This window comes from Watersipora subatra, chromosome 9 (assembly GCF_963576615.1).
Source record: "Watersipora subatra chromosome 9, tzWatSuba1.1, whole genome shotgun sequence".
Taxonomy (NCBI): domain Eukaryota; kingdom Metazoa; phylum Bryozoa; class Gymnolaemata; order Cheilostomatida; family Watersiporidae; genus Watersipora; species Watersipora subatra.
Window position 1 is genome coordinate 44,932,635 of NC_088716.1, and position 72,089 is coordinate 45,004,723.

Below are 72,089 nucleotides of genomic sequence, written 5' to 3' on the forward strand. Positions count from 1 at the left end.
ATTGCGCGCACTCGTTGCAATGATCCATTGCGATCAGTGAACGCACGTCGCGCGACCGTCGTTCGTTGACGTTTCCACATCACAGCAGGCCTACACACGACGTCGTATGCCTTGTGGTGCGCCTTGTGCTGTCATATGGAAACCAGGCTTTAGAACCTTAGAGAACTGCGTATTACACCAATTGCCATCATCAGATGCTTCAGGAAAACTAGATTAGTGAAACTTTTTAATCTCACCATTTTCATCAGATCTGTGGGTAGAACCTTAAAACCACTGTCACCTCAGTTTGCTGCAAAGCTGATAATTTGTGCTCTCTGACGTCTGAGATCTTGACATCAGTGGATTTATCTGACGACAGCCTTACATCTTTTCCCAACTTGCTGAAAACTCCAACCCAACCCTGAGCTTAACTCAACTCAACCACTTTACTATGCTGAGATAATGAACCATCTTCGACCTTTGGTCAAATGACTCTGTCCAATTATAAACCTAACCTAGTCCAGTTCTGGACTAAAGATTCTAAGCTTTTGGATGAGGAAGACACTGTTACACAGTGCCTTCTCCATCAATTTTAAATTACTTTTAAACTTTTGAATTAACATCTCATAACAAGAAACCTCTTCTTCACCTTTTTTCTAAAATAGTTGAAAATTTTTTACTGAAAATAAAATTTATCTTTTGACTTAAAATAGATTGACACAAATCTAGTTTTATAGGATGATGCATTTCGAATTGTCTTTTTAATTATGCATTGTTCTGATGAACCAATACAGTGAATTGTTTGTATAAATATTCTATACTAGTGAACCCAACACTCAATAAAAAAATTCCTGCTGTCTAAAAGCTAACCAAGATTCATCATAAATGTACCCATGCATATGTAAACACAATATCAGTAATAATGATTTAACATTTTTTCTCTTAATACATGTATTTTAAATCACCAGCCGTTTGACCATACATGCACATAATACAACTTGATGTACACCCCACATTGAATGCAGCACAATATACAACATACCATATACACTGCAGTGTTTGTATGTGCTTTTATACGTAAGGCATTTCAGCCAGCGTTGTGAGGTCGGTTTATGGAACGTTTGTTATTAGGCCATTTTGTCTCAGTGATACCAAAAGCTCTCATCCCAAGAGCGGTCTGATTACCCAAAATACACTGTAATACTGTATATGATGCATGTAGTTTTGGGTTTACAAACTGTTGTCTTTTGAAATTGTGAGTTATGCTATCTATGTAAAGGTAAGACAACTACAAACAATTTCTTTGTTTCACTTCACTCACGTTTTTCTCTTAGATAAGTGCTCTGACCACATAACTAAAAATTCTCAACATGATTAGTGAAACTTGTATTGCCGGTCATTCGCTTCCAGATATGCTTGCTAAGTTCTGTTAGTTGTGTGTTTGTGGGTGTGAAAATAAAAAAAAGTACAAACATAAAGCAAAAGGGACTGTCCGATAGTTTGTGGCTAATAGCAGAACAGCCTCGCTGGTAATTTGTAAAAAACCAGACATAGTTATGTCATCACACAGATGAGCAAACATCGGCAGCAACACCATCAGTGGCTGTCAACAAGCGTTCAACTGCTGCAGCTCCGAGTGCAGCACAAGTCGGAACTTGAAAAGCATTTTTTGATTCCTAGTAAACTTGCCAGTAATCTTGCCAGTCTCATACATTGTGAGAGATCATCATGAGTAATCAGCATATAGATAATTATCCTAACAAGGGGTAGTGCCCAAGTAGGATAGTGGTAGAGTGCTGGCCTTTGAATCCGGTGCCCCTGGTTTGATTCCTATATTTAACAAATTTTTTCCTAACGCTCTAAGCGTGGCTTTGAACAGACGGAGGGATACTGCTCTTATTATAGTAAATATTAATTTAAACGAAAAAATGCTATTCTTTACAGATGACCTTGGTTTTATTTTTAAAATAATACCTACAGCTTTTTTCTGTAATAGCAAAATCCTTTTTAATTCTGTTGAGCCAGTATGGCCTTAAAACTCTATTTCAAAAATGAGGTGAAGGTAGAAAAATTTATAATATAGGTAAATCATTGCTTTGAGGTCAAAGTATCTTCTTGCATGGTACATCATAAAAAGTACACATCGTAAGCCAAATTTACTAGTTAATTTATTTAATATATGACAATGAAATGATATGTCTTTGTTAACCATTATTCTTAAAAACTAAACTTTTACAAAAATTACCATTTGCTTAATTAAAACCTAAATCAAGTGAATCACGCAAATGTTTCTGAGGCAATTTAAAATTTACAAGTAAGGTTGTTAGCATAAGATTATTTGCCAAACACTATTTTTCAATCTTCTTGAATTTAATTTGTAAAATGTAAAAATCAGTAGTAAAAACATTTCTATCATCAGAAGTAAGGATGCAGTTTAGTGATGGAGCACAGTTCATCAGATCAGAAATAGATATATAAAAAAACATATAATTTATATATAATATATATTATATGTTATTCGTGTACATGTATGTATATCTTATTATATCTTTATATTATATTTGTATATAATATACAGATATAATATAAAGTTATAATAAGACAGATATAATATACAGATATAATATACAGCGGGCCAATGATAGAACCTTCACTGTAAAAAAAATCTATGCAGTATTCAATCACCTCAGATGGTCATTTTTCAATGCACCTGAAAAACTACACACTCGAAAATTATGCAATGTCCATGCGCTATTCATTCAATAAAAACACACTTCTATTCATCGTTTTATGCGATGTGCAACTAAAAATTAACGCACTGCTGATGGTCATTTTTCAAGGCAATTTCTATTCACACTGTGCATTAATCATAAAACCAAAATATGTACGCACTTAGCGTTTAAAAATTGCAGTTTTTAAACATTGACTGAGTTTTCTATACGAAGACGATTTTCACACGCTGAGTGCATTTAGCATTGCAACCTGGTTTTACACGCTTGGCGCATTATATTTTAGGGTCAAATTTGAACGCAGCAAGTGTTTACAAGTTTAATCACTTTACAAACAGCTCTGCGTTTTTTTCAGCCAAGGATATTTTTAAACAGCGAGTATATATAATTTATTATTAACATTTAATAAAAGCACTAAATAACTCGAAAAACACACACAGCATTTAATAAAAGCACTAAATAACTCGAAAAACACACACACCATTTAATAAAAGCACTAAATAACTCGAAAAACACACAGCATCTGTTTGATCAAGATCGATTTAGAATAATAATTAAAAAAAACTATCTACAATAATATAAAAGAGAGCACGATTCCATAAAATCCATTGAGTAAGCCCAAACCCCAAATCACGTAAATAATTCGCTCTAAAAGTGGTGTCACTTTGGCATACTGGATTGGAAAGGTTACTATTTCGTGTGAATTGTGTTCTATGAATTTTGTTGTTATGTTTTAGACTTATAGCGTTCCAGGCTTTGCCGGCACTTGCTTTTCTTCGCCTACTCATCGTCGGCTCGGCTTTCCTGCAAAAGAGAAAAAAAATGTTTCTATGATTTATGATAATTCCAACATGAAAAATAAACGTTAAAAATAAGACTAGGAAGACGGCAAAAAGCTCGACCAATGAGTTTAGGATATGAGTGTTCTCGGAAATTTTAGTTTCAATGATTTTACAACTGGTTGAAATCGTTTTTTGCGCCAAAAGTTACATTTTGGAGTTCTCTTCTCATGAATTATATGATAAATTGCTACCATAGAAATTCATTCGAATCCTACTTAGTTTTTCGACAGATATAAAACTAGCATAGCTGAGTCATTAGGTACTCACCCGCTTCATTTTTTCCATAAATTTGTCGACAGACAAATACTTGCTTCCCTTTCTCACGGTGCTGGAGCCCAAGAAGGTAAACTCCAGCAGCTGGCCAAACTTCTTGGCGTCGCCAAACTCGATGTCCCCAATGTAAAATACTGCCAGAAGTTTTAGCAGGACGAGAGGGTCCTCACTAACGCTTAACTTTTCCCCATCCACACAGAGTTTCCCAAATTTGAGGTGGGGAAGAGAATGGCTTACCTAAAACAGTAAAAAGTAAGTCAGATTGGAGCCGAAACCAGTCCAGCCAATTTATGACGTCAACAACATGCCTATAGAAACATCCTAATAACCTCTAACACGCTGAGTTGGAGTTGCGAACCCATAGCCGGGCTAATGTATGACGTCAACAACATTCCTATAGAAACATCCTAATAACCTCTAACACGCTGAGTTGGAGTTGCGAACCCATAGACGGGCTAATGTATGACGTTAACAACATTCCTATAGAAACATCCTAATAACCTCTAACACGCTAAGTTGGAGTTGCGAACCAATAGACGGGCTAATGTATGACGTTAACAACATTCCTATAGAAACATCCTAATAACCTCTAACACGCTAAGTTGGAGTTGCGAACCCATAGACGGGCTAATGTATGACGTTAACAACATTCCTATAGAAACATCCTAATAACCTCTAACACGCTAAGTTGGAGTTGCGAACCAATAGACGGGCTAATGTATGACGTTAACAACATTCCTATAGAAACATCCTAATAACCTCTAACACGCTGAGTTGGAGTTGCGAACCAATAGTCAGCCTAATTTATGACGTTAACAACATTCCTGTATAAACATCCTAATAACCTCTAACACGCTAAGTTGGAGTTGCGAACCAATAGTCAGCCTAATGTATGACGTTAATAAGTTACCGAACTAAGAAATCCACTCACTTTGTGTTCGGGTGTTTCGGCCAGCATCTTTTTGTCTCCAAGGCGCTTTCCAATCACGATCACCAGTTTCTCAAATCCAGAATCATTCGCTGCAAACAAAGTATTTTTGTTATATTTAAACTTTTTTTGACTACACACTACCAGGTAAGACCTCCAACAATAGAGACTAGTTCTTGTTTAAGCTGCTGCACATGTAAAGCATTGGAATGGAAAATAGGGTGAGACAAACTCCGTAGATTACTATTATCGTGAGGTAAAAAGCCAGTAATACTGACTAAAATCATGGGCACCCGACTCCGACTTATATCATTTTGGCGGTTGATATTATTTTGATAATTGAGCCGTTGCTAGCGCATAAAGTAACATATTGTTCTGCAAAGAAAGTACGTAAATTTGAAGATAATAAATACACTTACGATTAGTCTCTTTTGGACATGCAGCCATGAACAAATCCTCTGCTCGCTTTCCCAACGCGTCCAAATCCAAGTCCCGATTCAGAAGGAGCTCAAGCTCAGGTATAAGCTAACAAGCAATAAAAAAATAAGCAACTTCAAAATATCGACGCTAATTTGAAAGAAGAAGACATTTTAGCAAGCGAGAAATAAAGTACAAACATTTATCTTCAATATTCTTCCTGTAGCAAATCTATAGAATTCAAGAAATATCGACATTCAGTCGACTTGCCCGTAAATAAAAACTAGTTATGACCCTCAATGAACCACTTTACTGCTCTTACATGAAGTAATTCTAAGCCCTCAACGATATAGACCTTTAACAAACTTAATACGAGTTGACAATATTATTTATATAGTCAAAAAACTTTGGTGGTGAATTTTTAAAAGCTGTGGTCAGATAGATGTCCAGTCAGAAACACATATCTGACCTGACCACAACGCCGAAATTTTTTTAGAAATTCAATTATGCTGAAGCCTACTTAGATAGTAATAATTACAATGTAAAAACCTAAACGCATAGGGTCAGATGAATGAAATCGAAGCTAGAAATGTGAGTTGTCTTATATGTGTAGTTTAAACGATGGATAACTAGCAGGCATGTGATTTCCAAAATTCATTTTAGCTTGCTGACGGAAGTCGTTGACAAAGTACTTTGAGCAAAAGCCCGAGGCAGCATTTCAATCATAAAATTATGAAATAAATGTGTTTATATACTGAAGTGGATAGATAAAAATACCACCTAAGGTATACTTAAATGGTGAAGGCAATGAATAGCGTACAGTAAGCCAGCGTTCGGAGCTAATACAAAATAGCTTAAAATAAACTTTTTAGCTTATGAATCACATCCCTGACTGTGATTTGCCATAATTTGCCTGTATAATGCTAGAGGTGCAGGATTATCTCTTTGCCGGAAAACACGGCAAGGCTGTCGTGTTTTCCGGCTAACCCTCTCCCTATTCCACCTTAGATTAAACACTGTCCTACCAGCAGGAATATGTTACAAGCCCAAACTACAATTTTATAGAAAACACATACTAACAATAATGGTTTATGCACATGGGCAAGTTGGAGTGGAATACATAATAGTAAAACAATACCTTACTCTTTCTTGAAATTTATTCCTTTGATTTTGGGCCCAAACATATTTATTTTTAAAAAATAGCCAACAAATCTAGACTTCATAACTTTTTGCTCATAAATTTTCAGAAATTGCTTATTACTAAGAAAACAGGCTAGGAATTCTGACTTAGAGAAGGTATGCCATACATTTTCAGTGAAAACATAGTTCAAAGTCTATGCCAAAGACATATTTGGGAGTAGAGTGCTGAAGATTTTTTAGAAGACCATAAAGTTATCCTCTGATTATGGAGAAGAAAACTCCTAATAGATAGGCAGTAAGTCTGCTCAGTGGTAGGATTACGTTCAATGCTGCGCCAGAATAGTGCTAAATAAAAACTTGGCAATCGTTTAATCCAGTGGCCAGATAGGACAGGCAACTGCCGAAATTGACCATAATCCGGCAAGTCATCCATCGTTTAAACTATAAATTACTGTGCACATATTATAAATTCCCTCCATAGAGAGAAACTAACTGGAATTTTCCCCTTGCAATGAATTTCAGTTCAACTCGGTCTCCAATAATATATAACATTTAAAGTTTCAGTTAATCCCAAGACTAAGACATTATTCTTTGAGAAACTATAAAGAGTGACGAGTCTAGTCAAGTTTATTTAAAATTGTGCTTTGGAAGTAGGTAGCCATCTTCAGCTCATGCAAATTGGTATTCGGTGCAGGTTGTATTGCAAAGACTTCGCTTGTAGCTTTTTAATATCAATCCACTAAAACACTACGTGAGACCTGGGCTCAAAATAGGATACTGGGAGAATGGGCAAAATTTTGAAAGTTCATGTTATTTTGGAGAGTAATACTTACAAAAGCCTCCTGTCCATAAATTGGCCACTCAACAACCATGCCACTCCAACCATCTTTCATGTTCTTAAAAGCCTCTTTCCTAATAGACAATGATGGACGAAGCATCTCCTTTACCGCACTCTGCAATATGAAGACTGATTATAGAGTTCTTATAGTTTACTGTGGTTAAAGTTAGGGCATCATCAACGAAAACTACAAATTTTATTCAACTTGCTATAAAGGGTGAAAAGTTACCATAAAAATTTCAACAATAATCAAGTTTAGCCGTGCCATCAGGGAGTATATAACTGGTTACATAATAGATTGTTAGAAAAATGTCCACCTTTTCAAAGAAGTGGAACCCTAAAAGCCGTGACACTGACACTCCATGCCTCATTATAATATTATTCGAAACGCGACTGTCAGTGAATGCTGCCATTAGAAATATAAGCAAATCTTTAATTTAGAAGCGATTTTGGCGGCGACAAAGTGGAGCCCGATCATTAGCAACAATGATGTATAACAAGAATGGTAATACCACAACAAAAATTACTTGAAACATTTAGCGGATGAAACAAAAGGCGCTCGAAAGGCTGTTGCATAATCAAGACTCCCTCATATATTTTAAAAACACAATAAAGCAAGCTGCACACACCTAAGAGATCTACTGAAAGCAACACAAGATGTTGGTTATAAATTAGTACCACTAGCCTAGATCAAATTTGTGATCCTCATTGTCTGCGTTGGAGTTGCACCCACTATAAGCGGCTACTTCGATCTTATTTTATAGTGGGGGTAACTCCAACGCAGACAATGAGGATCACAAATTTTTATCTACCGCTAGCCCCTGATACTCTTATTGAGTAAACTATGCTACCTTACCTGTGGAATTGTGTCAAGATTTTGAACCCGCAAATTCCTCTTTTCCTTGCTCGGAGAAACCACTAGTGCCTCTGCCCTCACCACTATATCCCTGTAAGAAATTAAAAGATGAAAATTATGGCTACAGAAGACAAAGTGTTTGTCGCATTTTTATGAGTTATATGAGTAGAAATCTTATGAAACATTGAGATGTCTATTTGTCCTTGCAAAGGGAGGGGGATGTGCGGATAATAGATTACAATGATTCACTTCAAACAAAGATCAAAAGCATAACATACATAAAAAACATATTATAATGCTTATAACATACATAAACATACAATATTATAATGCTTATCATCAAAACCTAAGACGTCAATATAAATTGCGATTCTGATTGACTATTCATCTCAAACGGTAAATTTTAAATTATTTTTATGACGTCAACAATAAAGAGGAGAATTAACAAGTAAAATACGAACCCGGTGACCGAAGCAGCAGGTTCTTGATCGAGTTTTTGTTTTTTCGCATAGTAGCTTCTTTTGTTTCTTACGCTGCAAGATAACTGTCTTTTGAAAACCTTCTACAAGCAAAGAATGTAGATCCTGATAAACTATAGATGCGCAAAAAAATAGTATGATTACAAAACTAAAAAGGGAGTATAAAAATATCATATGTGTATAGATTAGCTAGCATGAAAACCAGAGAGAGTTGCTCAGTTCTAGTCCATCAGACAGAATATTTTCCAATCATCTTGAAACAAATTTAAAGTTTACCCAGCTTTGGACTCTTGCAATGGTGGTTATGCAAATCAACGCTAGATTACACTGGCTCATAGCGTTTACTATGATAGTAAAAAAATAAAGCTAACCCTTCATTCCTAATATAAAGCTGAAATGAAGCTATGCCTCCCCAAACAACAATTAGAAGCTCAATCATTTCAGTTTCAGTTGCATAAATATCAACGGAAGGGCTTACATTTTCTGGATCACTTATTACACTTCTCATAATAAATATGAAAATATCACTCAATAGCCCATATTAACATTCATAGTGAATGCATGAAAATAAATGACAGAGTAGACAACTCCGACAGGTATTTAACAAGCATTAGGTATCTCTCTCCCTCCCTGAGAGGGTCAAATGCTTAGAAAATTTCTACATACACGAAATAACCCTTGATGGATAACGGATATGATGTAAGTTTCTGTATAATAAATTGTGGAAAGCTGCACGCCAATGCCAAGTATTGCTAAATGAATCTGCAGGACAGTAGGCTACATGCCCGGTAGTAAGTAGACCTATTCACGATTATAAAAAAAACTCACGTAGCAATCCTTATCTTCGGTATAGCTAGCGTCTTTGAAGATGTCACTCTTATCTGGAAATTGCCTCAGGACTTTTAGTACCACACTATCGTAGTTGGGTCTGCTGTGACTATGGGACCAATTAGCTTCCCCAATCGCCTGTACAACCATTTTCCTGGTCTCTCGTCCAGTAAATTGAGGTACATTGAGCTCCTATAAAACAATAAAACTGAGTTCTTACTTACTATAGGGAAAAGCCATAGTGTATATTAACTTTTAAGGCAAATTACTTAATTAATTGCCTAAGGCGGAGTTTTTCTCATAGACAGAAAATACTGCAGTGTAAAATGCATAGTGTCTGCTCGAACGATAAAGTGTGACTACCAAGAGTTGCCCATTACAAGCGCTTTCAATCAAGGCTAACCTACTAAGATTCAACAATTCAAACAGCACCATACTTAGCAGGTCTAATGTACGTAAAAATTTACATTACAAATTTAAGTTGTGCAATCAATTCAACATTATCGACAGCCAAAGAACAGCCAACGAATTTAGACAGGTCGACAGGATTTATTTTCTCTAGCTAACCTCAATAAATATTAACAACAGCAACAACAACAACATAATTTACAGTATATTGCTGTTACTCACTCGCATAAACAATGGAGAGCTAGAGGGTGTTGAAACAGTCGCCTCAGCAGTGGCAGAGGCTGAAGCAATAGGTTCGGCGGCAGGTGATCCTGAAATAGCGGAAACAGCAGAGGAAGGTGTTGAAACCGCAGGTCTAGGTGTGGTAACCACAGGTCTAGGTGTGGTAACCACAGGTCTAGGTGTGGCCGGCATGGAAGCAGGTGGTGATGCGACCGCAGCGCCGAGTGTTGAAGCAGTTTCATTAGGTGTTGGTAGTGTAAGCGCAACAGAGGGGGCAGCACTTGGTAAGTTATTCTGAAAATGCAAAGACCAATAATAGAGGCGCCTCCGATATAAATGATATGCATAAAACTATTATACTCAACAATAATCAAGCTAAATTTTGCTAAAAGAAGAACGTAAAATTTACCTTTTGAACACTTTTGACAAGCTCTTTGAGTCTTCGTAGGTATTTCATACATTTCCCCAGAGAGCTATAAGGAAAGTTCACATACTTAACATAATGCCATAGTAATACTTACTAGTAAAGTTTACAGCATAGGTAAATGTAAATCCAAAACTGGCCATTTCAGAATGTCTTTTTGGATCCACATAAAAACGTAACGCAATGCAATCATAAGCAATTCTTAGCCAATTCTTAATTCTTCCTGTCATACAAGTTAAAATGGCGAACAAAAATGATTGACATTGCTAAAGCCTAAAACAAATTGCAAACCCTAGCTATCAACTAATCCATTTGGGGAGGTAATGTAGTTGATCTTTGTTCTTCGCCTAGACAGTATTTTTGTACTCCTTGGCAATAAGAACTCCTTGGCAAAAAGAAGCTGAGTTGCAAGTAGGCCTAATTTCTATTTGAACCACAGGCCGGCCAAGGTGTTTGGTAGCGCTCGGACGGTGGTGCTCGCCCGAGCACCACCGCCCGAGCGCTACCGAACACGTTGGCCGGCCTGTGATTTGAACAACCAACTGGCGGAGGTTATAACATAGACATGAATACCATGATCGCGTAGTCTATCAGACCAAACAAAGACAACTCACCCAACACCAAGCTGCTGAAGCTGCTCTGGTTGCAAGTCAGGTATCACTTCTTCATCAAGGATATCATTATCTAAAATGAATTCATAAAAAAATCAAACCATACCAGTCTTGTTGGAGGAAAATAATTCCTAGTGAGTTAACTTATATCCTTAATTAGAGAGAGCAGTAGCAGCAGCCCCCACAGACTCACAGAGTTAGAGTTGAATTCAAAGTTACAAAAAAATAGTGACAACCTAATCATTCCAACTTAATTCTAAATCATTGATTTGGGCACCAATGTTGAAGAACCTTTGAATACTCATTGTGGCTTCAATTAGCTCGTTAGAATATTCTTAGCCAATAGCGTATCTGGTAACAAATCTATGCTCATACAGTGAGTCAAGTATTTCATTTATTTGTATAACTTGACAACCATACAACCATACAACCATAAAGTGACACTAATGAGTAACTGAAGGTGCAACTTTTTTGTGATTACAGCTGTCAGAATTTAGTTGCCTTAGTTGGAGTAAAAGTTAAAAGTTAATGAAAGAAAATATTGAAATATAATTCCGACTTAGCAGCCTAGTACTACTAGGCTACTAAGTCTTAATTATATTTCAATCTTTTCTAGGCTAGTAGTAGTACCACAGCCACCCAGGCACAAATGGATGGTGGGGTGGGTGGCTGTGGCTAGTACTAGTAGTCAACAAGATAGTGTAAAAATTAATTATTCAAATGCTGGCTGGCTGCACCAAGGAGTTGGCTACACAAATGTATTTAAGGGTAAGAACACAAGATTTGAAACGAATGATGTTGGAAGTGTGGTGATTGTAAAGATTACTTCTTTCTTTGGCCTTCTTTCTATTCTCTGTTTAGTAGGCTTACATAGGCATTGTGTTTTATACCTTTGAAATTTTAACTACTCTATGGCCTAAACAAGAAATTTTAATTACTCTATAACCCAGGCTTGAATTGTGTCGGCAGTAATCTTTTCTCAATTGAAAACCTCTGAATGTTCTTACAAACAAAATTTCCTTCATGACTTCTATCAAAGACTAAAGAGTTGTATGTGGGATACATACAACTCCTTGCTCCTATCAATATGTCTGTTGCGTTGCATAGGCCTGCATCAAGAACTCCCTGCATGCATATAGCTATCTATTTAATTATGATAAATAATATTCATTCATTGCATATAAATAGGTACGCTTTAGATCTTCTACTGTTCGGGTGACTGCTCTCAAACATACTACTTTATGTAGCGATTAGGCCTCTCTCACAAAAGTAAAAAATATTATTGTTTCATGTTTTCTATAAAAAGGGATTGTAAATTAAAAGAAAGTTGAAACTTGACTTAATAAAGCGAAGAGCCTTTTAATTTAGGTTGATTTCAAGGTCTTGATTTCAATTCAGAAACTTAGGCCTACACCTTTCATTTGTCTAATCCTAGATAGTTGTGATTTTGATTCTGATGATGATTACCCGTTGGGTATGAAACTACTAGTAATAAAATGTTTTAAACGAATTCTATTTTAATATATTTTACGCTTTGTTCAACATTGGGCACTTTAGTAGATGCCTACTTCCAAAGTATATAAAATAAAAATTATCTCGTTGAATTTTAGTGATCAAGTCAAACTATAAATGTAGCGTATACTCACCAAGTAATATTTCGTATGCCGCTGTATCGCCTATCTCTTCAAAAAGGGTTTTGAATTGTTCCATTATTGCAGAAAGTTTGTAACGGCTATTGCTAAAAATCTTAGCCCAACGGATTCAAACGCCAAAGTACTGTAGGTTCAACGGTTACGATACAGTATTCTGACTTGAAATGAACCAACTACACCAAAATTATAGTATTCTCTCTTCATAGCCAAGCCTACTATATTTTATTGGACAAGCTTTCAGCCTAAACAATGACTGCATTGCTATTGGTCTATTGCAACCAATCACATTGTTATTGTCTTGCCTATGATAACCCTTGATAATAAGTTTTATCTGAGTTTATAGATTAGTCCATAAAAAATGGTAGATTGCTTTTGCAATTTTAAAACTTGTTTTAGGACATGTTGTTGACGATACTGCTGTTGAATATATTTCTGCGAACCCGAATCCTGGATCTTGTGGAGGCCCAGTGGACTTTCACTTCAAACTGCCCTATCTTGTACCGAATTCCGACTTAGGCAAGAAATTGTATAGGATATATGTTGGATTTTTGTAATAAGTGTTCTAATATGCCAATTTTCTTTCTGAACAGATCAGACTATAGGGATATTTTGATATTATTTTGTTATTTCAACAAAGTGTCCTCTGAAATGTTAGTAACACTTGCTCTCATTGAGCCATTGGTATTTTGAATAATTGTTAATATTCCAATTTTAGGAAATGCTTTATAGCTGTTCCATATGTGGATTTTCTCACAATTCAAATAAAGTCTTCACTCTCCATGTCATCCGAGTTCATAAACATGATCCAAGGTTTCGGATAACATGTTTCTGCGGCATGAGTTACGGAAGGTATGATATGAAGTTGGCCCTAAAGTCCTATTTGGTATTTTTAAATCTGGCTAATAAATGTCATGTCATATGATAAGGGTTCTGTTTTGAAATTGAGCTAACCATAATGTAAAAGCCCCATTGGAATCAATTTGCCTGATAGGTTGTCAATTTAAAATACACTGAATGGTAGTTGCTTGTTTTACAGCTATCTCAGTTATAGAAGGCACGTTCGTAGGAAACACAAGGACACTGAAACTCATATTGAATCAATGCCTTTAGAACCAGTTGTAGAGCCAGTTTTAGACCCAGATCCGCAATCTCCTCATCATCGTAACAGTAAGTATAAACTCATTATCAGGAAATTCAGACACTATTGGCACATTCTTCCTAAAATTATATTTTTCTCAAAATGGACATGCCAGTCAACAATAAAACGCAATCTTATTCTTGTTAATTGTTTCAGATGAGCAAACTGTTAGACCTCCTTCACTGGAGAAGAACTGTGCCAAATTTATGCTAAGTCTTGCAACAAGTAATATTCCCAATGTACACATTGAAAAGATTGGTTCCACTGTCACTGAGCTGTTGAATGAACAGAAACGATTGTTAACGGATACAGTGCAAAAAGAACATGGAATAGATGTTGGCGGTTTATTCCCCTGTCATGGATTCACGCGTCTAGCCACTCAACACACTAGAATGCGATACTTTAAAGAGAAGTTCAACCTAATTGTGAGTTCTTAATGTGTTTGTACTAAAAAAAGTCAAATTTTAGTTGACACACTGAATCAAAAAAATTATCTAGCTGTTTGCTGCCTATAATCTAAGAATACAAAGCAAATTCGGAAAAGATGCTGATCAAATCCTTAATATTTTTAAACTAAAGAGTATAATATAGGCCTATAATTCTTCTTGCGTTAACTCTTGGGAGTTTTTAAAAGATTACGATCACTCAGTGTTTCATTTTAGTTAACCCTTTCAGCCCTAATTATTTTCCAGTTGAGTGCCCCCCTGGCCTAATTAATTTTTCACACTCAATATTTAATAAAGTGAGGTGTGTTAGATTGAGCATAAATAAAGCTGCGTTCAAGATAAATGAAAATAGTTTTTTGTAACTTGTTGGTAACATTCTTAGCTACATTTTGATACTAACATATACACATTAGGTTAATCTATATAGGATGTTATTGATAAGATTCAAATCAATACATTTTTTGGAAATCGAAAAGTCTAAGTTTGGCTGCTACTACAAGTCAGCTTTTTGGTTGATAACACTTCAGTAACATATTAGGATAACAAGAAAAGGTGTTATCATCAAGTTGCAAAAAAAAATTTGGAGTTCTAACCAATAGAACTGAAATTATGAGCCTATACGCAATATTATGGCATAATGTAGTTTCCGTTCCATTGTTCAATCAATTGGTATATAAGGTCTATATATCATATTTACATTCTATAAGGACAACATTTATTGCAGTTATGATAATAAACACGAGATGCAAACAACTGGAGTACAAAACTAATATAATGTATCGTTTTTATCAACTAAAATTGTGAAAAGATTTGTCAAATAAAATTTTTTTATTCGAAAAATTTAAAAGTTATAACTATTTAGTAATTTTGATGTTGTGCAATTGAAACCCACTTTGTGCTACTAATAAACGGTCATAGTGTTGTTGTAGATCACTGTCACTGCTAAATTCTTCACCTGAACTAATTATTACGTTAGATTGTAAGATTTAGCCGTTGTCTTTCGGCAAACGCATTCAATATGGCGACCTCCAGAGTTGAAGTTTGAAATCTATCACAGGATTTGCCTAGTAAAATGCTTTTATCCAACCACATTTCTGGTATCAAAACAATCCTCAGACTGTTATCTTTCGAAATAAAGCTATAAAAAAACGATAAACACAAAAGGAGTATCAATAAAGTTACTCAGAAAGTGTCCCGAAAGTGTTGGCTTCAGGCCCAAGTGTGAACAACTTCTCCCGAAATAGTTGGCATCAGGGGTGAGAGGGTTAATGCTTTAGTGTCACAGAGTCCATGGACGTATATTAGCATCCATGAGTTACGAGTTTTCGTGTTGAAATCTCTAGTGTGATAATTGTAATGTAAACAAAAGAACAATGCTGTGACTGTGAATCATAATCATAGTAATAAAGGGTTATCTATGCAGTGAATTTAAAAATTAGCATGATATTTATGCCATAATATATATTAATTATGGCAAAATAGTGAGAATAAGGGCTCATTCTTGATCAATCTTTTCAAACTAGTGTGTTGAAAATTGCTGAATATAGCCCCTGTCACGGAGTGATAGCAAATATGTAATATAAAAAGTCAATGCAGTCCTGGGGCATATTAAAAAATATATTTGACCCACTAGTTATCCTGAATGATTGAGGCCGCGCAGCGGCTGAGGGAGCGCGCTGGCGGAGAGGGTCCGGGAGGGGCGCCCGAGCGCCCTTCCAGTGGGGGGTCCGGGGGTCACACCCGGAAAATTTTTTTCTAAAATGGTGAACATTTACAGCATTTCAGAGCGTTTTGCAAGATTCTACTGAGTCCACAAATAACCAAAATTCGAACATAATATATAATATAAAACAGTCAAAAGTTAAAAGCGAGTACGTATAAAACTACAAATGTATTTCGTATGGTCAAAAACTAGATTTTATATCAAGTTTTTAACCATACAAAACAGATTTGTAGTTGTATATGTACTCGCTTTTAACTTTTGACGATTTTATATTATTTTAGCTCCCAATACCTATATACTATATATCTATATGTCAGTGTATTATGATGGCGCTAGAGATTTAAACAAAACTAACTAATGTCGATTGGCTCAATGACAGCAACATGTTATCTCATAATCTCCTTTGTGATCTTTACTAGATTTAATCATGTTAAGGCAATACAAAGAGGTACTGTTATGTTATGCAATAATACATGATCTCACTAATGAGTTTTGGTTATTTGACCCACTAGTGAAATTTTCACTCACGAAAACTCGTAACTCGTGCCCTGTCAAATACGCCCCTGAATTGCAGTCAATTGACAATATTCACATTAGATCACTTGCCTTGGAACCATTGGGGTGTTTAGAGAAATAAAGATATGATAAAAGCCTGTTTGGAAATAAGCCTCTTTCGTTTGAATTTTCCTTAAAGTGTACACCAACCAATTAATTGTATCCTAACCTAAATGTCGTGTTGTGGCTTGTAGGAATCGACTCCAATTCGCTACAACAACACCGCTAGAAGACCATTTTACTATGTATCCGTACTATCAACTCTCCAGGTAAATACTTGTGCGCTTAATAACTGCAAACATGCAAGATAACTTCTGAGAGAAAATATATGAAAAAGGTTGTCAAATGTGCTGCGCTTGTCATAGTTCTGCGATTTCAATAAGAATTGATTCCTGCTAATTACCGTTAGTGAACTGGCTATGGACAAGTAATTTTTTCAGGATTAGCTCTTTAAATTTTTTTCAGTGACACAGCTAAGTTAGTGTAACAAGTTAGGTTCCCTAGGTTGATAGTTGGTCTACAGTTAGTGAGTTTATTTATAGTGACTTATTTTGCTAATTGGCTTGGCCATGTTCCCATTGTACTGAACATATCTTTATTTCAGACCATTTGTAAACCTAATTTGCTAATGATTATGTAAACAAAGAGCGCCTTAGCTGTTCCCATCAACAATATAGCAATGAACAATAAAGCACTTGTCACCCTGAAGAGTTGCTCTAATTTATCAGACAAATATAAACATCACACAATAGGGTTCCATGAGGAAATTGAGTCATCTTTGACTAGAAACACAACATTGTCGACCAACTATCATCACCTCATGGAACCTAACTAAATGCTAAAAGTACAACCAACATTTTGCTTTCAAAATTATGCAAAAAAGCTTTAGTCTATGTTCTCATGTATTCATTCATCTGTTTGCAGATAATGTTAGATAGTCCAGAAATCCGGAATGTAGTACAGTTTCCAATATTCTCTCCAGATGGGGCAATCAAAGACTGCATAGATGCTGATTATGCACAGAATTCTGACTTTTTTGCTGACGGGCAAAAGATAATGGTAGCAGCCTATTATGATGATATTGAAGTGGTATGTCAGCTCAAATAAAAGTGTGTTGATTTAAGGATCATAAAGCCCTTCAACTATGCTACACAAAACTTATTGGCGACTACTGCCTTCTCAAATTTAAGTGCTCATCTAACACAGAAGAATTGGGCATAATTCTGCGTAGGCCTATAAATAAATTTACCATTTATGTTTCGGTTGTGTCAACATGCAGATGTTCAGGTCCCATCACTGACCGTCGTACATGGCTTTTCAAATACTCAATAGTTTTCATTTTTGTTGATCCTTATCACATGCGTTGGTTTGAGGTCATATTCTTTTGATAATCGTCATATTTTTCTAGGTGAATCCAATTGGCTCCAAAAGAAAAAAGCACAAGATAGGTAAAGTGGAATTTTGCTGCATGTTTTCAGGAACAGAATTTCGTGGTTTTACAATATTTGTTTTTTTTTAAACAGCATATCTCACACTGTTGTGTTTTTCATGGTTAGCTCTTTTCTATTGGACGTTACTGAATGTCCCGCCTCAGCACAGATCCCAATTGAAATTCATACACCTGTTTGCTGTGGCATACTCTGCTGACGTTAAGGAATATGGAGTCCAAGCTATCCTTCTAAAGTTTGCCGAGGAAATTAATGTACTCAAGAAGGTAATCATAATATTCTTATAGTAATAGGTTAGCTTTGAAAACCGGAGCTAGAGCCTGGCAATGAATCTAAACTTCAAGTTATTTGACCTCTTTTCTGGCTAGTGAAAGAGTTTCTTTATGAAAAGTCTATGATCGAAAATGTATTTTATTCCATTGTTTGAAAAGGATAAAACAGTAAAGATTCTATGTCTTTTATTCAGGATGGTATTGAAGTTGTGAATCGGGACGGAAAGGACATCTATAAAGGATCTTTGCTTTTTTTTATTGGCGACACTCCAGCAGCCAATATGGTAGCAGGGTTTAAAGAAGGAGTGGGAGGGGCAGCCATGAAATGTCGGACGTGTTATGGTAGCTCACAAGAGATTATCCAACAGGTTTGTGTGTTATGGTATACAGTTTATTGCAGAAGTGTGCTTGTTGTGTTAACTTTTTTAGTTATGCACTTATCATAAGACTTTTATCTTGAATAGAAGCTATTCCGTGCGCTGAATCAGGGATTATGTTAATGCTGTCGCACGTCGCTACTAGTGTGTGGTTGCTAAGTTTCTGAATTTCTAGTTCTTTTCGTCAGTGTGATGCGAAACTTTGTATTGCTTTCTATTGCTTTTAAACATGCTACAGTTTAACCACACGGAGTTTAGACTGAGAGACATAGAGAGTCACCGTCGCCACTGTCTCCTTCTCGGTCCAGAGATGCCTGCTCGGCAGCGTGTAGAATACTCAAAGCGATACGGAATCAACTCGCTATCCATATTAGATAAGATCGATGGATTTGATGTTTGCCAATGCATTCCTGTTGACATTATGCATATTGTGTGCGAAGGAACTCTTCCTTATGCCATAAAGGGGTTCGTATCTAGGCTACTGGAAAACCGAATAATTTCTATATCGTCATTGAATGAACACATCAAAAACTTTCCATACAGAGGAGACGACAAGAAAAATGCACCCAGTAGCTTGGAAAGATCTTGCTTCAATGGACTAGACACCGGAAAAATTGGTCAATCTGGTTCGTATTCAGCCTACTGCAGTTGAATACGTTTTTGTTTGATTTCGACAGTCAATGAGGAATGCTAATGATCTAAATTCTAAACTGGTGATTTGTGGAGCGACTTTCCCAATCTAAACCACTACAATATTTTAGCATTTTTTTAAAGTCCTATTATGTTTGTTGCTTCGTGTAAGAAATAAGGTAAAATAGTTTTTCAAATTTTGATATATTTTTCCTTTTCACGCAACTTATGCTTTTTGTAGATCTAATCTATAACTCTTTTTTCAGCAACTCAAACTATCTGTTTGGGCTTTCTTCTACCTTTAATACTGGCTGGCCACAATATTGAAGAGATTCCAGAATACAGACTGCTGTTGATGATGGTTGAAATTACCTCCGTTCTGTTGGCATATTCGTTCAACAAAGACCAGATTACAACCGCCGCAACGCTAATAAAATTATACCTAGAAACCTGGGTGACCGTATATGGAGCTCACACCATTACTCCCAAGATGCATTACTTGGTACACATCCCCTACTACATAGTGAAGTGAGTTCTCAGGCAAAAACTCTATAATTTTATCAGGCCAGTATAAATATATATAGCATGATTCATGTCATTCCAATTTAATGGCAAGCGGTCCGCTGGCTGCGGTATGTCGGTTGGTTCAGCATCCCACTTTACAGTGATGTTTTTTTTAAAAGTATGTCTCAATCTCAAGCATTATTTTACTATGTAATTATCAGTTGTCACATAAAAACTTTAAACTTCATGTAACTTTATGTAACTGTTTACCAGATTTGGTCTTCCAAGAGGAACCTGGTGCTTAAGGATGGAGGCTAAACATGCGTTCTTCAAATCATTACGCATGAGAAACTTTAAGAATGTGCCGCTAAGTCTAAGTAACAGACACCAACTCGAGTTTTGCCATGATTGGGCAGATGCCAATGTGCATGGCGTATTGCATCACAACAATGCCAAAACCAAGGGCGCACGTAAGTATTGCAGTGGCTGATATCTCAATAGTGTTCGAGTAACGGAGTTGGTGCGTGCATGGAAATATGTTAGTTTACTGAACATTTCTAGAAATTGGGGTACTCTTTTGAGGTATTGTCTGAAGACTTTGGAGTCATTTTGTTATCAGAGTACTCCTCTATCGGAGTACTGGCTTTTCGGTCACCATGTGCAGTAGTCATAGGCTTTCCTGATAGTTCTCATGCATCGAGTTTTGAAATCGCTGCTTTACAGTAACGTGTTCTGAGGAATCATCCACTTGGTTTTTGTCACCTGAGACAGATAGCTGTTGTTAAATGCTATGGCTAATTTCTGCTCTAACTTATCGAACAGGCTTTGAGTAAGATAATTTTTTCTTGATAGGCACCGCTGAAGACAGTCCTGAACCACCTGAGCACATCCAGGAGAGTTTGGGAGATTGCACACAATGCTGCAACACCATCACAATATCTGGTAAGTAATGGGATACGCTGTAAGTAAGCTCTATTGAACTGTTATTGTTATTCAATCACTTATTTATAAACAAATCTTCAAAACACAAAGATTATTCTACACTGTCTTGCTTTGTAGGTTTTAGATATAGCATTGGGGACGCCTTTCGTCTAGCTAGCGATACCTATGGAGTAATTCTGCAAATAGTGGCTAACAATGACTATATTACAGCCTTTCTACTAGAAGAATATAAAGCAGAATGGTTTGAAGCTCGGCTCTTCGCTCACAAATTGCAATGTACCGGAAATTTTGTTTGGCGGCTGGTATCTAGTCTACCCCACCACCATCCATTATATGTATATAAACTGCCGCCATTTCAACCCGCTTGTTATATTCAACCAAGGTATTTTTCTGATCCTGAATTTGTTGATACCGTATGATCCGGTTTTGAGCGCCCCTTTTCCTGTAGAGACGGATAATACTTTGAGCTGTGGTAAATTGTCTTGTTGAATGCTTTTAAGTTTTTATACATTTTGATTAGTGTTATAAAAATCTTTTGTAATTAATTTCCGTCGATTCTGGTAGGGAGGCCTACTGTTTTAAAGCCAGATGTCGTAGCTTTATATTTTTATTTTACCTAGTGGGCATGAGAGTATTGTCTAGGTTTTGGTTCAGCTTGAAATATATTATATTGACCTTGTCATTCACTTTACTTCCCAGAGATTTTCATGTTTCTATGTTGAAAGGTTCAGTTCAACGTACGGAAAACTTGTATGCCTACCCCATTCTGATACTTATTGTCAAAGAAAGACGCTCTCACCATGCTTGAGGAAACATGTTGAAGCGAAAAATACTGACCACAAAAGATCTAACAAAAGACCAGCTCAAACACTACATATTTTCAGACCCTGTTTTAACAATCTTGAGGCATCTTTAAAAGTAACTATCTAGGGTACATGATTGGGCAGTGCAAGTAGGCTGAATGTAGTGTGTGCACCTCATAACAGGACAGGGTATTTGAATTTCTAACAATGAACACAATAAGTTCCAAAATTCCCATTGTGGGAGAACAAAGGAACCCTCTTTGTTTAGTAGGCAAGGCAAGGGCAAGGCATATTTCTCCCTTAGGTCTTAGCCAATGTTGCCTAATGCCCTCTAAAATACATTTTGCCCTTTACTTTTCAGCTTGCTATTGAGTTCACAAAACTTTTGGCGCTCTTTTTTTCTAAACATCCTGAATCAAATTCGGTACACTTACTCTGCTGTAGCGGGCCGCAGTTGTTTTATATTAGCAGAGGATTGAAGATTTTAAGAAAGGTTCTTTAAATTGGGCTGTGGTGTGGCTAAAATTTGCATGGTCATTTCGTAGATAATGGGTAAGACCCCTTTCTGTGGGATACCCATGTCACAAGTATTTATGCCGACTTAGTGAACATTCTGGCCCATTGTGAAATCACACACTCTCACTTCACAACCAAGCGATTCGAAATGAGTCATTTTTATTTTTCTCCCCCCCCCACCCACCCCTTCTGTGCAACTTATTGTATTCACTGTCAACAAATCAAGTTTGCTTCATACTATAGCCTATCCTACTAACACCCTAGCTGTGTGACTTTTCCATCATCCGTACTGCTGTGCTAATAACAACCCATCATATAGAGTAGTCGATTACGACCTGATGGTTGATTCACAGCACAGCCTGCTTTAGATTCCTATTTTCATGGGCGACTTCTTGTCCATATTTGAATGATACTTTTTGTATTATGACCCATGGCCTAAAAGGTATCTAAGAAATAGCCGATGGTCTAGCTATATTGCGATTGTGTCAAAGCTATGTAGAAAATGTCCGCAATGGAAAATGTCAGCAGCGGCTGCTGTGAGTGAAGGAAATTCTATGACCAAGATTGAACTGTTTTGGTTTAACATAATTTTATGGTCTTTTATATATACCTTTAGAAAGGGTTATGACTGAGTGGTTAATAGTTTAATCAGCAGGGTTAGGCATGAGGCAATACACAGCAATACACAGCAACATCAATACCCCGAGATATTTTCAAAGGAGATAAACTCGGCATAGGTGCATTCCCTGGCCCTGATTTGTAATCAGTTATTTGTGTTGTTCCTTTTTGTTGCTATTAGATCTTTCACAAAACATTTTACGACAAAGAGATCTGGATCATACAGTGATGTTTTCTATCTATTTTTATTGATATACATGTACAGTTCATTATTTTGCTGAAAAATTCTTGTAAAAATTGTAACTTGAGCTTTTTTGTACGCGTGTCGAAGTGGATTTTCCCACAGTGTTGGACGTGTACCCCTCCGCCTCGCAGTGTTTCCCCAAAAAAGTAAATCTGTTTCTAACACTGGTTATAATTATATTTATCACTGATGTATTCCAATCTTGATTATTTAAATTTAAGTCGTTTTTGGATGACATTCATCAACTACTATTTGGTTGAAAATATCTTTTCCAGCAAAGCAATGCCTTACAGACTAGCGGCTTTTTAGCTAACTCAAAATCCTATTCAATATGTTTCCCAGTCATTGTTAGCCTGGGTAGGCTCTTCAACAGAAGAGCCTACCCAGGCTAAGTCATTGTAGTTTAACTTTAAGTGACATAAACTGTTGGCACTTGGTGGTAGTGGCATTCCATTATCAACCACCCACCCAATGGAATGCCACTACAGCCAACTGCCAACAGTTTATGTCACTTAAACTACAGCCATTGGAGAGTTTATAATTTCTCTCAACTGTTATTATTATATCTATTGTTAACCTAGCTAGGCCATAAACAAATTATTAGTTGGTTAATACAGGCTAAGTGTTTTGTGGACCATTTATTCAGCAAAACCGTGCCGAAATGCTTTCCATGTCTCTCGCCTTTAAGAAAGCTTCGTCAATAACTCCAACCTTGGCTTCAAATAAAGTTATGTCTCAGAAGTTCTCGAATACCCGACAACGCGAATAACTCATAAATAACTCACTTTAAATGTGGTGCCAGGTTAGCCATAATGATAATCCTATTACTCACTCTAAATTTTGTTGCCACTCAATATGGCTAGTATAATAGAAGAGATGGAGGTATAGAGCTCTACCTTAGCTTAGGACAATTAAAATAATCCTTTGAATGAAGACTTATGAATAGGATTTTTAATTGAATAAAATAACTTTGAAAGTTGTGACATCAGTTGTGCATGCCAATGCTGCACCGTTTTGTTTGAGAGGCTAACCCAGCACCTTGAAGTTCGAGCAAAGGTTTAAATTTCACAGGTTACACAAAAACTAAGTAGCCTATTTATGCTTTACTTGAATTTTATTTTTAATAGGTCTGATTACGCATGTAATTATAGTCAATTTACCAATTGGTAGACACATTTTACTGATAACCACAAATGGCTCTCCGAAAGCTCAAAGTCTAATAGACCTACTCCAGTCTCAGTGCTTTTATGAAGGCTACCGTGAAAAATACAAAAATATTTCCCAATAATCAAGTGGGGCATTATGTAAACAGCTTTTTGCTATTAATAATTGTTTCGACAAAATATTACTTTAGAATTTTCCTCAAAGTGGATGGTGAGGAATGAAAAGCGAAAAATGAAATTTGTCGCACCCATCACTTTGCTCGTTTCCTCAACGAATCTCCGTAGACTCATCAAGGAAGCTGCTCTACAATCTTGCATCGAAGAGAATATGAGGCTCATTATGAGGCGGGATTAAACCACTAATTAATAGTCCTATAATCATGCATCTAATTCTAAATTATGCCAATTGGTAATCCACATAGCAGCTTTTTTATATTACGGGAAAAGTGTTGGGAGCAGTTTTAATGATTATAATCTATCCCAACTTTGGTTACTCAGTTTTGGACTTTGGTTGGCGCCATAGCTGCCAAGTCTCCCTTTTTGAGAAGGATATTTCTGATATTTTGGGTAAATTTTCCTCTCCACACGCGATTAGCTATTTTTTTATTCAATAATATTAACAGAGTGTCATACACTATCAGAAAGAGGGCATGAGAGAAGTCCTTAGACACACATTCAAAGTTTTACAGGGTGTAGGGTATGAACCTCAGTCGTTTAAATCCAAAAAAGCTAAAAACCTCACTTTTTCAAATCACGGTTACTTGGCACCTATGGTTGGCGCTCATTCCTATTTTGTTGACAATATCTTTACTGACACTGTAAGGTCATTCATTCAATGTGCGTTTCCCACAGTTTCCCAGCCATTTGTGAGTTTATGATTTCCCTCAACTGTTATTATATCTATTGTTACCCTAGCTTGGCCATAAAAGGATTATGAGTTGGTTAATATAAGCCTTGGTGGGATCTATGAGTTGAAATCTCCTCAGACCACTGTTATTCAGCAAAACGGCACCAAACCATTTCATTATATAAAATCCATTAAGAAAGCTTCGTTCATAAAGCCAACCTTGGCGTCAAATAAAGTTAAATCTCAGAAGTTCTCGAATACCCGACGACGCGAATAACTCACTTTGAAAGTGGTTGATTGTCAAAGAAGCATTAAAATTTTCATCGGTAAAAGCCAGTTTGATGTCAGAAGGAGTGTTCTTTAAACATCGTCATTCCAAAGAGAAAATTAAAAATCAGACTTGGCGACCATTAAAACCCTCCACTTTTGGCTAATCGTGTCTCACTAAAATTTATTTTATTATACCAAAACACCTTATTTTTTCTTTTTATTTAATGGCCTTCAATAATCTCTGCAACTGCTGTATATAACCGAAATTCAAATAACATTTTTCTAAAAAGTAATACTCCAAAATCCAAATATTAAGTAATTTTAAAAATCTAATCTGAACTGCTTTCCCCTGCGGCTGTAATAAAGGCTAAATAATCTTGAGACATCAAAAATACAGGTTTTATAACTTTTTCAGTGAACCATCAGAGAGCAAATTTATGATCAATGGGCAAATAACACCTGTCTATGACATCGTAAGCCTACAGAGTTTTACAAGAACCCTAAAGAGTCAATGGAGCCGAAGAGCGAAAGGGTCTATTTGTAACGGTATGACTTGTCCCTTCTTAACAAACGTATTAGCTTGTTTTACACCAATAGTCAGGGCCAGTAAGATTATAGGTGTCTGTACTATTGAATAAGCAACACAGTGTAGGCTAGGAGGTATGATGGATCCAAAAAACTTTGACAAACCTTTTGTGTTAGCCTACACGCCCGTTGCAGTTAACCGGTTATTCTTCATGGGATAGCAATTCTGTTATTAATTATTTATATTATAAACCATATTATATCCCTCTAAACAGAGTTACCTAGCTATTTTTGGAGCAAGCAGTTAGGAGTACCTCCTAAATTTACCACTCGATATTTTTGTCCAGGCTAATTAATTCCAAATGACTTGCATTACCAACAGTGTTGCAGTTTGGGTAGGTAAGCCGACAGCTGATTGCCATTGAGAATATGGGAATGTTGCGGTGCTGACAGTATCAGAAAAAATATCGCATGCCAACATCAGAGATATAAGGCTGCAATATGTAATGTGTTTTCACCAGACTGACTTGCCACCGTCAGTTTTGGCTCCATTTGGATCTTACAAGCTAGAAAGTAATGTGGTTGTGCTGACAACTCCTTGATACTTTCAGTATTATACAAATTTCTATGCAGGTTGATTTCACTAAGGATAAAGCTATATACCATTGCGTCTCTTAGTTTGTGAACAGCACCGCTTTATTATTATAATTTTATGATTTTTATAATTTAAATATTTTGTTGAGAAAGCTATGCAATAAATTTAGCCTTAGTGGCAAAAAGCTGTCAACATCCAATCCAACGCCAAACTGCACAAATATAATAACCCTCTCTAAGATGCTCTGCGACAACCGTTTAGAATTATTTGCTGTTTCCAAACGAATAATGACTAAAAATTTTCTATCTTTCTGAAGAACATGAAAAAACACAGTGTTCACTTGAAGTTCCGATGAGATTAACCCTGTACTATATGTATACTAGTTAAAGCCACATTGTATGAGACGTGATATTTTTTCAGATTTCGCCACGAAATGTGTGGCAGATAAGCTAAGTGGAGGATCAAGGATACCAACAGAAAACCTGTGATGCCGACAGTAAGCGCTTAGATAATCCTATTTTTTTTAACTCAAGAACATAGATTTATTATCTTTAGGCCTACATTGATATTTTTATGTAACTGAAACGACTTGAGCTTCTAACTGTGGTTTGGGAAGACATAGCTTTATTTTAGCTTTATATTAGGATTTGACTTTGAGGCTTATCAATCGTTATTGTAATATCATAGTACTCAATGACGCTCACGATTCAATGAGAGTTGCATGAAAACTCTGAGCTATCTTTACTCACATCAAATATATATTTTTAAATTAAAAAAAAACATTTCCACAGCAGTCAATGTTCTTCAATCCAATCATGAGCATGGGTCATTATTGTTGGTAATTCTTATACATTTACTTTGCTAGTGATAAATGCAATAAATGGCATACCGGTATGAATTTTCATGACATATTTTAAAATTAAAAATAACAATATCTTTGGTTAGGCAGACCACTCCCATTGCAATATCCTAGTTGTGATTAAAAACTTTAAAAAAAACTTAATTTTTATTAGATATTCTTGTATCTTACCCCTTTTTACAAGGGTAGATAATATTGAACCTCCAATTCTGTGCAAGGAGGCCGCATTTTCGTTGCCCGTAAATATATCAATTGACGCCAGTTATGGAAATTTTGTTCATGATATGACAGGTCACCGCTTGGATTCCCAACCCCGTGTGTTCGGATCAGCATGGTAATCATAACAAGGAAATAGAGATATACCAGAAGTTATCTTGGCATGTCGGTAGCGGTAGCAGGGCAGTATTTATAATATAATATCTACATCTACTCTGCACTTTGAATTAACCCACTTTATAGAATGTATCCGGCAGTTTGATGGTTAATAAGACTTGTGTGGTGAAAGTGTAGCATAGGCTAAATAAGTCAATTAAATCAACATATTATTTGTATTTTCAGACAGTAGACGCGTTCTCGGTTGTGTCAAGTTGATGTCAGAAATAGACTACAAGAAGAACTCCTCATACGCCAAAAAAATTTCACTCTCAGGTGAGCACAACTATAAAACTTAGTTCTGTAGATGGCAAACCTTTGGAGCAAGCCATCCTTTTTGCAGAATACGTAGGTCCACTAATGATCGCCACTAATCGAGAGATAATTGCACTTTCACATTAGTTCTACTAGTAGATAGGCTCAAAAATCTTAGGACATCTTAATGCAGAGCAGTATGCCTGTTGTTCACATTGTTTCAAAAGAATTGAAGCGGGTTTACGATGCTTCAAAGAAAAAAAGATACATGGGCTGGTGAAGTCACAATGGTCCTGGTCTGCACTGCACTGCCGACTTGTCGATTATCACAATTGCATATTTTCCGAGCCATTGTCGATAAAATGAAAAATGAGATTTTAATTGTGAAATTAAGTTAAAATGAACGATCCACACTAGCTAAATTAGTAGCAATAGCGAGAGAGGACAATTCCACCAATTATCAATAGCTGCACTCTATGTTAGTGGTGTGAAATTTCCAACTCTAAAATGCTATAACACTTATTACCAGCTGGTTTACTGTTTTGCGGTCTATTGAAAACTATGAGTATGTAATTTTCTTGCAATTCACATTATTGAATAGAAGAAGATAATTTTTTGCGAGAAAGTTGAAGTTAGGGTAAAATGCACTATTCTCTGCGAAGTGGGAATAGTTTGGGTATACGCAGGGTGTTAATGGTAATAATAATATACTAACAGATGGTGATGGGCAAGCTAAGCTGCTTGGGAGTTGGCCAACTTTGTTTGCAGTGGCCAATGATATTAAACATGCTGTCGCTAAACTAGTATCAAAAGCGAGAGAGGACAATTCCGCCAAAGCAGGAGAACAATATTTTTGTTCAATTATCAATAGTTGCATACTATATTTAGGTTGCAGAAAATTTGCGGCTCTAAAATAATAATAGCAGTGACAATTTATAATTACCAACTGTTTAACGTAGCAGACATAAAACACTTGTGAGGGGCGTGTGAGTCGGGGCATTTATTTATAGTAGTTCGCTCACAGCTCACATCTTTGAATTAAATAAAAGTTTTTCAAGAATGGTGGAGCTATGGTGAAAATACCAAATTGATTTTCATAGTGAAGAAGTATACACAGGGTAATGGTAGTAATACTAGTAGGTGGTGATAACAGAGCTCACCTGCCAAAGGGTTAACAACTCCCGATGGAGAAAGTTAAACTCGAAAGGCGAGAGGGGGCAACTCCCCCAAAACATTACATGATCGGTTTTATTATTCAACCAATCGGTTCGCTTTATGAGTTAGGGAAATGAAAAACTTTGTCGCCTTAAAAAACTAATAATAGTTGGAGGAATTACTAACCCATTTTATTAACTTCCAATTCAATTGGAATATTCCAATTATGTCTACCGCTCTCCACATCCCTATCAACCGTATCACTTTTCTGTAGAAATTGTCAAGTCTTATTTTGTAAAGTTGAATATACCTTGGTTTTTTTTTTGGGAAATAGTTAATTTTCTTTTGCGGAAAAAATTTCAAGGGTTTGGTTTGTTGCAAACGGAATCACATATGCAGAGTTCACCTCAAATATTGGTGTTGTTTTCCATGTCTCAAACTACTCCATGTTGGATGTAATTCAGCTGGAAATGTTGCCTGCCCTTGACCATCTCGCAAAATGACCAACTCTTAAAGCCATTGAGATTATACACACGAGATATAATCACTTACTATAATAACACAGACCTGTAGATCAGAGGATGGCCATATTAAAAGTTTAACCACTTGGTGTCTGCTTGTCAAGGTCTTCCTTTGACATGTTGAAAACCGGTAATTATGAAAACAAAGTTTGGTAATCCTTTAGATGTAGACCTATGCTCATCAGATATTACCAGCAAACAGCAATTGAAAAAAGGTAGGATTCCGCAATAGAATTGTCCCCACTCGAAATGGTCACGTGACCATTTCAAATTGGGACAACTCCAATTCAGATAAAGTGATTAGGGCCTGAGCTAGTGCAGACCTAATGAATTGATCGCATTGTAAATTAAGATGAGCTATTACATTGACAGGTCAGAATTTGAACATCTGGTAATCTGTTGAGGTTTAGTGTAAATAATACATTCAGCTCATAGGCTTTCAAAACAAACGACGCTGACTACCTTGATATATACTTAAACTAGTCAATGCATTAATATTCTCAACTATACACGCCTATTGAGTTCAAGTACAAAATCACACAACCATTGCATAAATGTGGAAATTTAATGCGCTGACTGTTTACTGTATCTTATTTATTTGTCAACTATTAAGCATGTAGTGAGTTTTTTTTGTAAACAATTCAACCAGTGCATAAATTTTTGCTAATAATGCAATGGCTGTGTTGCAAGTTTAATGCAGCTGACGCATTACTGTTCAAAATTTTAATCGCTTATCAAGTTTTTATTTAGTTAACACAAGCAGTGCATAAATGCCTGAAGCCTACACCCTCACCGCATAAAAATTATAAACAGTTAATGCATAATTATCAATGCTCTCTATGCACTCATTGTGTTTATCTTAATTTAATTCACTCGGCGCTGTTAAGCGGATCACAAACGCATCATACGCATTAGCTTTATATACAAAGTGCAATGTTTAAGCATTAAGCGCATTGTAATATACTGATAGGTAATGGCAAAATACACACTGAATGCGATTTCATTGCATTGCCTGAGAATTTAATTCAATATTTAGTTCATCACAGTGCGTTTTAAAGAAGGGGATATTTTAACAAAGTGCATTGTTTTTCGGACTGCAGAAAAATATTCATCCAATGCCTAATATTATGCATTATTCAAGCAGTCACTGCACTGAATCACTCACTTTTCACACGCACTAAGTCTGACAGTTTTTACAGTGTTGTGGAGCACCAATTTTTACATGTTTTAGCAATGAAGATGTGTTATTATTCTTCACAAACTGTGAGCCATCAATTTAATAATTTGTAATTAAACTGCAAGCATGATTAGAAAAATTTTAAAATTTCAGTTTGTTAAGTAGAAGGATGTTATCAACCATATCAAAGGCTTTTGCATGTGTGAATGCAGCCTTTTGGTTGCTTTATATAGTTTTGAAGTCAGGAGTACAGTCCTAGGTATGTGCTGGCAGTGCCTGTGTCTTTTGTAGTCACTATGACCTGATACGCTAAATTTAAATCAGCAACATCACTGGTGTAAAATTTTGAACATGATCAATGAAAATGATCGTGCTAAGATCTTCCAATGTTTTTTCATCCAAACAGATAAGTATGCTTCGATCAACCAGCATGATCTTGGTTTTGATAAAAATTACTGCTGCACTCAAACAATCAACATCCTAGTCTCAAATGACTACAATTTATCTAAAAGGTAGAGATTGAAAAAATGCAAACGACTGCGAGAAGAAATAGAGAGATAAGAACATCAGATACTGTAGTAAAAGTGATTGTGGGAGCATTGGGTGTAGTAATCTCTACTCATCAGATGTGGTTTAGTAGATAGGTGTCAGTGATACCTGGTGATAATCAGGAGTAGAAGAGTGCACTACTGTAGTGTGAGTAGGAAACTATTAGGCCTTACTATGAAATTTGAGTCACAGTAAACAGTCTACCTCAAAGAGCTTGTCAGATGTTTTCTAAAAAATGCCAGAGAGGAACTTCAGTTTGCTTCAAACAAGAGTTGATGCTGCAGAAAAAATGTGTTTCTGCGGTTTGACTCAATCTAGAAAACATTTATTTTGTTGTTTATTTATGATTACTTCTACATATTTTTTCAATAAAAACAATATTAGTTAATGGTAATCTTATTAAACTTCTTTTATTGCTAAAATAAATTTTTATTTGTTACATCTGTATGCGTTGATGTTGACTTAGGCACAAGGAAAATTTTCCTAAAGGTTTTTTGAGCTCTTCGGTTTGAAACCAATTAATGAGTTCAACCAAAGTTTGTTAGCTTTTGTTTGTTTTTATTTACGGTTTATATGAAGTTGTTTTAATTAAATAATCTTAATTGTAGTAAAACCTCTATTTACGATTGCTGCAACATATAAAAATCCAAAACACAATTTAAAATTCCAATAGATTGCTGACATTAATACTTTCTATTCTGCGACTTTGAAAATTTTCAAACATCATGGTTGTGTACATAGAAAATGAAATGCTAACAAAAATAAAAACATAAAAATTAAAATAATAAAAAGATATAAGATCAATTTGTTTAAGCATCACTTCTTCTAAGTTGAATTAAGTTGAATTAAGTTGAATCAAGTTGAATTAAGTTACAACAAGTATCTCTAACATCTCCTTTACCTCTGAACCTCAGAATAGCTGCAATGCTTCTATTCCAATACTTTTAATGTAACTTAATGATAGAAACCTTGTTTACTGATTGTTATCTGATTAATTTATTTTTTATTTATAATTATGTTGTACACTTTGTACGTTTTTAAAATTTTATTTAATGCTTCCATTTTAATGTTATATTTAATTGCATTAAAATATAAAATAAATTGAAATTTGCATTTTTTATAGAAATGTTAGCTGAATGCGTGGCATTGCACTAGTAATGAAATGACTACCCAATGAACTTGAGGAGCTTCAACTAGTAACTTGAGCTAGTCTAAATTCTTAGTATAATTAAAGCTGTGCCTGAAGCTAGCTTAACAATCGTTGCAGGGAATGGTTTCTAATACATACAACAGCTAATAAGCTAAGCTAGTAGTAACCAATAGTATTTTCCAAAGCGCTTTAAGGGTGTGTATTTTAACAGATTAACCATGCACAGAATTAATCTATTGTAGCTAGAGTAGTCTGTGTGGCTTAGTGGGTAGAATGATAAGAAAAGAAGAACAATTCTTAGAATTTAATAGCTGTGGCAGATGCTCTGATGTTATTTATGTATACTATATTGATCTAGGATTAATTGTGGATTTCACGCTATGATAGTTTGACCTTGTACCTTTAACTACTTAAAGACAACTAACTGACATTATAGCTGACAACTCTTAATATGAGTTATATTAATTATGCAAAGAGTTATAAAATGTTACAATCGAAATTTTAGTTTTTAATTTTTATGTTGCAATGTACAGTAACAAAATCTACATAGACTTGGAGTTGTCCTCTCTCATAACAATTGATATAAACCGGTGAGTTTTACGCAGATTTCTCACCAAACAACAAGAGTCACCTTGGCAATGTGAAGTTTTTGATCTCAGATACTCCTTATTAACAAAAATTTCACAGGGCTGTAAAAGCTGTTGACCTTGCTGGAAGGGCATAATGATGGGAATGATGCTGGGTTTTTTCCGGGATTTTCTTTCAGTTATGTCAGCCATTACATTGAAGCTCTAGCACAGTTTGTGATTAAGAGCTGCATTTTACTAGTTGTGTGCGTGATACTCTCATGACATGGCACTGTTCTTTCTAATATTTGCGATAATGATTGCGGGTTCTCTTAGAGCCAAAGTACTCAAGTGTGGAGGAGATTACTCCCAAGTGACCGATGGCGACTGCGCGATCACTGCAGACCTTAGAATGTGCTACTATCTTGGTGTACTATCTCAATATAAAAGTTGTGCACCAACCTGCAATGATGTAGTTGTTGGCTCCAGAGATCATGAGAGATGCGAAGCCTATTGTGCAGGTAAGCGCAAAAAGTTCTTAATTTTGAGTTCATTTCACTTTAGCTAAACTTCAATTACTAATATTATTATAGAGCTAGAAGTACAGTTTTACAAATGTGCAGTTATAAAAATCATTAGTGTAATTTGACTCTATAGCATTCAACTCATAATTTCAGAGCCATAAAATTATTTAAAAATTATAAGTATAGACTTCACGTTTACTACAAAAAATCTAATGAAAAATCTGCCAAAATGAAACAAGCCTAAGTTACAAACACAACTAATACCATAGCATCCAACTCATAATGTTTGTTTTTTTTAATAAAAAATATTATAAAGAAGGATTATAGCCTTAGCTCTTGATATGTATAAGTTCAAACTTATTATAGCCTGACGAACCGTTTAATTTAAGGTCGCTGCACGATGTCCTTGCTACTAAACCCAACTGCAATTCCTGGCTCACTCAATACTCTCATGCACTTCTTGCTTGTTTACACAACAACCTTAAAATGTACTAAAATACCGCAATACTTAATGCTCCAGATAAAGCTGTTTTTTAAGCTTATGCATTAAAAGTGTCTAACTGCATGCAAACTAAAACTGTACTTACTTGAAGTCATTAATATTCCAAAAAACTGTGCCCACGAGCCCAACCATTGTGAGTAAGATTATTTTGCAGACCTGACTTCTCTTGTCTCATTCTTCCAAGTAAGAAAATCAAATGTTTCATTGCAATTACTCCTCTCTGAATATTAGCTTATCATTCACTGAGAATATCTACCGAAAGATTTAAAATTTGGAATTAGTATCGAATGTGAGAATAATACTTAAATAAATTTAATGAACAATGGCAAAATTACCTTATGTTTTAATCTTTGGAGCATATGTTTTTATATTACTAGTTTACTTTGTGTTTATGGTAAAACATTACATCTCTGCTATAATACGAGCAGTCTATAATATACTTGCTATAATATGAGTGTTCGCTCGTCCATCTGTCCGTTCGTCCATTTTTCCCTCTGTCTGGGCCCACCATTGCAAGTTGAGATGAGAATTATAAGGAATTCAAGCTCAAGATATTTGGTTTAACAGCCACACACACTACCATAACATTATGCACTACTCGTTTGCATTTCATTGTTTTAGAATACTTGTGTACATACCTATTCTCTGCACTTCATCGGCACACTCGAGGACCTCTCACAGCAGACTGATATGTTAGGGTACTAACAACAATAGTATGTACTTAGGCTAGTCTTAGCTAGCATATGTGCCATGTCTGGATAACACCAGAATTAGAGATTTCAATAAAAAAATGTTTTGTATAGGATTCAAACTTCTATCATTCAGATGCAACCTACAAAAATAACTTACTATAATAATAACTTACCGCATTCAACAAAATATTCTAATAATATGCATAAGGGAGACAATATGCAATTTAAACGACATACATGGGTATATATAAATTACATATAAATTGTAGTGATTTTGTAACTCTTGCTTGCATTTCTAACTCTTGCCTGTAGTTTCATTTAGTTTTTACCTTGTATGCCGTCTGCTGTTTATTGCTGACTCAAACTTGATAACAATAAAAGGTGTTCACATACACGCCATTAATTCAGGGTATTGTAGTCATAAAGGAGTTTTTGTCAGGTCATAGAGGTGGGCAGTAGGTGCCTGCTTGACCAGCCGTTGCTGGGCTCTTGCTTCCTCCGTTCTTCCGGATAGCCCAGGTTTTTATTGGTGCTCTGGCATGGGATTTTTCTGGTAGGGCTAGTAGAAGGGCGACAGCACCTGTGTCCCATTTTGCTGCCGACAATACTTTTAGTCTGCTCAATCAGTTAGCAATTTGCAATGCATTAGACAAGATGCAATTCTCTTTAAAAATTTATGCTTTATCATTTTATTGTCAATACATGTGCTACGCAAAGTTAAAGTTTAACCATTTGTTCAAAGCTAAGTGCTAAGGAGGCAAAAGGTATGTCACATTTTTGTATATTATATTTGATGCTTTACCATTGAATTATTTACTCTGTAATTGCTGTTATGTAATTGTCACAATTGCATTTATGTCTCACTTATACATGCAGTTTTTATTTGCTATCGAAGCTCATGTGAGCATTTCGCTTAGTGCTACTTGTTGTATTGCAAACTTCACTGTGTGTTTTGACCATTATGTTTGGAGAATAATAATAAAGCGCATTACAGAGTAACACTTCCTTAGTCGAGTCATTTCACATCAGTGAATCTAATCCAATCTAGCAATTTAGCCAGCTGAATTGCTATATAAATATCTATATATTATATATAACTAACACAATTGGCAGTCCTGTGCACCGTGAGAAATCGTAATGAGTAATAACTATGCACATAATTAATTCATGAAGTGGCAAGGAGGTTGAGGGGTATAGTGGTTACATCGCTGGTATGTAAACCGGAGAAGTTCATTTCTAAGGCAAAGCAACTTTTTTCTAATGCTCTTAGTGGGAATTCGGACAGACGGATAGACAAACACTGTCCTTATTATAGTAAAGATTGTATACATAGTTTATATGTTATATACAAGTACATATATACATGTCCTAAAATTACATATATATCTACAATATATTCTATTTACATCTAGGCTTTTACTTTATTATAAGCTAATACAGTAAAGTAATACGAAAATAAAAAGCTAATAATAGAATACAACATATTCTATATATATGCATACATATATGTAGAATATATAGATATTATATAGACAAGGGGTAGTTTGTTAGGTCACAAGTATATTTAAAAATGAACTCAAACAAAATATTTGTAGATTTATCAGAAAGTATCAGTATTTTTCTATCATTTGTGATTGTTTTTGATGTTTGAGGTGATCTGATTGCCAGGATGTTTCTAGACTAATGTTGATAAAAGTAGATCACTATTAAGATCATGATTAAGAATCCCTCAGAACAAGAAAAAGTGTGATTATGATATCTACAGTTACAAAGAGTCTGAGAGAATAAAGATGTGAAAGCCTAAACTCGAACGCACTTGCTGATATGAACTTTCGTAACAATAACAACTAGTGATGTCATATTGAATGTATTTTTCTTCTGAGAGATTAAATTGCAATCAAGTTTTAATGATTTTAATCTAGAAACATCATAGCAATTGGATCACCAATTGAACATCAACAACAATCGCAAATGATAGAAAAATACCAATAATTTTTGGTGAAATCTACAAAAACATTGAGTAAGTTAATCTTTAACCAAAATAGTCTTATTAAAGGTTACGTGAAGAACTCTTGCCAGGAACTGATGGAGACTTCCTCAATTCCTGTGGAACCTACTAGCTTCAGTTTCAAGGCACTGTCAATCAGTGTTGGAACCGATCACTTTCTCCAAACTACTATAACATATTCTCAGTCGCTAGAGACCAAAGCGAAGAGTAACGATGACCTCAAGATGAAGTCAATCCTATATCGGAGGATCATAGTGATAAGCTTTCTGATCATCATTATATTATTATGTCTTGTCTGGCGCCTGAGACAGAGAGCTGAAGGAGAACTAAACATACCTCCAGCAGGTAAGAACTCTCTGCATTCGCAGTGTCATGGCGCATTTGATACCTTTGCTAAGCTTGTATTAGTATAATGGGAGAGATAATTAATTCATGCTGTATATGTTAAAATGTTCAATATATACAAGTAAATACAATAAGTATATGTATAAGATGTATAATATATATTATATACATAAAAATTATATTAGCAAGTAAATATAATAAGTTTAAATACAATACATATCCCTATATATATGATAAACATATATGTACATATATTATATAAATGTTATATAATGTAATATATTATATTGATATATATGTACAATTATATTATAGGCCTACATGTATATAAAAATATATATTTGTCACTTCAAACAAATTAAGTTAAAAAGGGAACTCCAAACTCTGTGAGTTGAGTATATTAAAATTAAAGGTTTTTTGATTAAAAGTTTTTGCGGCAGCCACACTGTTGTTTCTTGCTTGAACCTCGTCAGGCTGGGTCTTCGCTTGAGTTTTGTTTGAAGCCTGACAAGCGCCAAGCGCAAAACAAGGTTGTAGCTGCCGCAAAAAAATTGTGTCTAAAAGTGGGTAGTAGTTTGATATATGGTTATGTTAAAGAAGACATTTATATACATGTATAGATATATATATTATATATATATATTACATATATATTATGTATATATATATCTTCTTTAGCTTTCAGCAGTTTTTTGCATCTAGATTCACCATATATAGGCCTACGGCATATACTGTATATGTATACATATAGGCCTACGGAACTAGCTATTTGTAGTGTTAGTAATTATTCACAGTTACAAAGGTATATAGCTGCAATTGACGGAGATCCCATCCCTGCTATATGCCTTGTATTAACTGGCTAAGAGGAAAGTGCAGTGATAGGATCTGTATAAGCACCTTGTCTAACCGTTATCACTGAGAATTCATAAGCTGCAATTTATCAACTATTATCTAAGAGATCCAGGATATTGGATACCATTCCTAAATGGACTTTAGTATCCCTGTTTCTAAAAATAATGTGTTTTTGCATATTCCACTAAATGTAATGAATTTATGAAAAGTTTTTGCATCGCATTGCATAAAAAAATCTACATACCAAAACATCAAGCCGGTGCAAGTTCTCAAGTTTGCTTGCACTCATGGGAATCCCATAGTTGACCTTACAAACATTGTTTTATTTTTTGCAACAAAAGTGATTTACCGGAGTATTACATATAGGCCTATATGGAGCAGTTGAGGTGCACTGGTTAGTGCGCTGGCATATAATTAGTAGGTCAGAGGTTCAAATCACAGAAGGACCATTGGTGGTGTTATGATGGGTGTCCAGCCGCAATTGCTCCTGTGCCAAATCCAATGCAAAAATGGCCCAGTATATTAGCTATTACTGATAATTAGCTATTTTTTACTATAATGATGGCCGTGTTTGTCTAAAGCCAATGTTGAAGGTTAAAATGGAATTTTACTAAAAACCGGATTTGAACTTGAGACCTTCGAATGCTTTAAACCCTGCAAAATCAGCCATCTTACGGTATTGCACAATAATTTCGCAAATCCCTATTGTCTACGCTCCTTCGGTACTCCTGACAATCTCCCATGACACTCTGGACTGCTAGGGTGAAATTGCTAATCAAAAGACAGATAAAACACTTGAGATAATCAAATGAATCCAGATAAATAGCTCATGTTCAGTCTCTTCCTTGAATAGATATTACAAGCTTGTCACGAGTAACCCTCGCTATACACTGCCATTTTATTACAGACTGGGAAATTGGAGAGCTCATCAGACCTAAAATATCCACTATCAGTCCCAACTTGAAAACACTTCATGACAAACATAACTCAACTGATATCATGCTTGAGAATGAAACCAATGATACAAAGCAAACTCACTATGACACTCTGCCTCTGACAGTCTGCATCGCTGAATGTAAGGAACCAATGACTTCTGAACCACACGCAGTTGCAGCAAAAAAACAGGATGAGCAGCAAACAGCAGCTACCTAAGCGGAGGAAAGCTTGAATGTGCAATACAATAGACAGTTGATCAGGTCTAATCATGCAATTGCAAAAACTGCAAGTTAGGTTAGCTAGGACGATCAAACCCTCCATGCAAGTCAATGAATAGCGATAAACAAGCAGAACTGCATAAGATGAGCGCAGTCAAACTGTTATTAGATAGCGACAAGTAGTTGAGTCATGAAACAATGATTATTTATTTATTAGTAGTATTATTATTACCATGTTTATCAATGTTATTATCATTATTAGTATTACTATTTTTATCATGAATATTAGTATTACTTTTCTCATAATCATTTTAGTATAAGTGGTGAACAAACGGTGAACCAATAAAGGACTGCTTATGACACCCTCACTAAAGAAAATAATACCAGCTATGCTATTGTAATGGCTGTAAGACTGTAAATATATTTTATTTGTCTGTCTATCTCATTGATGTCCATGGAAACCTATAAATACATGTAGCCTACTGGTTTTATTTTTCATAAGAACTCCCGAGCTGCTTGTTACAACTACTTTGGACTTCCTGTCAGAAAGATATTTTAGAATGATAAATTCCAAAATATTTTAATCTATGAACAAGTTCCAGAGTAGTCTATTGCACTTTGTTATTAGAACTTTTATTTACACTTTTTACAATTTTACAGATTGTTTATAATTTAGTTATATAGTTGTTCTATATAGTTTAATAAGTTTGAGATAAAATTATAATTGAATTTCTAGCTGCGACAATTTAAAGGTTTGATTTTTAAATACAAGTCTGAAAATATCTGTGCTATTAAAATGAGCAAATATTTAACCAAATAGATTTTTTGTCCCAAACTGCTAGTTTAGTTAGAGATTAATAGAAGAACTCCCGCTACCTCCTGAAAACTTCTGATTAATACGGCTGCAGGTCCTTGTCTTATATTGGTCAGGATGTAGACTATGACAGATGTGACTTATTCAAAGATAATTCCTTGTCTTATATTGGTCAGGATGTAGACTATGACAGATGTGACTTATTCAAAGATAATTCCTTGTCTTATATTGGTCAGGATGTAGACTATGACAGATGTGACTTATTCAAAGATAATTCCTTGTCTTATATTGGTCAGGATGTAGACTATGACAGATGTGACTGATTCAAAGATAATTCCTTGTCTTATATTGGTCAGGATGTAGACTATGACAGATGTGACTTATTCAAAGATAATTCCTTGTCTTATATTGGTCAGGATGTAGACTATGACAGATGTGACTTATTCAAAGATAATTCCTTGTCTTATATTGGTCAGGATGTAGACTATGACAGATGTGACTTATTCAAAGATAATTCCTTGTCTTATATTGGTCAGGATGTAGACTATGACAGATGTGACTTATTCAAAGATAATTCCTTGTCTTATATTGGTCAGGATGTAGACTATGACAGATGTGACTGATTCAAAGATAATTCCTTGTCTTATATTGGTCAGGATGTAGACTATGACAGATGTGACTTATTCAAAGATAATTCCTTGTCTTATATTGGTCAGGATGTAGACTATGACAGATGTGACTTATTCAAAGATAATTCCTTGTCTTATATTGGTCAGGATGTAGACTATGACAGATGTGACTGATTCAAAGATAATTCCTTGTCTTATATTGGTCAGGATGTAGACTATGACAGATGTGACTTATTCAAAGATAATTCCTTGTCTTATATTGGTCAGGATGTAGACTATGACAGATGTGACTTATTCAAAGATAATTCCTTGTCTTATATTGGTCAGGATGTAGACTATGACAGATGTGACTTATTCAAAGATAATTCCTTGTCTTATATTGGTCAGGATGTAGACTATGACAGATGTGACTTATTCAAAGATAATTCCTTGTCTTATATTGGTCAGGATGTAGACTATGACAGATGTGACTTATTCAAAGATATTTCCTTGTCTTATATTGGTCAGGATGTAGACTATGACAGATGTGACTGATTCAAAGATAATTCCTTGTCTTATATTGGTCAGGATGTAGACTATGACAGATGTGACTTATTCAAAGATAATTCCTTGTCTTATATTGGTCAGGATGTAGACTATGACAGATGTGACTTATTCAAAGATAATTCCTTGTCTTATATTGGTCAGGATGTAGACTATGACAGATGTGACTGATTCAAAGATAATTCCTTGTCTTATATTGGTCAGGATGTAGACTATGACAGATGTGACTTATTCAAAGATAATTCTTTGTCTTATATTGGTCAGGATGTAGACTATGACAGATGTGACTTATTCAAAGATAATTCCTTGTCTTATATTGGTCAGGATGTAGACTATGACAGATGTGACTTATTCAAAGATAATTCCTTGTCTTATATTGGTCAGGATGTAGACTATGACAGATGTGACTTATTCAAAGATAATTCCTTGTCTTATATTGGTCAGGATGTAGACTATGACAGATGTGACTGATTCAAAGATAATTCCTTGTCTTATATTGGTCAGGATGTAGACTATGACAGATGTGACTTATTCAAAGATAATTCCTTGTCTTATATTGGTCAGGATGTAGAGTATGACAGATGTGACTTATTCAAAGATAATTCCTTGTCTTATATTGGTCAGGATGTAGACTATGACAGATGTGACTTATTCAAAGATAATTCCTTGTCTTATATTGGTCAGGATGTAGACTATGACAGATGTGACTTATTCAAAGATAATTCCTTGTCTTATATTGGTCAGGATGTAGACTATGACAGATGTGACTTATTCAAAGATAATTCCTTGTCTTATATTGGTCAGGATGTAGACTATGACAGATGTGACTTATTCAAAGATAATTCCTTGTCTTATATTGGTCAGGATGTAGACTATGACAGATGTGACTTATTCAAAGATAATTCCTTGTCTTATATTGGTCAGGATGTAGACTATGACAGATGTGACTTATTCAAAGATAATTCCTTGTCTTATATTGGTCAGGATGTAGACTATGACAGATGTGACTGATTCAAAGATAATTCCTTGTCTTATATTGGTCAGGATGTAGACTATGACAGATGTGACTTATTCAAAGATAATTCCTTGTCTTATATTGGTCAGGATGTAGACTATGACAGATGTGACTTATTCAAAGATAATTCCTTGTCTTATATTGGTCAGGATGTAGACTATGACAGATGTGACTGATTCAAAGATAATTCCTTGTCTTATATTGGTCAGGATGTAGACTATGACAGATGTGACTTATTCAAAGATAATTCCTTGTCTTATATTGGTCAGGATGTAGACTATGACAGATGTGACTTATTCAAAAATAATTCCTTGTCTTATATTGGTCAGGATGTAGACTATGACAGATGTGACTTATTCAAAGATAATTCCTTGTCTTATATTGGTCAGGATGTAGACTATGACAGATGTGACTTATTCAAAGATAATTCCTTGTCTTATATTGGTCAGGATGTAGACTATGACAGATGTGACTTATTCAAAGATAATTCCTTGTCTTATATTGGTCAGGATGTAGACTATGACAGATGTGACTGATTCAAAGATAATTCCTTGTCTTATATTGGTCAGGATGTAGACTATGACAGATGTGACTTATTCAAAGATAATTCCTTGTCTTATATTGGTCAGGATGTAGACTATGACAGATGTGACTTATTCAAAGATAATTCCTTGTCTTATATTGGTCAGGATGTAGACTATGACAGATGTGACTGATTCAAAGATAATTCCTTGTCTTATATTGGTCAGGATGTAGACTATGACAGATGTGACTTATTCAAAGATAATTCCTTGTCTTATATTGGTCAGGATGTAGACTATGACAGATGTGACTTATTCAAAAATAATTCCTTGTCTTATATTGGTCAGGATGTAGACTATGACAGATGTGACTTATTCAAAGATAATTCCTTGTCTTATATTGGTCAGGATGTAGACTATGACAGATGTGACTTATTCAAAGATAATTCCTTGTCTTATATTGGTCAGGATGTAGACTATGACAGATGTGACTTATTCAAAGATAATTCCTTGTCTTATATTGGTCAGGATGTAGACTATGACAGATGTGACTTATTCAAAGATAATTCCTTGTCTTATATTGGTCAGGATGTAGACTATGACAGATGTGACTTATTCAAAGATAATTCCTTGTCTTATATTGGTCAGGATGTAGACTATGACAGATGTGACTTACTCTAAGATAATTCCTTGTCTTATATTGGTCAGGATGTAGACTATGACAGATGTGACTTATTCAAAGATAATTCCTTGTCTTATATTGGTCAGGATGTAGACTATGACAGATGTGACTGATTCAAAGATAATTCCTTGTCTTATATTGGTCAGGATGTAGACTATGACAGATGTGACTTATTCAAAGATAATTCCTTGTCTTATATTGGTCAGGATGTAGACTATGACAGATGTGACTGATTCAAAGATAATTCCTTGTCTTATATTGGTCAGGATGTAGACTATGACAGATGTGACTTATTCAAAGATAATTCCTTGTCTTATATTGGTCAGGATGTAGACTATGACAGATGTGACTTATTCAAAGATAATTCCTTGTCTTATATTGGTCAGGATGTAGACTATGACAGATGTGACTGATTCAAAGATAATTCCTTGTCTTATATTGGTCAGGATGTAGACTATGACAGATGTGACTTATTCAAAGATAATTCCTTGTCTTATATTGGTCAGGATGTAGACTATGACAGATGTGACTTATTCAAAAATAATTCCTTGTCTTATATTGGTCAGGATGTAGACTATGACAGATGTGACTTATTCAAAGATAATTCCTTGTCTTATATTGGTCAGGATGTAGACTATGACAGATGTGACTTATTCAAAGATAATTCCTTGTCTTATATTGGTCAGGATGTAGACTATGACAGATGTGACTTATTCAAAGATAATTCCTTGTCTTATATTGGTCAGGATGTAGACTATGACAGATGTGACTTATTCAAAGATAATTCCTTGTCTTATATTGGTCAGGATGTAGACTATGACAGATGTGACTTATTCAAAGATAATTCCTTGTCTTATATTGGTCAGGATGTAGACTATGACAGATGTGACTTATTCAAAGATAATTCCTTGTCTTATATTGGTCAGGATGTAGACTATGACAGATGTGACTTACTCTAAGATAATTCCTTGTCTTATATTGGTCAGGATGTAGACTATGACAGATGTGACTTATTCAAAGATAATTCCTTGTCTTATATTGGTCAGGATGTAGACTATGACAGATGTGACTGATTCAAAGATAATTCCTTGTCTTATATTGGTCAGGATGTAGACTATGACAGATGTGACTTATTCAAAGATAATTCCTTGTCTTATATTGGTCAGGATGTAGACTATGACAGATGTGACTTACTCAAAGATAATTCCTTGTCTTATATTGGTCAGGATGTAGACTATGACAGATGTGACTGATTCAAAGATAATTCCTTGTCTTATATTGGTCAGGATGTAGACTATGACAGATGTGACTTACTCAAAGATAATTCCTTGTCTTATATTGGTCAGGATGTAGACTATGACAGATGTGACTTATTCAAAGATAATTCCTTGTCTTATATTGGTCAGGATGTAGACTATGACAGATGTGACTTATTCAAAGATAATTAGATTATTACCTATAAACTAGTCAACAGTTACAAAATATAAATCAACATTTTAAGCACAGGTTAAAATTTATGCAAAAGTTTTACATATTCATGAATTAACAATAACTGAAATATAGTGAAACCTTTACTTACAAAATTACTTTATTCTGTAAGGCATTTAGTAAAGAGGAAACTTTGTAAGTAAAAATAGATGCTACCACATTGATGCCGTAATCCATTTCAAGCCACCATAAAACTTGGACAGAATATTGGTATAAGTCATGAATAATGGTTAAAAGCTGTAACAAATACATGTTAGATTTATGTTGCTAAAAAAACAACAGTGTAATACTGAATAAAAACTGCAAATGGTATGTTTGTTTACAATTGGGGTTGTCTGTCTAGACAAGGCTAAGGAAGATTGCTGGTATTAGGAAGGCGGCTGTAAGAGGAGGTAGGTGCTGTATCGTAATCCTGGTTTTGTTTTGCTCAGAAAGAATTCTTTAAGAACCCTACTAAAAATTGATTTATATCATCTCAAAACAAAGATTAATATACACTATCTCAAGCTGAATACTTTTTGGCATCGTATAAAAATGCAGAACTTAGATTGTTAGAAATTGAAATTGTCTTACTTTGTATGTGACATATGATAACTCTAAATTATACATGAATGAAAACAAAAACATGACTTTTTTGCTGACTTTTGTTAGCAAACCTAACTGAGTAAGACAAGTTAAACCTTCTTCCTACTCGTGGGAAGCAAACTAGCTAAGACGCACAACAAGCAAGCCAATATACTAAAGGCCTGTCATATCTAGAAACATATTTCATAAGTCAAAGCCATATTTCTACAAAATATCCTAACTTGAAAGGTTTTTTTGTAAAGTTTATTGTATGTAAAGGTTCAACTGTATTTTATTTGAGAAACAAATAAAAGCAGAATAAGAAGTGCATAATCTGCTGAAATACAGTATAGTCTACCTTTTTTGGTCCTTTCTGGTTTTGGACCACTTGCCATTATTGATGCGATTGCTCCAATAACTGATTCATTTCTATTTTATTGTGTTTAAACTTTTTTCTATAGTTAGAAAAATTCATCTGATTATGTTGATTTGAAGCCAGTTGTAGCTAAATTTTATGCAATTTGGGGTCCCAATTTTGCCTTTTGTCTTGTTGGATTAAGGTTTAAAGGTTTCCATATCTCTGTAGCAAACCCTGCAGTCTGTCTGTATTTTTATACTTAATTTAATCCTTTTCAAAACTCCATTTTATAATAGGTTTTCATAATTTTGTAACATTATATTGTATACATAATATATTATTTATTATATATATGATATATTATGTATATAATATATATTACATATATATAATATATATTATGTTCCATTACAATATTATACATATTATATTTTATATGATATATATATATATTATAAATATATATTATATAAGAATTTATCTGTAGTATAAATTTTTATAATAATAATCGTACAAGTATATAAATTATTTTGTTTGGTAATCTTGAATGCAATATTTTCATTTGGCTTCAAAAATTCCTAATCCTGTATCCCAGGCTTCAAAATCTCTAACCAAGAAAGCAAGAATGGGTAAATTCTTGGACTGCCAGGCAGGCTAATCATCAAAGAAGCTTACCATCCATATAAAGTACGTAGATACTTTTTGAATACACATAGCTGTAACCATGCCACAAGTAGACATCTCTATACCCTAGGACACTTATGTATTCGCGTCATCTAACTTTCGCATTTTCGCGAGTATTCATCTCGCGAAAATTTCATGAGTGAAACTAAACTATCATAACGAACGAGCGAAAACGCGAAATTAAATAGCTTTGTTCATTGATACCCACAATAAAATCATCATGTTAGAAATGCAGGTAACCTTTGTGTGTAGTTGGGCTCATTGGGCATTTTCTGCTAAACTCATTTTAGCCAATACGCCGACTGAGGAGTGTGGCAAAGCAAATTGAGATAACAAGTTCCCTGATTGCAACTTGGGGCAGCTAATGTTAGGCGACTAGTTATGAGCATCTGGGGGTTTGGAGGGGCGGTACCAGCCCCCTCAACAGGTTTTTTTCATGTAGGGCCTCAATCGAGCATCTCACGTAAAGTTTTAAAAGATTTTATCGGAAAGTATAAACATTTTTTCTATTATTTGATCTTTGTTTGTTTTAGGTGATGTGACTGCTAGGACGTTTTCAGATTAAAATAGGCTAAACTTGACCGCAGTTGAAACGCTCAGAAAAAAAGACATCTTTTTCTTATGAGCATTTCAACAAAGATCAATTTTGCCGATTTTATTTTTAGTTTATCCAAAGGTTTTTACGCTTTTGTTGGGCCATTGTCAAACAGATGTTTGGTAAAACTTGACCTTTTGCGAGCCTTTATAAAAGTCGTTAACAAAAATATTTTGCCAATCATGATAATAATGACGCTCAAGAACTATTAAAAGTTAACGTTTATCTTTATGGCTTGGAATAAAGTGATATTCTACAGCGATAAAAACCGTTCCCGTAGCCGTTGGGCAAATAACTGTTTGAGTTAATGATGCTGAGGTCAAGTTATCTAAAGCAGTTTATCATTACGTGGGAACAGACCAAACAAATCTGTTCGAGTTAACCAAGTGTTCGTGATAAAAATTTACATTTCATCCGAGGGCGAGTTCTCCGAGTTTGACTATACTTAACCGCCAAAAATTCCTAAAAGGTTGGGGCAGCTAAGCCGGCCAGCCGCCCCAGGAAATACGGACCGGCAGAAAAGCCAAGACAAACGATGAAGATGATAATATTAGTTTTGTCACTAAATTTGTAACTGATGAGGATGAAAGTCTGGTAGGGAAAGTCATAAAATTGAAAAATAATTATTGTAGCGATGAATGTTATTACTAACCAAAAACAATAACAACCTTGAGCCAGACCTGCCAACCCAAGATTGGGGCAATGCGTGAGATTTGGTTTTGGGGCAATTGATGTATCAATAATAGTATATATAAAATTGTGGAAATTGGGGCAAAAAATCTCACGCATTTCTCACGCGTTTTCATTTTTCTTTGGGGTGATTGCGTGAGTCTCACGCCCAATGCGTGAGAGTTGGCAGGTATGCCTTGAGCCATGGCCACCACGTGCTATAAATACATGTACTTGAGATATAATATTGATGCCACATCAGTCACGGCGGCAAGGGCAAAGACCTAAACGTCATTGATACTCTAAGAAACAAATAGCAGCAAGCGATCAAGTTGCATTGTCGATCTCGCCTACACATTTCTACCCGCGGTTCACAAATACAAACTAGTCCCAAATTGAAAATTTTCTTACTAGTGAACTAGACCTGAGGAATCCAATTATGTTTGTTCTATTGCATTTATTTTCACATCACTATATTTTCGCACTCATCAGATCCGTGAAATTAAGTTGCAGCCAATTTTTACTCTGTGTGCTACTCACGAAACTAAATTCTAGCGAAATATAAATGTCCTAGGGTACTACTGAAGCTAGCCTGGGTTGACAATTTCACTAAATCAGGATTAAGTGACAATTCTGCACATAGGAAGGTGTAGGTAAATCAATACTGTAACAATGTAGCTAAAGCCTGGTTTCCATATGACAGCGCAATGATCGTGCGCGGCCCAGTGATCGTGCGCAATGCATTGCTTGGGCTGCGATGGAGTGTTTTTATAGCGCGCGTAGGCACCATGCTTGCATTGGACAGGGTGGGTAATTTCCTTTACTTTATCGTACGGGAGACCAAATTCCTCGGAAAACAGCCCTTCAATGCGACATTGCGCAGTCATATGAAAACCAGACTTACTCTTTCGTACGGGAGACCGATTTCTTCGGAAAACAGCCCTCCGTTTGAATTGTGGGATAGCTTGAAAAGGTCGAGCAGTGTATTGTGGAATACATCATCGTGCACTTCGTTGCAATAATCCATTGCAATCAGCGAACGCACGTCGCGCGACCGTCGTTCGTTGACGTTTCCACATCACAGTCGGCCTACGCACGACGTCGTATGCCTTGTGGTGCACCTTGTGCTGTCATATGGAAACCAGGCTTTAGAACCTTAGAGAACTATTACACCAATTGCCATCATCAGATGCTTCAGGAAAACTAGATTAGTGAAACTTTTTAATCTCACCATCTTCATCAGATCTGTTGATGGAACCTTAAAACCACTGTCACTTCAGTTTGCTGCAAAGCTGATAATTTGTGCTCTCTGACGTCTGAGATCTTGACATCAGCGGATTTATCTGACGACAGCCTTACATCTTTTCCCAACTTGCTGAAGACTCCAACCCAACCCTGAGCTTAACTCAACTCAACCACTTTACCATGCTGAGATAATGAACCATCTTCGACCTTTGGTCAAATGACTCTGTCCAATAAACCTAACCTAGTCCAGTTCTTGACAAAAACTTCTAAGCTTTTGGATGAGGAAGACACTGTTACACAGTGCCTTCTCCATCAATTTCCAATTACTTTTAAAATTTTGAATTCACATCTCACAACAAAAAACCTCTTCTTCACCTTTTTTCTAAAATAGTTGAAAATTTTTTACTGAAAATAAAATTTATCTTTTGACTTAAAATAGATTGACCCAAATCTAGTTTTATAGGATGATGCATTTCGAATTGTCTTTTTAATTATGCATTTTTCTGATGAACCAATACAGTGAATTGTTTGTATAAATATTCTATACTAGCAAACCCAACACTCAATAAAGAAAACTTTTTGCTGTCTAAAAGCTAACCAAGATTCATCATAAATGTACCCATGCATATGTAAACACAATATCAGTAATAATGATTTAACATTTTTTCTCTTAATACATGTATTTTAAATCACCAGCCGTTTGACCATACATGCACATAATACAACTTGATGTACACCCCACATTGAATGCAGCACAATATACAACATACCATATACACTGCAGTGTTTGTATGTGCTTTTATACGTAAGGCATTTCAGCCAGCGTTGTGAGGTCGGTTTATGGAACGTTTGTTATTAGGCCATTTTGTCTCAGTGATACCAAAAGCTCTCATCCCAAGAGCGGTCTGATTACCCAAAATACACTGTAATACTGTATATGATGCATGTAGTTTTGGGTTTACAAACTGTTGTCTTTTGAAATTGTGAGTTATGCTGTCTATGTAAAGGTAAGACAACTACAAACAATTTCTTTGTTTCACTTCACTGACGTTTTTCTCTTAGATAAGTGCTCTGACCACATAACTAAAAATTCTCAACATGATTAGTGAAACTTGTATTGCCGGTCATTCGCTTCCAGATATGCTTGCTAAGTTCTGTTAGTTGTGTGTTTGTGGGTGTGAAAATAAAAAAAAGTACAAACATAAAGTAAAATGGACTGTCCGATAGTTTGTGGCTAATAGCAGAACAGCCTCGCTGGTAATTTGTAAAAACCAGACATAGTTATGTCATCACACAGATGAGCAAACATCGGCAGCAACACCATCAGTGGCTGTCAACAAGCGTTCAACTGCTGCAGCTCCGAGTGCAGCACAAGTCGGAACTTGAAAAGCATTTTTTGATTCCTAGTAAACTTGCCAGTAATCTTGCCAGTCTCATACATTGTGAGAGATCATCATGAGTAATTAGCATATAAATAATTATCTTGTCAAGGGGTAGTGCCCGAGTAGGATAGTGGTAGAGTGCTGGCCTTTGAATCCGGTGCCCCTGGTTTGATTCCTATATATAACAATTTTTTTCCTAACGCCCTAAGCGTGGCTTTGAACAGACGGAGGGATATTGCTCTTATTATAGTAAATATTAATTTAAACGAAGAAATGCTATTCTTTACAGATGCCCTTGGTTTCATTTTTAAAATAATACCTACAGCTTTTTTCTGTAATAGCAAAATCCTTTTTAATTCTGTTGAGCCAGTATGGCCTTAAAACTCTATTTCAAAAATGAGGTGAAGGTAGAAAAATTTATAATTTAGGTAAATCATTGTTTTGAGGTTAAAATATCTTCTCGTATGGTACATCATAAAAAGTACACATCGTAAGCCAAATTTACTAGTTAATTTATTTAATGTATAACAATGAAATGATATGTCTTTGTTAACCATTATTCTTAAAAACTAAACTTTTACAAAAATTACCATTTGCTTAATTAAAACCGAAATCAAGTGAATCACGCAAATGTTTCTGAGGCAATTTAAAATTTACAAGTAATGTTGTTAGCATAAGATTATTTGCCAAACACTATTTTTCAATCTTTTTGAATTTAATTTGTAAAATGTAAAAATCAGTAGTAAAAACATTTCTATCATCAGAAGTAAGGATGCAGTTTAGTGATGGAGCACAGTTTATCAGATCAGAAATAGATATATAAAAAAACATATAATTTATATATAATATATATTATATGTTATTCGTGTACATGTATGTATATCTTATTATATCTTTATATTATATTTGTATATAATATACAGATATAATATAAAGTTATAATAAGACAGATATAATATACAGATATAATATACAGCGGGCCAATGATAGAACCTTGTGGAACACCAATTTTTACATGTTTTAGCAATGAAGATGTGTTATTATTCTTCACAAACTGTGAGCCATCAATTTAATAATTTGTGATTAAACTGCAAGCATTATTAAAAAAATTGTAAAATTTCAGTTTGTTAATTAGAAGGATGTTATCAACCATATCAAAGGATTTTGCATGTGTGAATGCAGCCTTTTGGTTGCTTTATATAGTTTTGAAGTCAGGAGTACAGTCCTAGGTATGTGCTGGCAGTGCCTGTGTCTTTTCTAGTCACTATGACCTGATACGCTAAGTTTAAATCAGCAACATCACTGGTGTAAAATTTTGAACATGATCAATGAAAATGATCGTGCTAAGATCTTCCAATGTTTTTTCATCCAAACAGATAAGTATGCGTCGATCAACCAGCATGATCTTGGTTTTGATAAAAATTACTGCTGGACTCAAACAATCAACATCCTGGTCTCAAATGACTACAATTTATCTAAAAGGTAGAGATTGAAAAAATGCAACTGACTGAGAAAAGAAATAGAGAGATAAGAACATCAGTTACTGTAGTAAAAGTGATTGTGGGAGCATTGGGTGTAGTAATCTCTACTCATCAGATGTGGCTTAGTCAACTGTCAGTGATACCTGGTGATAATCAGGAGTAGAAGAGTGCACTACTGTAGTGTGAGTAGGAAACTAATAGGTTTTATTATGAAACTTGAGTCACAGTAAACAGTCTACCTCAAACAGCTTGTTAGATGTTTTCTAAAAAATGCCAGAGAGGAAGTTCAGTTTGCTTCAAACAAGAGTTGATGCTGCAGAAAAAATGTGTTTCTGCTGTTTGACTCAATCTGGAAAACATTAATTTGGTTGTTTATTTATGATTACTTCTACATATTTTTTTATTAAAAACAATATTAGTTAATGGTACTCTTATAAACTTCTTTTATTGCTAAAAATAAATTTTTATTTGTTACATCTGTATGCGTTGATGTTGACTTAGGCACAAGAAAAATTTTCCTAAAGGTTTTTTGAGCTCTTCGGTTTGAAACCAATTAATGAGTTCAACCAAAGTTTGTTAGCTTTTTGTTTGTTTTTATTTATGGTTTATATGAAGTTGTTTTAATTAAATAGTCTTAATTGTAGTAAAACCTCTATTTACGATTGCTGCAACATATAAAAATCCAAAACACAATATAAAATTCCAATAGATTGCTGACATTAATACTTTCTATTCTGTGACTTTGAAAATTTTCAAACATCGTGGTTGTGTACATGGAAAATGAAATGCTAACAAAAATAAAAACATAAAAATTAAAATAATAAAAGATATAAGATCAATTTGTTTAAGCGTCACTTCTTCTAAGTTGAATTAAGTTGAATCAAGTTGAATTAAGTTACAACAAGTATCTCTAGCATCTCCTCTACCTCTGAACCTTAGAATAGCTGCAATGCTTCCATTCCAATACTTTTAATGTAACTTTATGATAGAAACCTTGTTTACTGATTGTTATCTGATTAATTTATTTTTTATTTATAATTATGTTGTATACTTTGTAAGTTTTTAAAATTTTATTTAATGCTTCCATTTTAATGTTATATTTAATTGCATTAAAATATAGAATAAATTGAAATTTGCATTTTTTATAGAAATGTTAGCTGAATGCGTGGCATTGCACTAGTAATGAAATGACTACCCAATGAACTTGAGGAACTTCAACTAGTAACTTAAGCTAGTCTAAATTCTTAGTATAATTAAAGCCATGTCTGAAGCTAGCTTAACAATCGTTGCAGGGATTGGTTTCTAATACATACAACAGCTAATAAGCTAAGCTAGTAGTAACCAATAGTATTTTCCAAAGCGCTTTAAGGGTGTGTATTTTAACAGATTAACCATGCACATAATTAATCTATTGTAGCTGGAGTAGTCTGTGTGGCTTAGTGGGTAGAATGATAAGAAAAGAAGAACAATTCTTAGAATTTAATAGCTGTGGCAGATGCTCTGATGTTATCTATGTATACTATATTGATCTAGGATTAATTGTGGATTTCACGCTATGATAGTTTGACCTTGTACCTTTAACTACTTAAAGACAACTAACTGACATTATAGCTGACAACTCTTAATATGAGTTATATTAATTATGCAAAGAGTTATAAAATGTTACAATCGAAATTTTAGTTTTTAATTTTTATGTTGCAATGTGCAGTAACAAAATCTACATAGACTTGGAGTTGTCCTCTCTCATAACAATTGATATAAACCGGTGAGTTCTACGCAGATTTCTCACCAAACAACAAGAGTCACCTTGGCAATGTGAAGTTTTTGATCTCAGATACTCCTTATTAACAAAAATGTCACAGGGCTGTAAAAGCTGTTGACCTTGCTGGAAGGGCATAATGATGGGAATGATGCTGGGTTTTTTCCAGGATTTTCTTTCAGTTATGTCAGCCATTACATTGAAGCTCTAGCACAGTTTGTGATTAAGAGCTGCATTTCACTAGTTGTGTGCGTGATACTCTCATGACATGGCAGTGTTCTTTCTAATATTTGCGATAATGATTGCGGGTTCTCTTGGAGCCAAAGTACTCAAGTGTGGAGGAGATTACTCCCAAGTGACCGATGGCGACTGCGCGATCACTGCAGACCTTAGAATGTGCTACTATCTTGGTGTATTGTCTCAATATAAAAGTTGTGCACCAACCTGCAATGATGTAGTTGTTGGCTCCAGAGACCATGAGAGATGTGACGCCTATTGTGCTGGTAAGTGCAGAAAACTCTTAATTTTGAGTTCTTTTCATTTTTGCTAAACTTCAATTACTAATATTATTATAGAACTAGAAGTACAGTTTTACAAATGTGCAGTTATAAAAATCATTAGTGTAATTTGACTCTATAGCATTCAACTCATAATTTCAGAGCCATAAAATTATTTAAAAATCATAAATATAGACTTCATGTTTACTACAAAAAATCTAATGAAAAATCTGCCCAAATAAAACAAGCCTAAGTTACAAACACAACTAATACTATAGAATCCAACTCATAATGCTTGTTTCTTTATAAAAATTATTATAAAGAAGGATTATAGCCTTATAGCTCTTGATATGTATAAGTGCAAACTTATTATAGCCTGACGGACCGTTTAATTTAAGGTCGCTGCACGATGTCCTTGCTACGAAACCCAACTGCGATTTCTGGTTCACTCAATACTCTCATGCACTTCTTGCTTGTTTACACAACAACCTTAAAATGTACTAAAATACCGCAATACTTAATGCACTAGATAAAGATGTTTTTTTAAGTTTATGCATTAAAAGTGTCTAACTGCATGCAAACTAAAACTGTACCTACTTGAAGTCATTAATATTCCAAAAAACTGTGCCCACGAGCCCAACCTTTGTGAGTAAGATTATCTTGCCAACCTTACTTCTCTTGTCTCATTATTTAAAGTAAGAAAATCAATTTTTTTATTGCAATTACTCCTTTCTGAATATTAGCTAATCATTCACTGAGAATATTGACTAAAAGATTTAAAATTGGAATTATTATCGAATGCGAGAATAATATTTAAATAAATGTAATGAACAATGGCAGAATTACCTTTTGTTTCAATCTTTGGAGCACATGTTTTTATATTACAAGTTTACTTTGAGTTTATGGTAAAACATTACATATTTGCTATAATACGAGCAGTGTATAATATATTTGCTATAATATGAGTGTTCGTTCTTCCATCCGTCCGCCGTTCGTCCACCCGTCTGTCTGGGCCAACCATTGCAGGTCGAGATGAAAATTTCATCATATGAGATTCAAACTCATGATATTTGGTTTAACAGCCACACACTACCATCTGCACTACTCGTTTGCATTTCATTGTTTTAGAATACTTGTGTACATATACTTATTCTCTGCACTTTATCGGAACACTCGAGGATCTCTCATAGCAGACTGAGATGTTAGGTTACTAACAACAATAGTATGTACTTAGGCTAGTTTTAGCTAAAATATGTGCCATGTCTGGATAGCACCAGGATTAGAGATTTCAACAAAAAATTGTTTTGTATAGGATTCAAACTTCTATCATTCAGATTACAGGCTGTCGATCAATTTAATGCAACCTACAAAAATAAATTACCATATTAATAATTTACAGCATTCAACAAAATAGTCCAATAATAGGCATAAGGGAGACAATATGCAATTTAAACGACATACATAGGTATATATAAATTACATATAAATTGTAGTGATTTTGTAACTCTTGCTTGTATTTCTAGCTATTGCCTGTAGTTTCATTTAGTTTTTGCGTTGTATGCCATCTGCTGACTCACACTTAAAAACAATAAAAGGTGTTCACATACACGCCATTAATTCAGGGTATTGTAGTCATAAAGGAGTTCTTGTCAGGTCATAGAGATGGGCAGTAGGTGCCTGCTTGACCAGCCGTTGCTGGGCTCTTGCTTCCTCCGTTCTTCCTGATAGCCCAGGTTTTTATTGGTGCTCTGGCATGGGATTTTTCTGGTCGAGTCAGTAGAAGGGCGACAGCACCTGTGTCCCATTTTGCTGCCGACGATACTTTCAGTCTGCTCAATCAGTTAGCAATTTGCAATGCATCAGACCAGATGCAATTCTCTTTAGAAATTTATGCTTTATCATTTTATTGTCAATACATATGCTACGCAAAGTTAAAGTTTAACCATTTGTTCAAAGCTAAGTGCTAAGGAAGCAAAATGTATGTTATATTTTTGTATATTATATTTGATGCTTTACCGTTGAATTATTTACTCTGTAACTGCTGTTATGTAATTGTCACAATTGCATTTATGTCTCACTTATACATGCAGTTTTCATTTGCTATTATAGCTCATGTGAGCATTTCACTCAGTGCTACTTGTTCTATTGCAGACTTCATGGTGTGTTTTGACCATTATGTTTGGAGAATAAAGAACATTACACTTGCTTAGTCAGTAATTTCACATCAGTGAATCTAACCCAATCTACAATTTAGCCAACTGAATTGCTGTATAAATATCTATATATTATATATAACTAACACAATTGGCATTTCCTGGACACCGTGAGCAATTCTAATGAGTAATAACTATGCACATAATTAATTCATGCGGCGTCAAAGAGGTTGAGGGATATAGTGGTTATACCGCTGGTATGTAATCAAATTTTTTCTATTGCTCTTAGTGTAAATTCGGACAGACAGATAGACAAACATTGTCCTTATTATAGTAAAGATTGTATACATAATTTATATGTTATATACAAATACATATATACATGTCCTTAAATTACATATACATGTATATATACAATATACTCTATTTACAACTAGGCTTTTACTATATTATAAGCTAATACAGTAAAGTAATACGAACATAAAAAGCTAATAATAGAATACAACAAATTCTATATATATGCATACATAAATGTAAGAATATATAGATAATATATAGGTAGACAAGGGGTAGTTTGCTAGGTCACAAGTATATTTAAACATGAACTCACACAAAATTTTTGTAGGTTTATCAGAGGGTATTGGTATTTTTTTATCATTTGCAAAGGTTTTTGATGTTTGAGGTGATCTGATTGCCAGGATGTTTCTAGATTAATGTTGATAAAAGTAGATCACTATTAAGATCATGATTAAAAATCACTCAGAATAAGCGAAAGTAGAATTGTGATGTCTACAGTTGCAAAGAGTCTGAGAGAATAAAGATGCGCAAAGCCTCAACTCGAACGCAGTTGCTAATATGAACTTTCGTAACGATAACAACTAGTGATGTCATATTGCATGTATTTTTCTTCGGAGTGCTTAAATTGCAATCAAGTTTTAATGATTTTAATCTAGAAACATCATAGCAATTGGATCACCTTGAACATCAACAACAATCGCAATTGATAGAAAAATACCAATAATTTTTGGTGAAATCTACAAAAACATTCAGTAAGTTAATCTTTAACCAAAATAGTCTTATTAAAGGTTACGTGAAGAACTCATGCCACGAACTGATGGAGACTTCCTCAATTTCTGTGGAAACTACTAGCTTCAGTTTCAAGGCACTGTCAATCAGTGCTGGAACCGATCACTTTGTCCAAACTACCATAGCATATTCTCAGTCGCTAGAGACCAAAGCGAAGAGTGACGATGGCCTCAAGGTGAAGTCAATCCTATATCGGAGGGTCACAGTGATAAGCTTTCTGATCATCATTATATTATTATGTCTTGTCTGGCGCCTGAGACAGAAACCTGAAGGAAAACTAAACATGCCTCCAGCAGGTTAGAACTCTCTGCATTCGCAGTGGCATGGCGCATTTGATACCTTTGCTAAGCTTGTATGAGTATAATGGGACAGCTGATTAATTCATACTGTATATGTTTAAATGTTCAATATATACAAGTAAATACAATAAGTATATAAGATGTATAATGTATATTATATACATATATATGATATTACCAAGTAAATATGAAAAGTGTATATACAATATACATGTATATCACTATATATATGATAAACATATACGTGCATACATTATGTTAAGGTTATAATATGTAATATATTATATCAATATATATGTACATGTATAATAAACATGCATATAAAAATATATACGTGTCACTTCAAAATAATTAAGTTTAAAAAGGGAACTCCAAGCTCTGTGAGTTGGGTATATTAAAACTAAAGGTTTTTTGATTAAAAGTTTTTGCGGCAGCTGCACTATTGTTTCATGCTTGGACCTCATGAGGCTGGGTCTCTGCTTGAATTGCGATCAAAGCTTGACAGGCGCAAAACCAAAATTGTAGGAAATTTGTGTCTAAAAGTGGGTAGTTTGATATATGGTTACGCTGAAGAAGAGTAACCATAGCGAGAGAGAGTGAGAGTGAGAGTGAGAGAGAGTGAGAGTGAGAGTGAGAGTGAGTGAGAGTGAGAGTGAGAGAGAGTGAGAGTGAGAGTGAGAGAGAGAGTGAGAGAGAGTGAGAGTGAGAGAGAGTGAGAGTGAGAGAGAGAGAGAGAGTGAGAGAGAGTGAGAGAGAGTGAGAGAGAGTGAGAGAGAGTGAGAGAGAGTGAGAGAGAGAGAGAGTGAGAGAGAGTGAGAGAAAGTGAGAGAGAGTGAGAGAGAGTGAGAGAGAGTGAGAGAGAGTGAGAGAGAGTGAGAGAGAGTGAGAGAGAGAGTGAGAGAGAGTGAGAGAGAGTGAGAGAGAGTGAGAGAGAGTGAGAGAGAGTGAGAGAGAGTGAGAGAGAGTGAGAGAGAGTGAGAGAGAGTGAGAGAGAGTGAGAGAGAGTGAGAGAGAGTGAGAGAGAGAGTGAGAGAGAGTGAGAGAGAGTCAGAGAGAGAGTGAGAGAGGGTGAGAGAGAGTGAGAGAGAGTGAGAGAGAGGTGCAAACTTAAAGCAGGTGCAAAAGCATATAAAACATATATGTGCATATTATTAATTTTTAGTACAGCCACGTCTGATGAGTGCATCGCACGAAACAAATTTGTAGCACAATTACTAAAAGTTTACTTTCTTCATAATAGTTTTTTAAATATATATATATATCTTTTTTAGCTACTAGCAGTTTTACGCATATAGATTCACCATATATACAAAACTAGCTGTTTGTAGTGTTACTAGTTATTCACAGTTACAAAGGTATATAGCTGCAACTGACGGAGGTCGCCATCTTTGCTATATGCCTTCTTGTATTAACTGGCTAAGAAGAAAGTGCAGTGATAGGATCTGTATAAGCTGCTTGTCTAACCGTTATCACTGAGAATTCCTAAGCTGCAATTTATCAACTATTATCTAAGCGATCCAGGATATTGGATAGCATTCCTAAATGGACTTTAGTATCCCTGTTTCTAAAAATAATGTTTCTTTGCAGTAGTGGAAACTATATACTGCAGACGCTCCCATAGCCTTCCTTTTATGTATATTGCATGTAAAGAATTTATGGAAGGATTTCGCATCAAGATTTTCTAAATACCAAAGCATCAAGCCAGTGCAAGTCCACAAAATTGATTGCAATTATGAGAAATCCATAGTTGACGTTAAAAATACTGTTTTATCTCTTGCAGAAAAAGTTGTTCATACGAGTATCTATTACATATATACGGAGAAGCGGTGATTCAGTGGTTAGTGCGCCGGCGTGTAATCAGTAGGTCAGTGGTTCAAATCACAGAAGGACCATTGGTGGTGTTAGGAAGGGAATTCAGCCACAATTGCTCCTGTGCCATATTCCATGTGCAAATGGTCACAGTATACTAGCTATTACTAAAGGTACGGCCACACATGCCAATCTTTTCGTTGATTCTGACCGAAATCACAAAACGAACAAAAAACAAAATAATTTGGCCAAAATTCACAGAATTGTCAGAGCTTTTAATTAGCTAAACAAATTATTAGTGAACGCGATTTTAGAAGCTTTCACGATTTATATAGTCTGTGAAACGCAAGAAAAATACTAACGCGATTTTCCATAGTAAGTACGATGCAACTGATTTGACTGCGCTAAAGATGGCAACTCTTTCTAAAACGAAACTTTTGCTGCTAAAAAGAAATTGTAATTATTAAAAAGAAATGATTTGTAGCCATGCTGTCCAAACAATAAAGAACCAACAATAGCGCAATGTAGGCAGTTGCATCGTATGTACTATGTTGAATTGCGCTGGTACTTTTATTGTGTGTCGTAATACTTGTCTTGGACTATACCAATCGCAAAAGCTGCTAACATCATGCTCGCTACTAGTTGGTTTAACCAATTAAAAGCGTTTCATTGATGATTTCCTTGTGCATGCACAGCTTTGAAAATTCTGTGAATTTCGGCCAAATAGTTCTGCGGCTTTTTTTCATTTTGGGATTTTGGTCAAAATCAACAAAAAAATTGGCACATGTGACCTTAACAATTAGATATTCTTGACTATAATGAGAGCCGTGTTTGTCTAAAGCCACTGTAAAGGTGCGGCCACACATTCTGAATTTTTTTGCTGGTGTAGACCAAAATCACGAAATAAATGAAGAACACAGAATTATTTGGCTGAAATTTCCAGAAATGTCAGAGCTGTGCATGCGCACCGAAGTCGTCGACGAAATGCTTTTATTTGGTTACACAGAGCACGTCTTCAGCAGCTTTCGCAATCGGTATAGTCCAAACCATGTTTTACGAAACACAATAAAAGTACCAGTGCAATTCAACATAGTACATACGAATTACGATGCAACTGCTTAGATTGCGCTATTGTTGGCTCTTTATCGTTTGAACACCGTGGCCACAAATCGTTTTCATCTTTAATAATAACAAATTTCTTTTTAGCAGCAAAAGTTCTGTTGTAAAAAGAGTTGCCATCTTTAGCGCAATCAAGTCGGTTGCGCTGCATTTACTATGGCGAATAGCGTTAGTATTTTCTTGCGTGTCACGTTATGTGCCTCGTACTATATAAATTGCAAAAGCTGCTAGAATCGTGTTCGCTAAAAACTTGTTTAGCCAATTGAAATCGTTTTGTCAAAGATTAAGGTGTGCATGCCTAGCTCTGAAAATTCTGTGAACTTCGGCCGAATAATTTTGGGTTTTATGTTCATTTCGTGAATTCGGTCGAAACAAGTATAAGTATTACTATGAACAGGAGTTGAACTTGAGACCGTCGAATACTTTAACTCCTGCACCAATCAGCCACCTTACAGTATTGCACAATGATTGCCCAGATCCCTGTTCTCTGTGCTCAATCAGCACTCCTGACAATCTCTCATGACACTCTAGACTGCTAGGGTGAAACCGCTAATCAAAAGACAGATAAAACACTTGAGATAATCAAATAAGCCTAGATAAATAGCTCAAGCTCAGTCTCTTCCTAGAATAGATATTACAAGCTTAATTACAGCAAACTATTACAAGTAACCCTTGCTATACACTGCCATTTTATTACAGACTGCGAAATTGGAGAGCTCGTCAGACCTAAAACATCCACTCTCAGTCCCAACTTGAAAGTACTTCATGACAGACTTAGCACAGCTGATATCATGCTTGAGAATGAAACCAATGACACAAAGCAAACTCACTATGACACTCTGCCTCTGACAGTCAGCATCGCTGACGATAAGGAATTAATGACTTCTGACCCACATGCATGCAGTTGCAGCAAAATGACAGGATGAGCAGCGAACAGCGGCTACCTAAGGTGAGGATCGCTTGAGTGTGATATACAATAGACAGTCGATAAGGGCTAGTCATGCACTTGCAATATGTCTGGGTGTTGGAGTGGTCAAACCCTTGATGCTAGTCAATGAATATTGAGAAACAAACGAAGAATTGGATAAGGTGAGAGCACTCACACTCTTATTAGATAGCAGCAAGTAGTTGAGTCATGAAACAATGATTATTTATTGATTAGTAGTATTACTATTATTACTATGTTTATCAATGTTATTATCATTATTAGTATGACTATTTTTATCATGAATATTAGTATTACTTTTCTCATAATCATTTTTAGTATGAGTGATGAACAAACGGTGAACCAATAAAGGACTGCTTATGACACCCTCACTAAAAAAAGAACAGCAGCTATGCAATTGTAATGACTGTAAGACTGTAAATATTTTTCATTTCTCTGTTTATCTCATTGATGTTTATGGAAACCTATAGATACATGTAACCTACTGGTTTTATTTTTCATAGGAACTCCTGAGCTGCCTTGTTACAACTACTTTGGACTTCTTGTCTAAAAAATATTTTAGAATGATAAATTCATAAATTTTTCAACCAATGAACTGGTTCCAGAAATAGTCTATTGCACTTTGTTATTAGAGTTTTTATTTACACTTTTTATAATTTTACAGATTGTTAATAATTTAGTAATATAGTTGTTTTATATAGTTTAATAAGTTTTAAAAAAGATTTGATTTTTAAATACAAGTCTGGAAATATCTGTGCTACTAAAATGAGCAAATGTCTAATCAAATAAATTTTTGTCCCAAACTGTTAGTTTAGTTAGAGATTAATAGAACTATTCAATTTAGTAACTCCTATTTAAAAAAACAATTGCTACACCTTATACCAGACACCAACAATGGCAATTTAAATTATAAAACAGTATTATGCAAAACATTATTTTTCTCTCAATACACATACATGTAGTTTTCTTCACTACTTGTTTTTGTCTTAAGTCCTAATTTGCTTTAAACTGTATATATTGCTGTAAATAAAGTTAATACTTATCTATCTAATTATCTGGAATCTACTCTGAGGAATGGCTGGTTTGACATCTCTCTCAGTTTACAACAAGCTGAACTGGAATCTACTCTGAGGAATGACTGGTTTGGCACCTCTCTCAGTTTACAACAAGCTGAACTGGAATCTACTCTGAGGAATGACTGGTTTGACACCTCTCTCAGTTTACAACAAGCTAAAATTTGCCCAAATCCAGTCAGAAGATTGTCATCGACGAATGAAATTGCTCTGAATATGCTTAACGAGCTTTAAACAAATACAACATGCTGAATGTAGTGACCATGAAAAGCATGACCTATTTAGATTAACTAAAGCAATGGAATTTGAATACAACGTGAACAAGGCTTTTTATAGCCAGAAGGAATGCCCAATTACCATAAACTATTGATCGTGTTACGCATCAAATGACACAAGATACGCCAAAAGCTAAATATCGATTGATAACTGGTAAGTTGGTTTTTTTTTAAGTTTTTGTATGACTCATGAAAAATTTAAGAGTTGCAAACCGGTAATTCCGTTTGCTTCTAAAAATTTTGATGAGTCATGGAAAATGTAAATAAGGGTTTAGATTTTCCAATTTCCAGCTACACCTTATCTATTCATTAGTTCATACGGCGTCAATATAGAGCCATGTCGTTTTGTGGGTGAGTCATACACATTTGTCATAATACTTTGAAACTGCCTAAAATAATCTGAAATGCTATTATTTTGTGGTCATGTGACATTCCTTCGTACTCTCACAAGAGCTTCTATTTGTGAGAACAAAATCTCTTCTGTTCAGCTTTCTTAGAAACTAAAAGAATCGCTGGTAAACTTGCTGCTAGATATAAAAAGAGATCTTCATAGACACTATACTACGTCCTTAGTGAAATTGCAAGCTATGGAACTACATATGTTGTAAAATGATGTATGGTTTACTTGTTGATTGTTCGCTGCTTTATACTCAGTGTGTACTAATCTGCATGTCTCGTAACTTTGGTAACTCTCCATAACTTCTGTTACATGAGATATTTATGTAGTATGAGCTCCAGAAATTCCAATTATATTATGTCGCAGACATATGAAACCAATTTATGTTCCGCCTTTTATCAAACTATCTGTTTGATGGGCTGCTATGACGTCACTTTGAAATTAGAGGTCAACGCAATCATTGTGAGCAACGATGTGATGGACTTTCAAAATGTTGAATTTTGATACCGATGATCGCAACTGGTATCATTTTGTTCAGCTGTTTGTTGACCGCATCGGATCCAATTTCGACAGTTGTGAGGACCGATGTCAATGATGTCAATTCATATTTGCAGGCATTGGAAAGAACTATGCTCTCGATGTATTACGTATTCAGATAATTAAAAGATAACAATTGAACACGCGATATCACAAATGTATGGTAATTTATAATCGGCTGTTGGTTAGCGGTCATTTACAGCTAATCGCTCATAGTGTGTACACTTTATGGTTGGTGATGAAGTCAAAACAGCTAATCGTTGCGACCCATTGCACAGCTAAACGTTGATATGAGCGATAGTGTGTATGGGCCTTTATAGTTTACAAAGTTACCATGTCTCTATAATAATTTCCCTGCTATCTGCATTTTTACACCGACTTATAGGAACTATACAAAATTTTAAGTAAATACCTAATGTTAATAAGCAAAGCCACATGATATACATTCAATTGGCTACTTTAAAATAAAAGGACAGCTTGGAGACTGAAACCTCAGATGGATTCAACCTCCGGCACTCTTTATAGACTGATACGTGTTTATATATACATGTACTTTGATAGTTTGCTTCCAAAGACTTCAACATCTCTCTACATATTTGGTAAATAAAAGTTTTCAGTCTATGATTGTCACATTATAGTTCATGGCCGTGCTAACAGTGCAAGTTCTTGAAAGCGATGTCTATGCAGTTATGTAAAGTTAAAAAATATTCTTGAATGCACTAAATCTTTATTGTAGACACAATTTCAGATAAGAGTTTTATTAGCTTCCTAAAGCTTGACTAAAATTATAATGCTATTCTGTACTTTCACATAACCAGATACTAACGCTTTTTTATGGCTGACCAGGCTCTTCAAGTAGTTCTGTATTCCTGTAAATGGATATTTCCATGCGGGTTTGCTAGATAAACATAAAACAATATCTTTCTAATTTAATCTTACAGAAATAACTCATCATTGGTGAAATTATGTTTGCATTAGTCATAGGAATGTTTTTCTTATATGAAAAAGCTGTAAGAATTGTATAATATATATTTCACAGCATTAGACAGGCCTAGCAAACTTAACGTAAAACTTCTAATTGAACGCCACCCTGAGAGAACGGTTGAAAAACTAACCGCCACTCTCCAATTGAACGCCTCTTCCATTTGACCGCCACTTTGACATTATTTGATATTTTCTAGTCCATAATATCAACTGATCAGTAGAAAAATTTCCCAAAATCGTATTAATAATGAATCGTTTATATCAATAACAGTTAATTCTCTCGTTGTCCAATTTCAAAGCTTTTCATTGTTTTCATTAAAACTTTGAAAGCAACACTGTAGCAATAATCTATAACGGTTTCATGCTATTAATAGCTTTCTGTTTAACGCGGTCTTTTTACTTCGAAGTAGCCTACATATATTAAAACCGGTTTAGATTTACAATGGTAGATAGAACTTGGAAAGCAACGCCATAGAAATAACTACTAACTGTCTCAGGCTAATATTAGTTCCTTGTTTAACGTTATCCTAATACTTCAAAGGACATGCACAAAAAACGTTTTGCAAGTTTTGGATCAAAAATTATATGTTTTATACGTGTTATACGCGAGCAAACTTTTAGCACTGCATTAGTGCTAAATGAAAGTTTTGCTCTGCTAAAAAATTGTTTTGATGCTAATATTGACTGGTTCAGAAGTGCAGAAGAAGAGTTGAGGTCAGAAAATATTGTGGAAGGTATTGGACAACTATAAGATGTTCGTTCCATCGAAAGCAACAATCAGATGGCAGCTATCCAAGCAAATGATGGAGATATTTTGTTTTTAAAACGTTAATTTTTGTTTCTGCACGCAGCATAAGTGTGGTTCATTTATGTCACTTGTTCATGAATATATATTTGTATCATTTGATAGATTATTGCTGTATAAATTATAAATATGCAGATTTATAGCATGTTATTTAATAGCATCCTTGTGGCTATCTTAACACGGCTTAGAATGTATCGATGCTCATAACTCCACTTATATTGCACACTAAAAGCTAGGTTTGGTTACAAACTGTAGTAAACATATCAGAGAGTGCAATGAGAGTTTACTCAACAATGTTAAATATAAATATAAAATAAAATATGTCTTCAAATTTAGAATGAAATAAATATTGACAATTCCAACAAATTGCAAAGAAGGACACAGGTTATAGTATCATTGCAGGTCAATTGCGAGCAATAGATGTAAGCTGGTAGAGATATTTCTTGGTTAATTGATGCATATTTATTAAGAGATCTTTGACAAGTTAGGGGTAAGTTAGCATATTTATTGCATTCAAATTGTTTAATATCACTCCACCGGAAAAAAGGCAAAATATAGGCAACATTCGATTCGCCTGCAATAGGGCTAAATTTATCTTCCGAAAATTCTGACGAGCTATTTGAAAAATAGACCGCCGCCTCTATTTGAACGCCGCTTCTAATTGACCGCCACCATTGAGGAAGGGTTGAAGAATACAGCGTCATGGCATTCAGTTAGGGGTTTTACGGTAAGTTAATAGCCGGCACTTCGTGGGTAATACCATTAGCTTGAAAAGAGATTCGTCAAAACATCGCTCTGATACTTCCATGTTTGACAATCCAAACTGTTTCATGGAAATCGGGAATTCCATAGAAACTTGGCACTTTTTCAACGCCATACATATCATTGGAAAAGAGCCAAGCCATACATATCATTGGAAAAGAGCCAAGCCATACATATCATTGGAAAAGAGCCAAGCCATACATATCATTGGAAAAGTGCCAAGCTAAATATGAGTAGGTGTGTATGGAAAGTATTAAGCGCAAAATGTTCCTTACAAAAACTATAGCTTGGGTTCCATAAACCTTTACAACAACTATAGCTTTGGGTCCAAGGCTTATGCAGAAAATGGAAATGATTTGAACAAGGGACAATACAATCATGGATAGATTGTTATTATCTGTTCAACTATATACTATAGGCAAGTTTGAGACATAAACACCATTTTAAGAGCAATAAATAAAAGGTTTTTGGACATAATTTACACAGGATTTTAGAACCTTTAATGTAAAGAACCTGCCAACAACCTACACCTTCAATGAGTTAATCAAATTGAAATTGAGCGTGTTCTATATACAGTCAAACATGGATAACTCGAATTTCACGGGACCGAGCGAAAGTGTTCGAATTATCAGAGCGTCCAAGTTATCAGAGCACTGTCACGAGTCTATGTATTTACTTATTTATTAGTAGATACATGGACATATACAAACTATAATATAAATCAAAAGCACAAATGGCTTGTTTCAAATTAAATGCTTCTAATGTAAAGTTTAAAACGATTTTATCAAAAAGTATAGATATTTTTCTATCACTTGAGATTGGTTCGTTGTTTGAGGTGATGTTATTGCCAGGACGGTTTTTTAGATTGACATTGGCAAAACTTGATCGTTGTTGAAATGCTCAAAAGAAAAGACATATTTTCTTTTGAGCGTTTTACCCACAATCAATTTTGCCGATTTTTTTTGAAGTTTATGCAAAGATTACCTCAATTTACCTTGCTTCTGAAGGGCGTTCGCTAAATAAACGTATAAATCAAATTTCACCAAACCTTTAGAAAAGTTGTTGACAAAAATATTTTGCCAATGGTGGTAATAACGACGCATATGAATTACGAAAAGTTGAGGTTTACCTCTATGGCTTGGAATAAAGTGATTTTCTAAAGCGATAACAACCGTTTCGGTAGCTGTTGGGCAAAAAACAGTTCGAGTTAACCGTGTTGAGTTTGAGTTATCTAAAGTAATTTATCATTACGTGGGAATGGACCAAAGAAACCGTTCGAATTAACCATGTGTTCGAGCTATCCGTGGGCGAGTTATCCATGCTTGACTGTAATTAGAAATTGATAAACAATATCTGATTGTTTTGGTTTTATTTTGAGCTAGGAGTTTAAGGATTATAAAGCATTTTTACATTAGTTTGCTCAGTTTGTTCATTTGGGACTAGTTGCCTATGCATTGCATACAAGAAGCATGAAACGTATAAGCTACCACAACCCTTAGAGTACGAACAACCAACATTCTGGCTAAAATATCAGCACTCGCATGGCTCTGTTTACAAAAGCTATTTTTAAGTAACACCGTAAAGTGCCATAAACCAATCAAATTCATTTTTGCACAGGGCATTAAAATTAATACTTCACTTTCACTTTGAACCATTTTCAAATACCCTTTTCTACTTCCTTTGTTATGATAAGAATTTTACTGGAATGATATGGCAAAAAAGTTGATACAACTTGTTTGTTGGTATGTCATGAATGATTGTGATGCAGATGAAGGATTATATGATACTAACTATAATTTTTCAGTTTATTTTTGAGTTGTCAAATGGGGATGAACATGTGTTCGATAGATATGATGCTACTGTGAAAGGTTTTAAAATCATACAAATTGTTATGGTTTTAGCCCCAAAAAATGTGAAATACATTTTTTATTTGTTAACATTTGTTGTGTATTGCTGAACTTTTTTACCAGTGTTTTACTAAATACCATTGGCTTATGAGCATATTAAGATATTTTTAATAAAAGCTTCACAATTCCTATCGTTGAACAATTTGTCCAGGGATACTGGCACACATCGGCAAGGACGGCCAAGGTTTAAAGGGTTAACCGCCTGTTTGACTCAAATAAAACTCCTCTCTAATGTCAATAAACACCTCCGCTTTTTTAATAACCGAGTTTTCTGATTAGATAAGTGTACCTGGCAAACCTATGCTCATGCCTACAGTAGCTCTATAATGGCACTTTGCTGCCATTGCGCTGAAATCTAGAATCTTGGCACAATGCCAACTGAATGACTTATTATTGAATCATGCATGCAATCACCTCTAACATATTAGGGATGGTTTGCCTTTTGCATATTCAGAGAAATCACAACTCCATCGACCGATGTTTATTAAATCTTAGCACCTAACATTTGTGTAATATAATAGTAATATAATACATACACTACATAATATACATATATAGATATATACATGTACATAATATAGTATATATAATATAATACATGATATACATATAATAGTTGCTCTTCATCATTTAACTCTTTCACTGCCAACCATGTACAAATTCGTGTATCTGCCTAGTGCCAGCCATTTTACCAAAAATTGCCGATATTGCTTCATGATATGTCAACAATATTCTTTCAATTTCAATCTCTATCTAGAACATTTTTGTTACATATTTTATATTGCCAACACTTTAACCAACATTGCTATGCCAAAATTCAATGGATCTATACTTTGTGTGATGATAAAGCTATGAGAAGCTACGATCGATGTGAAGCTAAAACGATCCTCCACAATGTTCCTTACTCTTACAAAACTATTACTTTCACCACTATCAGAGACAGTGCTGCTGCTTTAATTATCTGTATAATAATGAAAATCTGAATCTGAATTGGCTATAATGTCATCAACATAGCTAATTACCTGTTTTTTGACTCGCGCACGGTAATTAATGAACTCACACAAAAAGTGTTCGTTTTTAGATTAGAAATCCTCAAAGTTTAAAACTGCTTCGTTATTTTAGGCAAATTTTATAGACAAATCTTCAGACAACACTGTCAATTTCATAAAAATCTTAAAGATCGTGGGTTATGTTGTCAACGAATAATAAAATTAGGTAATTACGCAATTGCTGGAAAAGTCGCATTAAGGTGTGTATGGCAGTGGTCCCTAGAAAACGCATAAACGCGTTTATGGCAGCGAAAGGGTTAAATTCACTGATTCAAGAATGATTGAAACTGGCTGTTTTAAAATTGCACCAACAACTAAGCACGGTGCACTTGTACAGTACACATTTGGTTCCTGGGGGATTAGAAAGAACTTTCTTATATGATTGAGGTTCATTGTTGTAGATGCGTTTATATGTTTGCATTGGCCCTGCTGCCTGGTCTATTGTCAAGTACTACGAAGTTTGCAGCAACTGCCCTTCCTACTCTAAGGTAAATCTACTTCAACATTATAATATTTTGAAACAAATTTAAAAGCTTGAAAAAATGTCTCTAAAATCCGTTCTTGTGTCGCAAAGTATAGACAGCAAGCAAAAACTGCAATGATGAGACAAGAATGAAGTAAATTTAATCAATCATGGTTCAGGAATAATCTGAGTATAGCTTTTGATTGGTTGAAAGCCTTGTCAAGTTTAACATTGCCATAAGCTCTTTTTTTAATACTTTATTGGCAATAATTTCATTTCACACTAAAAAGTTACTTTTTTAACTTTGATTATTTTATGACAGTCAACCTGATCATTAAGATTTTCAAATTTTTTAAATCCTTTTCACAGTTCTTAAAGTTTTTACATGTACAGTATATGCTGCTAATGAAAGAGATAAAGTTATTGTGTTGACATTTTCGAAATGTAAAACATATATAGTATCTATACTACTGAATGCTCAGATTTTTCGGATTAATAAAGACGCTTTTGCACAGAAAAATTATTTTTATTTTCCATATGACAACAGCTATCATTCTAACTTTCAAGCTTCACATCATTGGTAAAGTGTTTTAACAATTCAAATGAATTAAGCAAAAAAACTGTAATGGTTTTCAAACTTTTTCAATAACCTCTAGCTATTAAATTTCATATCTTGAAAAAAAGTGTTTTGTGCAGTTGAAGTAAATTAAAAGAACAAATAAAACAACTGTGAAATTATTTAAATGCAAATGTGAAATAATTAGCAAGTAATGGCTAAATAAAATCTGTTTTGCTACAATTACAATAAAAGTTATTTGGTATAGAATTATATGATTTTAATTCGTGTCAGTGTTGGCACCGTAAGGCAACAATATCGTATAGAGTGATATAGAAACTCACAGTAATTATCTAATGCAAACACCTCCTGGTAAAAACATCCAAATCTTATATATGACTGTATATGTTAACCTTAGGAACTATTACTTACAGTAACTTTAGTGTATTTAGAAAATGTAACATTACAATGTATTATGTACAGTACATACCGTAGGGAGTTCATATCTTCGAGACAGGCGTATAACATAAATGTTAAATTTAACTTAAAAGAAATTAGCCTAATTATCACAAATGCAAGACGAAGTTTCAGTAAGTACTCTACTAAACTGAACTTCAACCTCAGTTTTAATCCCTTTTCTATTTTCAAGTTTGTTTAACTATAACTTAAAATGATTGACGTGAACTAAAATAGCAAGCATCGTATATCTCTTTCAGGCATTGTAGGCGGGATTTCAGCGGTTAGCATATCGACATTTTTGTTGTTTCGTCATAATCCATACATTGACTGCCAAATTGGGAGTTTGAGAAAAAGATTCTTAATGATATATGGTGAAGAAATTCGCAAAAAATGTTATCTTTGTCTGACGAGGATGCAAAAAACTTTGTGTTTCATATAGTAAGCCAAAAAAAATATTTAACAGGGCATCGTAACCTGAGGGCAAAGAGATTAATTAATAATTTAGCATGTGCAATCGTGCAAATGATGTACAGTAGGTAACTACATGGCAAGAGCATTGGGTGTGATATGAATGGCTTAGCCATGTGGTTATGTGTGCATGTTAGAAGACTTGTGAATTGAATGATGTGTGTTCAAATCCAATGCGAAGGTGGTTTTTTATTGCTAAAAGTTTATCGCCATATCTGTACAGACAAATGGCAGACAAACATTGATATTTAATATTTAATAAGTATGTATATGCTAACATTAAAACAAAGGCTAACATTTATAAATTACGTATGTATCGATATGCATATATATATATATATATATATATATATATATATATATATATATATATATATATACGCCTATTTATATAAATAATATATAGACTGTCACAATACAGAAATACATATAAATCTTTTTAAAATGTGACAGATTAGGTCAATGCCATAAGCTCGCTCTCCGGAACAGCTAAGAGGTGTATTTTACTCAAGCTGTTATATAGTAGATACGGATAAGTGTTTTTCTGTTCAGGTGGCATTGCTCTTCCCCGCTAAGTGAGTACACCGATGCATACTGCCAAGATAAAAAAGACATCCCTGGCTGCTTCTACCTACACCATTTCAACCAGTATAGGAGCTGCGCAGGAATCTGTAATGGAATAAGGCATAACTCTGTTAATGATGAAGCACGCTGTCGGGCTGACTGTCCTGGTGAGCGATACAGATACTTGTATTATTATATTGTGGAAAAGTTATTGTGTTATGTTATTTTTATTTGACATATAATGACATTGGTTATATTATTATCTAAAGTGCAAAAATAATATTTACTATAATAAAGGCCATGTTTGTGCGTCTGACTGGAGTCAGCTAAAAGCATTAGAAAAAAATTGTCTCACATGGTAATCAAACTTAGAAGTTCTGATTTGCGGACAGGTATTCTAGCCACTACACCACTCAACCACCTTGCCAAACTGAAGAACAATTGTACACATGGTTATTACACCTGAAGATCTCTCATGGTGCACAAACTACCAGGGTACTAGTGTAGATAGTACAACAGTATGAATGCC

General features: G+C 34.8%; 2 protein-coding genes across 7 annotated transcripts; one reads left to right on the forward strand and one right to left on the reverse strand.

Moving 5' to 3' along the window:
- Nucleotides 1-3,072: 3,072 nt before the first annotated feature.
- LOC137403744 (uncharacterized) lies at nt 3,073-15,241 on the reverse strand. 6 transcript variants are annotated; one of them, XM_068089767.1, is made up of 12 exons: nt 15,103-15,241; nt 10,978-11,047; nt 10,349-10,412; nt 9,940-10,233; nt 9,310-9,501; nt 8,464-8,564; nt 8,003-8,093; nt 7,142-7,261; nt 5,171-5,276; nt 4,755-4,843; nt 3,818-4,060; nt 3,073-3,512 (listed from the first exon to the last, which is right to left on the reverse strand). In XM_068089767.1, exons 3-12 carry the CDS (start codon nt 10,394-10,396, stop codon nt 3,489-3,491), a joined length of 1,308 nt encoding a protein of 435 aa, XP_067945868.1. In that variant the 5' UTR covers nt 10,397-10,412; nt 10,978-11,047; nt 15,103-15,241; the 3' UTR covers nt 3,073-3,488. The 6 variants fall into 6 exon arrangements, with proteins under 6 accessions (XP_067945868.1, XP_067945869.1, XP_067945867.1 ...); XM_068089768.1 differs by having other exon boundaries at nt 15,166-15,236; XM_068089766.1 differs by lacking the exon at nt 15,103-15,241 and adding an exon at nt 12,621-12,823 and having other exon boundaries at nt 9,310-9,447.
- LOC137403743 (uncharacterized) lies at nt 13,344-21,343 on the forward strand. Its single transcript, XM_068089764.1, has 13 exons — nt 13,344-13,475; nt 13,663-13,793; nt 13,921-14,189; nt 16,683-16,757; nt 17,413-17,577; nt 17,897-17,936; nt 18,045-18,202; nt 18,403-18,576; nt 18,824-19,211; nt 19,482-19,743; nt 19,993-20,189; nt 20,572-20,661; nt 20,779-21,343. Exons 1-13 carry the CDS (start codon nt 13,345-13,347, stop codon nt 21,078-21,080), a joined length of 2,382 nt encoding a protein of 793 aa, XP_067945865.1. The 5' UTR covers nt 13,344; the 3' UTR covers nt 21,081-21,343.
- Nucleotides 21,344-72,089: the final 50,746 nt, after the last annotated feature.

Coding starts and splice junctions, on each gene's coding strand:
- LOC137403743 (XM_068089764.1), top strand. CDS start 13,345: ATGCTTTATAGCTGTTCCATATGTGGATTTTCTCACAATTCAAATAAA. Junction 13,476..13,662: donor TGCGGCATGAGTTACGGAAG/GTATGATATGAA, acceptor CTTGTTTTACAG/CTATCTCAGTTATAGAAGGC. Junction 19,212..19,481: donor CGGAAAAATTGGTCAATCTG/GTTCGTATTCAG, acceptor CTCTTTTTTCAG/CAACTCAAACTATCTGTTTG.
- LOC137403744 (XM_068089765.1), bottom strand. CDS start 12,684: ATGGAACAATTCAAAACCCTTTTTGAAGAGATAGGCGATACAGCGGCA. Junction 9,502..9,939: donor GCTCTCCATTGTTTATGCGA/GTGAGTAACAGC, acceptor ATTGTTTTATAG/GAGCTCAATGTACCTCAATT. Junction 8,094..8,463: donor CCTGCTGCTTCGGTCACCGG/GTTCGTATTTTA, acceptor AATTTCTTACAG/GGATATAGTGGTGAGGGCAG.